This window comes from Macrotis lagotis, chromosome 4 (assembly GCF_037893015.1).
Source record: "Macrotis lagotis isolate mMagLag1 chromosome 4, bilby.v1.9.chrom.fasta, whole genome shotgun sequence".
Lineage (NCBI taxonomy): Eukaryota > Metazoa > Chordata > Mammalia > Peramelemorphia > Peramelidae > Macrotis > Macrotis lagotis.
This window is the reverse complement of record NC_133661.1, coordinates 152,178,521-152,250,609: the sequence shown is the minus strand read 5'-3', so window position 1 is coordinate 152,250,609 and position 72,089 is coordinate 152,178,521. Positions and strand designations below refer to the sequence as shown.

General features: G+C 36.8%; 2 protein-coding genes and 1 pseudogene across 2 annotated transcripts in view; 1 reads left to right on the top strand and 2 right to left on the bottom strand.

Annotated features, from left to right (window-relative positions):
• TRIP4 (thyroid hormone receptor interactor 4) overlaps positions 1-29,600 on the bottom strand; it is a 54,197-nt gene extending 24,597 nt beyond the window's left edge. The window contains exons 1-10 of the mRNA XM_074234390.1: positions 29,461-29,600; positions 26,825-26,994; positions 25,055-25,191; positions 20,248-20,460; positions 17,874-17,952; positions 17,002-17,131; positions 11,366-11,581; positions 9,894-10,020; positions 7,966-8,153; positions 4,377-4,501 (exon numbers count right to left, since the gene is read on the bottom strand). Of these exons, the coding sequence (XP_074090491.1) occupies positions 4,377-4,501; positions 7,966-8,153; positions 9,894-10,020; positions 11,366-11,581; positions 17,002-17,131; positions 17,874-17,952; positions 20,248-20,460; positions 25,055-25,191; positions 26,825-26,994; positions 29,461-29,561 (1,486 nt within the window). The 5' untranslated portion in view covers positions 29,562-29,600. The remainder of the gene's footprint in view (positions 1-4,376; positions 4,502-7,965; positions 8,154-9,893; positions 10,021-11,365; positions 11,582-17,001; positions 17,132-17,873; positions 17,953-20,247; positions 20,461-25,054; positions 25,192-26,824; positions 26,995-29,460) is intronic.
• A 5,939-nt stretch (positions 29,601-35,539) lies between these two features.
• PCLAF (PCNA clamp associated factor) lies at positions 35,540-49,488 on the top strand. The gene is made up of 4 exons (XM_074234381.1): positions 35,540-35,699; positions 35,825-35,905; positions 39,000-39,168; positions 47,168-49,488. Exons 1-4 carry the CDS (start codon positions 35,654-35,656, stop codon positions 47,223-47,225), a joined length of 354 nt encoding a protein of 117 aa, XP_074090482.1. The 5' UTR covers positions 35,540-35,653; the 3' UTR covers positions 47,226-49,488.
• LOC141520060 (large ribosomal subunit protein eL6-like) lies at positions 45,873-46,729 on the bottom strand (annotated as a pseudogene).
• Positions 49,489-72,089: the final 22,601 nt, after the last annotated feature.

The following is a 72,089-nucleotide window of genomic DNA, read 5'->3' as shown; positions in this document are numbered from 1 at the left end:
TCCTTATAATCCTACTTTCTCACATACCATCTCACATTCCAGTAACTGAGACACTGCTGACTCTCCACTGATTCAGTAACTTCAAAAATTGAATAATTTACCCATTATGAAGATCAGAGTCCTCAACCTCAAGCAGGTTACATTTTAATGTGCTACAGTCTCACCTTTAGTATTTCAAACTTGCTGAATTTCTTGTGATCAAAAGCATTCAAAGTTTTTTAGTAATGGGCAACATGATCAAAAATCCTTTTGTTCAAGACCCAAGGACTATTACCTTAAATTTAGAGAAAAAAACCCTTGTATCTTATTGTTTGATCTTGCTATCTCTTATACTTTGTTTCTTCCTTAAGGCTATGATTTCTCTTTCATCACACTCAATTTGGATCAATGGAAACAATGTAAAAACTGACAAATAGCCTTCTGTGGGGGTGAGGGGAGGGAAGTAAGATTAGGGGGAAAATTGTAAAATTCAAAATAATTATAATCTTTAAAAAAATCCTTTTGCTCCACCCATTTTTAATTGATAACAATGGTGAAATATAATTGGGTGAACTATGAAAACATATGAATGTTTCAGCACTTATATAAAAGAAGTTCAAAATTTTTTCATCAACTTTATATTTGTTTTTTTTTTTCCCCAAGGCAATGGGGTTAAGTGGCTTGCCCAAGGCCACACAGATAGGTAATTAATAAGTGTCTGAGGCCAGATTTGAACTCAGGTACTCCTGACTCCAAGGACAGTGCTCTATCCACTGCACCACCTAGCTGACCTCATCAACTTTATTCATATAAAAGTGCATAGTGAATGCTAGTCATTGACCAATTTCAATCAACTCAATGAAAACAATAAAATTTTATAAGTTAGACTACTCTTTTTTTAAAAAAAAGTTTTTTCAAGGCAAATGGGGTTAAGTGGCTTGCCCAAGGCCACACAGCTAGGTAATTATTAAGTGTCTGAGGCTGGATTTGGACCTGGGTGATCCTAGCTCCAGGGCTGGTGCTCTGTCCACTGTGCCACCTGGCCATACCTACAATTATTACAATTATTTTTTTTCATTTTAATTTTTTTCTCTCCCCTTTACTTTATCACTCAAGCAAGTCCATATTTTTTTTGGGAGAGGGGGTATTTTGTTTACTCTAAAACAAGAATATTTTATTAATGTATAAAAAAATTATTTGTACAAAATGAGAATAAATAAATATTAAAAAAAATCATACCAAGTCAAACTACAAACTGATTTTTAAAAAATTACTCTTTACAACAATCCAATAGGACTTTTCCTTTGAAGGAAGTTATGCTTACTACTAATTTTTGGTGAGGCCTTAAGGACAGAAATATTGTAATAGCATAACTTTAATTCCATTTATTTGATTTTTAAACCTATTTTTCAGTCTAGTCCTGGATCTCTTTCTGTTTCTTCAACAACAATGGCAGAGTGGCAACTGAGGAAACAGAGAATACTAACATTCCCATCATATTTTGACCATCAACAAACAATTTCACTACTGAAAATCTAAATAATAGAGCTTTTCCAAGTGATCAATGAATGGATGAATTCATTACTGAAAGGATGGAACCAAATCAAAAATCCTGACAGTTTTACTATAAATGAAACCAGAAGACAAAAGAAAGTTGCAGTGACATGAAAGGATAGTTCCACTGGGAGAGTATGTAGTACAGTTGTCTTTGTTTCACATCCTAGAGAAACAGGAAGCATTATTCTCTGGATTACTTAGTGACCTCACATGGCAATGATCATGAGAAGAATAAGCAAGGCGATCACCATGAAAGTAAGTGCAACGTCTGCATTAATGTCTGTTACAAAGAAGGATGCAAAGTAATTCTAAAAGTATTACTACAAAACTCCAAATTTAAGTCAATATATACTTTAATACTTCATGACTCTAAAACAAAGGTGACTGTAGTAGTAGTAGGTGAAAAACATAGTTCAGAAGTGAAAAACAAATGCAAAGGTTCATAAACTAGGGGCATATATTAAACAAAAGTCTCATATTTTCTTTCAGAACAGTTCGGGCATAAGATGTGAACATAAATAAATAAAAATGAAGTTAATTACATTTTAGCATAGAAAAAAGGATTGATTAGCAACATAGTAGTAATTTTGAAATTTGCTGTCTTATGTACAAAAAGGTCACTGACTTATGAGAGTAAAGACCAAAATCAATACCAGACTAGAATAATACAAATGAGAAACTATGGCATGCAATTGACCTGTATAAGTGAGTTGCTACTGCCAAAAATGAAATCATAAGAAAACAAATATCAAATAGGCTACTACCCTTCCTTAAGGACATTTAATTGATTTAAATCAATCGTAAGCTAAAAAAAAAAACAAAGGGGGAATATCAGTAAAGAACATGAACTCGTGTAAACTCTAATAGAAGTTATCAGGGACATTATTGCCTCATCAAGCAGCATAATTGGGAAAAATAAATTTCCAGAAAGCTTAGTGAAAGACTAATTTTGTCCAACCCAATGGCATTTAAGGATGAAATTTAAAGGATAACAATAGGAAAAATAAATTTAAGAATTTTTATAGCAAACATCAGAGTACCTGATAAATGAGGAAACAGAAATACTACTGAAGAAAACAAAGATGGGTAGAGTGATTGCTGAAATTTTGCTATATGAAACGACATAATTTTTGAGGCATTAAGGGACAAGCTATCAAAAAGATTGCAAGGAATACAAAAGTCTTGGGAAAATGTGAACCTGTAAAACAAAAAGGCATTTGAGAAAACATAAATATGAATTCAAATGCCTAGTTATCCAAATCTACAAAATTTTCATAAGAAAAATATACATGCATCAAGGGTATCACTGAAAAATGTAGGAGACAGGAAAAAGTAGATTTCTATAAATGTTGTTATACAGGCAATCCCATCTTTATGGTCACACAACTAACTAAAAGATAAAAAGGAACAAGATTGGACAGTGCTTATTTTTTAGTGATGATAAAGTACATTTGATTCAGTATAGCAAAAAACTTACTGTCTTAAAGGTTCCCATCTAAAAAAGATGAAAGACAACCATCATATATCAATAATAATAGGTAACCTCTATATAGTTCTTTCAATGTCAAGAGATTTACAATTATGTCATTTGATCTTCACAATTCAGGGAAGCTATTATTATTCCCATTTTACAGTCAGATATTGAGGCAAACAGCAATTAAATCCAGAGTCATATAGCTATTAAGTACCTGAGGACAAATTTTAACTAAGGTCTTTTTCCCTAATTCTAAGCCCAGTATGCTATTAACATCACTCAGCTGCCCCTAGGTAATTTTTTAGTGTGTTTTTTTGTTGGGGGAGAGAAAGAGGCAATTGGGGTTAAGTGACTTGTCCAAGGTCACAAAGCTAGTAAGTGACTAAAGACGCATTTGAACTCAGGTCCTCCTAACTTCAGGACCACTGTACCATCCAGTTGCTCTCACGTGAAATAAAACAAAATTTAAAGGATGTCATCAGGGAGATGTATGGCTGGAAAAAGTCAGCCAGTCATGAATAAGAGTGAGGGATATATAATGGACAGTTCTGATATTTCATTGTCAGAAGAACTAAAAAGTCCCAGCATACTCTGTGGACCTCTTGTGAAGGGTCTACAAGATGATATAATATAGATTCACAAGGAATGAGAGGGCTTGAATGAATTGTTCTTTAAATCACTTCAGAAAGTATTCACTTTGAATGTTTTGCATGCCTACACGTTTATAACCTATATCAAATTGCTAGCTTTCTCAATGAGAGGGTTGGGGCAAGAAGAAGGGAGAGAGAAAACAGAAAGGACTCACATTGATGAGATCGCAGACACAGGGAAATATTGTAGCTCTCACCTCATCATTTTTTTTCATGACAATCATATAAAATGGGAAGTATGAAGAATAAAGGAGTCCAAAAGATTTCAAAGATATTTTCTAGAATTCAAAACTTTCCAAAGTTGAGGAATTTTCATTTGTTATCTACTACATATGCCAATTAACTTTGCCTATATTAGGGAGATCTTCCCAGTCCAAAGGAGTTCCTAACAGACAATTTACTTTTACATTCAAAAGTCAGGATTATCATGTTTCTCAACACCAAAAGGTATTATCTTTTCGTTATCTAAACAAGATTAACATTTATTTCTGGTGCCCAAAGGGCACTACTATGTTATTTGATAATCTAACTTTAAAAAGTTGTTGATCCTTATCTGCTTCAAAGAATGTCTGTAGCTAAAATTTTCTTCTATCCAGAAAAGAAACAATAAAAACTATTAAGAGAACTATATTAAGTGAAAATAAAGTGAAACAGCTAACTCAACTTTAGCTAATAATATCCATCACTGCAATATTCACACAAAAGGAGGAAGTTACCTTTTCCAAGAAGAAGGCGGTATGTATCCTGCAGTTCTGAGATTTCTTGAGAGGAAGGTCTTTTGGCAGTTGCAGCTATCCATAGCCTTCCTCTGTGAGAAGTATACCAGGTTCTGCCCTCTACCCTAAATGGGATAAAAATTGAGCAGAAAGGATCTAATTTCCATTTTTATTGGGATTCCACAAGTCTTGAATAAAGAGTATCTAATTTGATTAAGATTTATTTAATTGGAGGCTTCTACAAAGTCTTGAACTGAGAAAAGAATCTTGGCATGTCAAGCTTATAACAGGCATAGTTTGTGAATACATTTTTATTCCACAATTCACTTTTGTTCTCTGAGTTTCTCAGTTCACCCTTGAATAAAAAAAAGACTTCTTTCCCAGATAATCCCATTTCTACATCCAATCCCAAATTACAGACATCTATAATCCTAACCTAAATCCTCCACTGTGCACAAAATAAAGAGTCCTTCTTCTTGTATATTGCATCCTTCCTCTTTTTTACTTACTTTTAAAGTCTTCTAGGTTATTTTCATATAACCATATTTCCTCAAGTATCTTTCCTCCTACTCCCTCCAAGTCATCCCATATAACAAATCATATTTTTAAAGACAGAAAAAAGAGGGGAAAAACATCAATATAACTAAACAAAATATCAAAAGTATAAAAATATGTGTAATGCATCACACTAGTGACCATTGAACCTCATCAATAGGGAATAGGTTCATCTCTTCTTTCAAGTCAGGCTTGCTATTTTTTTTTTTTAGGTTTTTGCAAAGCAAATGGGGTTAAGTGCTTGCCCAAGGCCACACAGCTAGGTCATTATTAAGTGTCTGAGACCGGATTTGAACCTAGGTACTCCTGACTCCAAGGCCGGTGCTTTATCCACTACGCCACCTATCCGCCCCCAGCTTGCTATTTTTTGCAAGATTCACATTTGATTATTTTTTGGGGGGGTTCTTTCTATACAACAATTTACACTTCTATAGACATGGTATATAATGTTTTCTTGGCTCAACATACTTCACTCTGCATCAGTTCATATAGCTCTTTCCATGCTCTTTTGTGTTCATCACACAGAAAAATTTCATTACATTCACATACCACAGTTTATTTAGGCATTTCCCAATTGATAGACATCTACCTTGTTTTTAATTCTTTGGTATTACAAAAGGTGTTGCCATAACTATTTTAGTATATGTGGCAGACTTACTTCTTTTCAGTGGCCCATTCGGGGAATAAGTCTAGAAATACAATATCTGAGCCAAAAGGGATGGACATTTTAGTCATTTTATTTGCGCTATTCCAAACTACTTCTCAAAAATGGCTGTACTGATTTTACAGCTTTACCAATAATGCATTAGAATATGTATCTTCCTAACAACACTGACAACAAGTAATCATTTCCAAATTCTATCATCTTTGCCAATTTGCAGGTTGTGAGGTATAATTTTAGGGTTGTTTTTAATTTGCATGTCTCTTATTATTAGTATCTTAAAGCATTCTTTCATGTGGTTGTTAACAGTTTCCAATTCTTTTGAAAGTTATTTCTTCAAATCCTTTGATGACTTACCCTTTGAGGAATGGCTTTTGTTCTAATATCTCTCTCTCTCTCTCTCTCTCTCTCTCTCTCTCTCTCTCTCTCTCTCTATGTGTATATATATATATATATATATATATATATATATACATACACACACACGCACACACACACACACACACACACACACACACAGAGATATGTATAGGTTTTAGATTACAAAAATCTTTTCTTCTTTAAAGAATAAAAGGTTTGCCTCCAATTGGAAGTTTTTCTAACTACTTCTCAAATTTCCCTGCACAATTCCTAATCCAAATCAAACTGCCACCACATTCACGTATTTTTGTCAGTATGTTAAGATATTTTTTGTCATTTGCTCTTTTAAAATGAAACCATAAATATGATAGTGCTACAATTCCTGTAGACAATCAAAAATATTTTGACTAATATGAATATATTCTCCTTTAAGTAAATAAAAAAGAATGTACTCATTTCCTTTCCCATTTATGTTCAAGTATTTAACGAGAACAAAGGAATCACAGGGTTATGTTTCTCCTTCACTTTAACCAAATGGAAAACAAATTTCTGACTGTATCATCTAAATCGAAATATTTGCTTCTGTCTAATGGGATTAATGTTTTTAGTTTTCTTCTATTAATAAAGTTTCTATGTTTCTACTGTGAATACCAAGAAGGGTCAAAGGTTGTACCCTCCCAGACTGAAAATTCATAAATACTACACTCCTATCCACAAACATGGTCAAAGCCATCAATTATATTTTTGTGGTATTAGTAGTTATGGTATTGGGTGCTGCTTGTTCTGTTCTTTTCAGTTGTAAAAAATGGCTGAATTAGATCCAAAATAGAATGAAACGTAAACATTCTGCCTTCCTTAGCAAAGAACAAGCTGTTCCGTTATTTACACTGGGAAAGGAAGACACCCACGTTCCAGAGAATGAAATGTGTAAAACAGATTTCTGAAGGCCTAGTCAGTCTGGAAAGCAGATGCAGACCCACCAGTCCCTATTATCATGCAAAAGAGAGATGAAACTTTTAGTCAAATGTATCTCCAAACATGATATATCTAAAGGACTGAGGGGTAAGAGTGATAGGGATATTATACACTAGCTTGGCAAGGAAATCATAACCATTATGGTTCACTCTTGTCTTATGACCAATAGGGGATCATTCTCACTTTCTGGGGATTGCTGAGGCATCATAATGAAAAAAGGAATTCACTGGAATTAAGAATCAAGAGAACTAAACCCTACTCCCATTCTGCCACTTACTAGCTGTGTCATCCTGAATACGTAATTTCATTTCTGCATCTTTGTTTTTTCCAACTATTATGAAAGAGGATCAGCTAACTCTAACATAAAGATGGTGATAAGAAACATCAGTTTCCACCCTCTGCCAGAAGTCAGGTGAAAAAAAGGTAAAACAGGAATATCAAGGGGAGTGTGTAGGCAAGTCACTTACTCTAAGACCAATAAATGAAGGCATTGGTCTAGATGACTACTTTGATCCAGTCCAATTCTAAATTCTTTGATCATTTTGCCTCATCCTTTTAATAACTCCTTCAAATCACAGCGTTTTTTCTTTAAAGATTTAACAAATTAATTTTTTTTCCTTTTGATTAAAGCAAAAAAATAGAAAAATACACAAAACTGGGTCAATTTCTTAAGGAAAAAAACCAAACAAGTCTGAAAGCTAAAGTGACAGGAACAAGTGCTTAGAGTGCTACAATATGTACTATAAAAGCAAAGCCAAGAAAAATATGATTTTTATGCCAGGATGGAAAGGAGTTGTACTCCACATCCTTCCACTGGCAGAATCTGCATCTGTGGGTTTCAAACTTTCTGCCCAAAAAATGCAGAGTGACACCTAGAATTCATTCCATTGTGTTTAATACATTTAGTACAGGAATTGGGATCCCTCCAAAGGAATTATGTAATGGACAATACTGGGGAACATCAATGGACTGACAGCAGAAAGGCAGCTGTCAACAAAATTTAGTACCATAATTACTTTCTCCTAGATGTAATATTACCTTTTAATACCCCTGACAAGCAGTGAGGCCCAGGGCTGGTGCATGCTGAGGCACCAACCATCATCAGAGATTTCCTGAAATTCTCGGTCCTGAATTCGAAGACGACTCCTCTCTGAGCTGTGCTCCAGATTAGAACCTGCTGAGAGAAGAGTCTTCCTCTGTGAAGCTGAGCTTGTCTGGTCTACCCACTATTTAAAAAAAAAAAAGCAAAAGTATAAGGTTTAATTAGTAGCCTTTGACGATCTTTACAGGGGTCAAAAAGTTCATAAAAAACTGATGCTTGCCATGGAAATTCCCAACCAAGTCTCAACTCTAATAGTATAAGGGATCATACTGGGAAAAATTCCCAGGAATTTCTATCTTATTTTTGCCTAATAAGATGGATATACCTAATGGAAGTGCAAAAGTTAGTTATAAAAGTCCATCATTCTATTTTCATTTTTTTTTGCAAGGCAATGGGGTTAAGTGACTTGCCCAAGGCCACACAACTAGGTAATTATTAAGTGTCTGAGACCAGATTTGAACTCAGGTACTCCTGACTCCAGGGCTGGTGCTCCACCTAGCTGCCCCCCCCCTTTTCATTTTTAAGAGTAGTATATTTTATACAAGTGTCTGTGTCAGCTGCTGGAGCAGCTATTATAGAAGTTGATGCAAATCCTTCAGAAAGTAATATGACAATATACAAGAAAATTTATAAATCCGAATGACCCAATGATGGCACAATTAGAAGAATGGATGAATAAACTGTGGTATAATTAAGAAGATATCAAATACTTTGTATAGTCTTATCTCTGATAAGAATTATTGCACAATGAGAATTGTCAAATATATAACTGTCAAAATTCTAGAAAAATATATAGAAGAGTTCAGAAAGAGGCACAAACTTTAATAAAATTTTTAAAAATTGTTTATAGTTTGGAGTTTATAGCTTTAGGTATAATTTAAAATTTTTGATTGTCTGAATGTTTGCATTTTTAACGGTTATTAAATTTAGAATTTTAAAATTAGCTCCCCAAAAATCCCTGTCCTAGGTCTTCTGCCTCTAAAGAATAGTACATCTCTATGAAAATCTGGTTTGCTGGAACCATTTCTATTTCCAAAATGATGAGACTACTCAGTTCCAAATTTCCCCCAAAAGCTAAACCACCTGAAAAAAAGATTCAAAATTCTGGCCCATATGTCTCTTCCTTTATAAAAAAGGTAGAGCCACATACTTACATTATAAGTGCTAAAACCAGAGAAAAATGCAACAGTTAACCATCTGGACTCAAAGGTCTCCCCCTTATTGCCAGATATGTGCTGAGGATAACTGTAAGTATAGGTAGAAAACAGACCCACACTTCACTGTTAAAGGACTTTCCTTACTTCTCAACAATGTAGAGATTTGCCTGTGGCACTGAGAAGTTAAATGAGTTGTCACAGTCAGTATCTATCAATGGTAACCCAGGACTTCCTAGTTTACAGATTAAGCAAGCAGTAAGCCCTTCCTATGAGCTAAGTACAGGAGATAAAAATACAAAAAATAAAACAATCCCCACACTTCACGAGTTAACTACAAATTAAAATATATAAAATATAAAGTAAATAAATACAAATATGTATATAATATTTAAACAGAAGTTAGTTTAGGAGGGAGAGCAATTGAAAAGATTCAGGAAGAGCTTCATACAGAGATATCAAAGACATACCAAAATAAAAATTGAAGCATAGTTACTCATATCTCTACTGAGATTAATAAACCTAACTTTTCCTCAGGGAATATTGAGATGGCTATGTAAATGAGGCATGGAGAACCATAAGCCAAGCCCAGAGGAAGATGGGCAAGAAAGCTAGATGCAAAACAGTTAAGAGTAAAGCTCCTAACATCCAAAGTAAAAGAAGACATTTGTGTTAAACCTTTTCTCATAAGCAACAAAACATATATTCACCAATGGTGCAGGCTGGAGTAGGTGTGGATTCACTAGAACTCCCAAAGGCTCATCAGGTGATCCTTCTAGCTTTGTTAGGGACTTATTCAAGGCTCCTGAGTTAATAGCCTGTATGGTCTCATCCAGTCTGTAACAACAAATCAAAAGAGATGGGTAATTATTAACCAGTAGCTACTAATCATGATTCTTCAGATCTTTTCTCAAGTTCTCTCTACTAATTTTGTCACTAACTATGAATATACAACCATGCAAGAGTGAAAACTTAGACTTCTAGGAACCATCTATCTTTTTTCCTTCCCCTTTTCAACCCGTATCTCCACAGTACCTAGCAACTTCACATATGCAAAATTCTAGAGAAAGTTAAAAGGAAAAGGGAGGGTAGGAGTGGCACTCCACAAATATCCATTTGAATGTGTGGAAGGATAATTATTCACAATGGAAAAATGAGAAGAGTATCTGGATTCTTAAGAATATGCTACTTTAGTCAAACTCATTCATTCAGCCCAACAATTCAACAGACCTCTGATTCAATTCTCCTTTCCGGGAATGACATCCCATTACTTCAGAGATTTTAATTCAAAACCCATTGACTTCAAATCACACATTCTCCATGAAGCCTTTCCAGATATTCTCAGCCCATAACAATTCCTCCTTTTCTAACAAGATGTTTATACTTCGTACTGTTATACAGCAATATTTACATTTACATATGTACAAATAAATATTTTATATGTAAAAATGTGATCATAAAGTAACAAATACATTTATACCATATGTATATATGTATATGTGTATATTTACACCTATATATATGTGATTATGAAGTAATGAAACATGCAAAAGAATGTGCTGGTGCAATTACTCTTATTGCTTTTATCATCAAATAAATGCAAAATAAATGCAAGATATCTTATTATTTAAATTCTCATTTTAGGCAAAGATAATAAATGCAGGGAGCACTTTGATGATGAGTTCTTGCATATTCAAGGGCAAAAATTACTCTAAGTGATTCTCTTCAGGATTTTCTTGTGCTATAAGAATTTAATGACCCACCACTACTTATCCACTTCTGAAGTGCCAGACTTCAATGACCCACTACTACTACTACAAAAAAACTACCATGGACTAGGGACCAGTTCAGAAGTAACTTAGAGGCCTAACAATTATGACTAAATGCACTTTAGTATAAAGGACACAAATAGTATTATTTTCTAATGAAAACAAATTTGTTTAGTATTCATCCAAGGGATCAAACTTTAAGTCTCTTCAAAAATAAACTCATTTTCTTCTTTAAATAAGATTTTTTTTTTTAAAAAGTACTGTTTCCTACTAACTGTTTCTAAAAAACCCAACACATTCTTCTTTGTATTCCATGCTTAACAACATGCCCAATTATCAAAAAGCTTTCAGCTACAATAAGACTAGTCAGGTTGCTCATCTCTCTCAAACTTTTCCTTGATCTGCCCACTCACTTATTGTGGTACTCTGTTAGAGGGTTTTGCTCTTCTAGAATCTGCCTTCCTGCGAAGTCAATGGTAATCTTCTTAGAGAGGCGGGAGGCATGGCGCAATTCTCTTAGTTCCTGCTCCTTCTTCTGCAGAGCTTCACGCTCCACCTTGGATAGCCATTGGTTGGAATCTGTGGCAAAATAGTCTGATTCATCATCAATGACTTGGGTCCTTCGAACACTAAGGCAAGAGAAAGCACATAGTACCCATGAGCTGTTATCAAAAAGGATATGATTTTCTGTCCAAAATAATTCATTTATTACTATCACTCATGATACAATATGGCTCCCAGTGGGACAACTTTTAGTATGGTTACCTAAAATTCTAAAACAAAAACAAAATTCAGGTCCTTCTTTACATTGATGGTGTCAGAAATTTTTGGAGCCAGAAAGAACAGTTATTCTAATCCTACACTTTACAGATGAAAAAATTGAAACCTGAAGAGGTAAAGATAAAAACTATGCAAAACTAGTTAGAGTAGAATTATGATTTAGTGATATAGGCAAACTTAGCGGAAATATTATCACTACAAAAATGGAAGCCTGAAAAATTGAAAGCTTTAAGGTAGCACTTTCCAAACTAAGTATATAAATGATATGTTATATTTTCTACTCTCCTTCCTAGACCTAAAAATCAGGAAGTAAATTTTCAGAAGTTATTAATAGAAAATCTAGATTCTAGAAATTCTAGAAATTGCCACTTTGTTCCTTTGATTTTGACTGATTCACAATTTCTTCATCACCCCTTAAAAATAAAATTGAAGCCAGCCAGGAAACATTTCCAGTAAAGTTTTGGGGCAACTAGGTGGCCCAATAGATAGAGCACTGGCATTGGAGTCAGGTGGACAGGAGTTTGAATTTAACCTCAGACACATGCCACTTACTATGTGACTTTGGGCAAATCATTTAACCCTGATTGCCTCACATCCAGTGCCATCTGCAATTGTCCTGAATTATATCTGGCCACTGGATACAGATGACTCTGGAGGAAAAAGTGAGGTCACTGACTGAGCACAGCATTCCCTCACACAAAATTCAATTCACGTACTTGTCATGACATCACCTTCCTGATGTTGTGGTCTTCTTCAAAAATGAAGGACTAACATTACTATTACTTTATATTCCATAACATCTAAGTCACTTTGCACAGGATAGTGGGGCAGCAATTATCAATGGAAATAAACTTTCTCAGTCCCAACTTTTTTTTTAAGTTGTTTTTTTTTTTTGCAAGGCTAATGGGGTTACGTGGCTTGCCCAAGGCCACACAGCTAGGTAATTATTAAGTGTCTGAGGCCACATTTGAACTCAGGTACTTCTGACTCCAGGGGTGGTACTCTATCCACTGTGCCACCTAGCCGCCCCTCTCAGTCCCTACATCTCAGGAAATATATACCTCATACAGCACTAATAAACAGAACTAAATCAGATACCTATAGTTGCAATCCTAATAAAAGATATGAGTATGGAATATAAGCATGATAATAAAATATTAAACAAAAAAATTAAATATTACTCCCATAGGGCAGAGCAGGGATAGAAGCATGAAGACAGCATTTCCAGGGAACTCCTTCCCCCCCAAAACTCCAAAAGCCATCAAATTATAACTCTAGCCAAAATTTACAGGGCAGAAGTCACAGAAAGACTGAGTGATACATTTTCCCAGTCCAAGATAACTTAGAAGTTCTGTGGGAAAGGTATGTTTCACCAGGACCGGGAGTTGGAAAAAACCCCAGTCTCAGCACAGCTCTGGAACAGCTTGAAGGGGCAGGGAGAGAATTCTGCTACACCAAAATGAACATGGAATGAAGGAGCACCAGCTGCAGAACCTGCAGCGAGAACCTGGAGAAAGCAGCCTGAACCTCCAGAGCACAGCCCAGAGATGCTAAGGGGGTCAGGGGAGACTTTGCTTTTTGCCCAAACTCAGATCCAGGTTGCAGTTTGGGCTTCCACACTAAGATAGCAGAGCTGGACCCCTCCTTACAGCTCCAGGGTAGAAGGAAGTGAGGTGCCATCTATATATCAAAGCACAGACAAGAGAGCATAAGAGCTTGGAGGAGGGGTGTCCCCCCCCCCAAAAAAAAACCTAAAACCTTGGAAGTGCTTTAAATTAGTCTAGGGCTGAAGAAATGAGTAAACAACAGAAAAAAGAAGAATCTGACCACAGAGAATTAATTTAGTCCAATGGAAAATCAAAACATACTCAGATGACAATAAAATTGAAGCTTCTGTATCCAAAACCTCCAAGAGAAATAGAAAATCGGCTCAGAATATGGATGAGCTCAAAAAAAGACTTTGAAAAGCAATTAAGGGAGATGGAGGAAAAATTGGGAGGAAAAATGAGAGCAATGCAGGTAAATCATGAAAATCAAATCAAATCAACAGCTTGGTGAAAGAAATACAAAAAAAATACTGAAGAAAATAAGATGTTAAAAACCTAATAGAAAAAGCAAAACAAAAGGCAAATAAGAATGTCTTAAAAAGCAGAATTGGCCAGCTGGAAAAGGAGATAAAAAAGCTCTCTGAAGAAAATAACCCCCCCCCCTTCAAATGCAGAATGGAATTAAAGGAAGATGATGAGTTTGCAAGAAATCAGGAAGAAATAAAACTCTTCCAAAAATCCCAAAAATTAGAAGAAAATGTGAAATATCTCAGTGGAAAAAAACAACTAACTTTGAAAACAGATCCAGAAGAAATAATTTAAAAATTATTGGGCTATCTGAAAGCCATGATTGGGAGAAGAGCCTAGACTTCATTTTTCAAGAATAATACAGAAAAATTGCCCTGAGACCCTAGAAGCAGAGAGTAAAATAGAAATCAAGAGAATTCACCAATCACCTCCTGAAAGAGATCCCAAAAGAAAAACTTCCAGGAATATTATAGTCAAATTCCAAAACTCCCAAATCAAAGAGAAAATTCTAAAAGTGGTCAGAAACAAACAATTCAACTACCAAGGCTCCATAGTCAGTATTACACAGGATCTGGCAGCATCTGCATTAAGGACTCTTAAGGATTGGAATATAATATTCTGAAAGGCAAAAGATCTTATTTAGTGTGCTGAATCTTCATGGCCTTCTTTGACATCTCAATTTCAGATCCCTGAAGGAGCACTATTTTAGTTTGAACACTTTGAGATGTTGGTCCCTAACAGTTATTTCTGACCACCCTAGTACTTTTTCAGAACCCTCCATTTTTATAGTCTCCAGATATAGAGCCTATCTCTCCCTCTGGTTGTACTGGCTTCCATAGATGGCAATTTGTTAGAGGAACCCCCACTTTCCTATTCCCCATGGACTCTGGTTTTTATGCAGTTTTAAAGTGGAAGAAGTCACTATATTTTCTCATTGGATTTTATTGATCATTCCTGGTGTGAACTTCAGGGTTAGCAAAACTGATTATCCTCTTTCAGGGGAAAAGATGGACTTTCAATGAAACAGGGGACTTTTAAACTTTCCTATTGAAACAACCAGAGCTAAACAGAAAGTTTGATCTCCAAGTACAGGACTCAGGTGAAACATATGAGGAACTTAATGATATTGAACTGTTTGAATTCCTGCATGGGTAGAAGATACTGATAACTCATATGAACTTTCTCATTTATAAGAGCTGTTAGAAGGAGCACATATAGACAGGGCACAGGAAAGAGCTGAATATAATGATATAATATAGTAAAAACATAGAGTCAATGGGTGATAAAGGAAAATACTTGGAGGAAAGGAAAGGAGATGAAGAAGAAGCTAAGAAATTTCACATAGGAGGCAAGAAAAAGCTTTTTCAATGGAGTGGAATGGGGGAAGATGAAGGAGATTGAGTGAGCCCTCATTCTCATCAGAAATAGCTGAGAGAGGAAATAACATAACACTTAATAGGGCATAGAAATCTATCTTACCCTATAGGAAAAAATGAAAAGTAAGGGATGGGATAAAGGGGAATGGGGAAGGAAAGGGGGGAATAGGTGATAAAAGAGAGGGAAGATCAAGGGAGAGGGTATTCAGATACAAGAAACTTTTGGACAGGGCCAGGAGGTACAGCTAGTGATAGCAATTGTGGGAAAAATACCAAAGCAACTTCTCTGGCTGATTTAAGATAAAGAAAGCAACTCACCGCAGAGACAGAGCCATTGGTATCTGAACATAGACTGAAGTACATTTTCTCTCTCTCTTGCTCTCTCTCTCTTGCTCTCTCTCTCTCTCTCTCTCTCTCTCTCTCTCTCGCTCTCACTATTGAGGTTTCTCATCTTCTGGGGGGGGGGTTATGTTTAGTCTTATAACAAAATTATTGTAATAAAAGTAATAATAAATTTAAAATTCAGGGGCGGCTAGGTGGCGCAGTGGATAAAGCACCGGCCCTGGAGTCAGGAGTACCTGGGTTCAAATCCAGTCTCAGACACTTAATAATTACCTAGCTGTGTGGCCTTGGGCAAACCACTTAACCCCATTTGCCTCACAAAAAAAAAAAAAACACCCTAAATTTAAAGTTCACTTACAAAAAAAAAACAATTACTCCCATAATGAATTTTAAGGTCAGAGGGAATGGTATTCATTCTATTTATAGTAAAGATATTTTGGGGTGTCTAGGTGGCACAGTGGATAGAGCTCTGGCCTTGGAGTCAGGAGTACCTGAGTTCAAATCCACCCTCAGACACTTAATAATTACTTAGCTATGTGGCCTTGGGCAAGCCACCCCATTGCCTTGCAAAAAACCTAAATTATATATATATATATATATATATAAATATAGTAAAGATATTTTCCTGATTATTTCTCTCAAGTATTTCTGAAGATGGCTTTGAATCTGAACTGAAGTTTTCATACAGCCAGTGCTATGCAAAGGCAACACAATACTGTCTGGTCAAGTAGGACCAGAAAGAGACCCAGAAAGGATTTGCTCAGGGAATGAGACAAATGACTCAAACAGATAGGTTCTAAATAGGTTGGTTGCCTAATGGTGGGAAAGGTACACTCTGAAGTATTGATCTCTACTATCAACTAAGTTTTAAATAAGTATTTTGTCAAAAAAAGAGAGTGAAAAAGGCTGGAATCAACAACAAAACTAGAAAATTCAAAAATCTGTCTCCAAGGAGAAATAATAAGAACTGTCAGTGGGCCAAATAACAGTGTAAGAGTCAAGAAGCCAATCTTTATACAATTTGAGCTTTTTAATACTGAATCGGAGATCAAGGTTACACCAAGGATTCATGCCTTCTCAGGGCACTACTTTTTTTTCCATTATCTCAGTCTCACAGAGTTAAGTTATTGAGAGCTTCTGTAGAAATTTAAGAAGTGAAATAAATTGAGAAGTTCTATATGTTTCACTAGGATAAAATATAATCATCTCCAAATTATCAGGATAATTTGCATCCTGTAAGGAACTCTTGACATTTGTGAATAATGAAAAAAGCCAAAGGGAAGAAAAGTCTCCTTCACCTGGTTGAGAGCCTATAATACAATAAAATGAATAAGAAACAAAACCTCAACCATCCATGCCATGTGCCAAACTCCACTCTAATGAAAACCATTTCATAATTTACAGACAGTTATTTGATTAAGTAATCTTTTTGCTTCAGTTTATTCAGCAATATCAGCCATTCCACCAAAATCATACCTGGTTCTGTCAAACTCCAGCAACTTGTCTTTATGTTTTACAGCCTTCTCTAGACCAGTCTTAATCCGAGATTCCTGATGAGGAAGCAGATCCTTGTTGAACACATCGACCTTACCAGAATTCTCTGTTCCTATACAGTAAGAAGGAAAACAATGGTGTCAACCATCAAAACAAACTTTTCAAACAGAATTTATTTCATTGAAAAAAAAAGCCAGAAAAAAAAAGAAAAAGAAAAAAGCCAGAAAGTAAATCAAGCTTTATTTATCTTTTTCTTAAAGGGATGAAGAAGATACTAAACAATTTAATTTACAACATGAAAATGGCTTTACTGAGCAAACTGAATATCATATAATTGATAAGTTGAATATTATATAATTATGCTAAAATTTTGTTAAGTGTTTCATTTTGTTTTTTGAAAATAATAATAAATAATGAGATCAGTGTCAGAAGAAAATAGCACAAATGTGTTCTTCCCGAAAAAAGATCACATGCTCCAATAATCGTATTTGGAGGGGAAGGAAAGAAAGGCACTTGCTACAATGAAAACCAACGTAAAACTTTCCCTTACTTTTATACTCCATGTTTGTGCAAAGTCTGACCAGCTCTCTCCTCTAAGAGGATTTTTCATCTTTGAGAATGTCATTATGCTTTGGGTAAAAGGAAAAAGGCTAGAACAGCAGTAAAGACAAGTGTGTTCATAGTACTGGCCTGTACAGAGTAGCTGTTCAATAAAGTATGTTGAATTAATGAATGAATGAACAACTTGTGAGTCACAAAAACAGCGCAGTCCCATCCTGCACACCTGGATGCACCAAATGGACAAAGATATAAGATTCATCCTTCACCAGAGCAATCATAAGACCACTGCAAACCTGCCATGAGCTTCTTCAGAAGCTTCTGGCTCTTGTTTGAATCACGCTGAAGAATGTCCTGTTCTTCTCGAGTACATACCTATAGCACAAGAAGATGGTAACACAGATAGACAATTTAATTAACTTTTCATGATTTTCTTTATACATCAAACAACTAACCTTAAACTACTGACAGGACGATAGTTAAAAAATTGTACTTGCCACAATTTATATATTCAAATGACCTGTCCCTTTCATATAATAACATTGGGAGTCTATAAGCTTATATCAAGGATGTTTTCATTGCTCAAAACAGTTCCTAAATACCTTTTCTTAAAACTGTCATCAGGGTGGCTAGATGGCGTAGTGGATAGAGCACCAGCCCTGGAGTCAGGAGTATCTGAGTTCAAATCTGGCCTCAGACACTTAATAATTACCTAGCTGTGTGGCTTTGGGCAAGCTACTTAAACCCATTTGCCTTGCAAAAACCTAAAAAACAAAAAAACAAAAAAAAGCTGTCTTCCCAGCCAGTGTATAAATCAAGCAAAAAAAAAAAAAAATCACATGGCCATAAAGTCATACATTATTTGAGATCACAACAACATTACCCAACTTGATCATCAAACTTACTCAACAAATTGGAGGTTAAGCAATTTTTACTTAAAAATTTTTTTTTACTTAACAAATTCACCATGGGAATATTAAGCTTTCTGACCACTGAAATAATGTGCCACAGGCTCTGAATGTAATACCAAAGGACTAATTCCAGGAAATGCTCTGAGCAAAGGCAGTCAAGGTAACTAATTTTTTGTTTTAGATTTTTTTCAAGGCAATGGAATTAAGTGGCTTGCCCAAAGTCACACAGCTAGGTAATTATTAAGTGTCTGTGGTCACATTTGAACTCAGGTACTCCTGACACCAGGGCTGGTGCTCACTGCGCCACCTACCTGCCCAAGGTAACTAATTTTTAAGGAAATCTAACACTGGTTTGGTTTTACAATGTTTGTTTAAAAATGACATTAACTTATGTAGTTAGTGACAACTCATACATCTAACTTTGAAGCTTCTAATTTGAAAAGTGACTTTTAAATCAGTCTTCCAAATTAACTGGGAGAAGGCACTAGTCTTGTCAGGAGAGATCAAGAATTGAATCAACTAACAGTAATAAAAATTGTATTAGAAAAATTTTTATATAACACTAAATTTTTCAAGTTATTTTATATGTGATCTCATTTGATCCTTTCAATAGTACTGTACTACAGGGAGCATCCTCATTTTATTAAAAAAGGAAATTGCAATTCAGAGAGTTTAATGACTTGACCATAGTCAAATAGGAAGTAAGAAGCAGAGGCAAGATTCAGACAGAGATGTTTCCGTACTCTAACACCAGTTCTTTCTACTTCACTATACTGACCTCACTAATGAAAAAAAAAATCATACTAGATTCTTTGCATTCAGACATCCCAATTTAAAAAACATTTAGAATGATCAAGCCAAATGAAAAAGTTGTGTTTATTACAAATGCACTATGACTGTAATAAGAAAGGCTGAGAAAGGCTTCCTTAAAAAACAAAATTTTAAAAAGCTGCAAGGAATCAGGCAAATCTGCTTTACATTATCCAGCTTCCGGAACTAAGAGATCTGTGGGACCTATCAATAAACAACACACTTCCCGGCAGCTGCCTCCCCTTCACACAAAGCTCCTGCCAGGAGCCACAGGGAAGAGACTTAGTAACATGTCATAAAGAATTTTATTGGGAGATACTACATTTTTCCAGTGAATGATTGAATATATTTGTTCTCCAGGAAATAGGGGGAAAATAGGAGGAAAGGAAAACAAAGCTATCTTAATACATGTCCTCCTCAATAATTCCATATGCCACAGCTGCCACCCACCAGCAGGGATAGCAGATCAATAGACATTGCCCTTGAGTTCCTTGCTAGAGTCTTTGTGAGAAAGCCATTAGTTCCACGTTCCTAAGGTTATTCTCCCAGAAACAGTTGACATTCAAAGCTGTTCTAGTAAACTTCCCAGAGAGGAAATGGCTGTAGTGCTCTTAAGATTTCATTATGATGACTGCTCCCTTAGGAAGAATAGTGACTATCTGAGAACTTCAACAATAAATGGTCCAACTTCTACTGCTGTAAAGTCCTCCAACTATAAAAGAATCTGATGCTATTTCTGGTCTTTGAATAATATGCTTCTTGAAAAGTTTACAACTGACTAGCATCAGCATTAGAATAAAAAACTTGGGAAACTGGGCAAATCAAGAATTTATGGGACTGTATAGCAAAGAACTGCACATAAGAAAGATGGAGAGGGAGAGAGACAGACAGACAGACAGACAGACATATATCTAGTTCAATGAAACAAAAGTTGAAAGTAAATATTTACCAGAGACCCACAGAACAAACAGGGTCCAGAACCCTCTTGTTCACAGACAATCCGCCCGCAGATCAGACAGTTGTTGATAAGTTTATGCTTCTGTGCCAGACAATCACAAGGGTGTCGTCCAGGAAGGAGGACAGCAAGCCTGTCCTGTCCCTCTGTTGTATACAAGCTAACATACTTTGTCTTCTTCTTTGAGGAGTTGGTGGTCTCCTGTGCCTAATTTTCAAACAGTAAAAAACAGTTTTAACACATAACCAAAGGCCATAAACAAAAAAATCAGGCCAAAACAAGAAACTTCTGCTCAAAGAACCATTCTGAATCCCACCTCCCATACAATTCTCAGAAACTGAAAGTCACTTTTGACCAATTCAAGAAGGAAATAATTCTCAAATCAATAAGAAAGTTTTCTAAAATCAAGGGTTTCAGGAGGGGTTAATTCAACAGAAATTATATTGGTCTTTTTTTTAGGGTTTTTTTTTTTTGCAAGGCAAAAGGGGGTTAAGTGGCTTGCCCGAGGCCACACAGCTAGGTAATTATTAAGTGTCTGAGACCAGATTTGAACCCAGGTACTCCTGACTCCAGGGCCAGTGCTTTATCCACTACGCCACCTAGCCGCCCCAACAGAAATTATATTGATGGATGGTAACCCGAGAGTCAAAGTTCTAGGTAGCACCATTTTCATGCACAGGAGAACAGAATTTTCTTTAAGTAGCTAAATAGGTGATCATTGAAAATGAGTTCCTTTAAAAACATATGATATTCATAGATGTACGAGACAAGATCACAATCAAGTTAAAAATGAACTCTGAAACATCTCTTCAAATCTGTTGCATAAAGCTCTGTGAAAATCTCCACTACCATTATACAGTTATCCTCTTCATTTCTTTCTCTTTAAGTCAAGAATTTTGAAATCAAAATCTCTACCTTTAAGAACCTTTAGTGATCTAAATTACTTCAGGCATTTGGAAATGTTATTATATCAAAGAAAACTCTTTAGTGACTTTAATGAGATATGACACTCCCCATTTTCCAAAGCAGAAACACAGGTTTTGAGGGGTTTTCTTCCTATTTAAAAAAAAATCAAATATAAAGATGTCCTCCAGGAGGCAACTGTATTCTCTAGAAGGTAAGACTGAAAACACTGTTTTAAATAAATTGGTGTTTACCTGTATTCACAATACAAGGAGTGAACTTTTTCAAAGGACAGCAATACAGTATGGATTAATTTTTTTAAAATCTTTACTTCTGGGGATTTGCAAATTCCCTCCAAATACTGAGAAAAAAAAAGTTGTATTTTCATATCTACACATAAAAACACAAATTTCTGCCTCCATAAATATCTAAGCAATTCAAAGGTTATTTATCAATTATTATGTACTGGTCACTGTGCTACTATTAGGGGGGGAAAAGGCCAAAAAGGATAATAATAAAATCAAGTCAGAATAAAGGGAGAAACCCACATTTCATTTTCATAAAAATGAAACAGTACTTTGGAATAGGAAAGAACAGTTTTCTGTGACTTTCTGAATGGAGAAAGCCCTCAATTATTTGTTGAACCACTGAACAAAAATGAAACAAGGTCTGTTTTCATAACTTGTCTATTAAGTTTCAGATTTTCATATTCCATTACATATGTTCTATAAATCTGATATAGAATTGGGCAAATATATAATTATGCTCTTACTAGCATTTCTTTTTGTTTTTAATTTTTTAAAATTTATTTAAGGCAATGGGGTTACATGATTTGCCCAAGGTCACACAGCCAGGTAATTATTAAGTGTCTGAGGTCACATTTGAACTCAGGTACTCCTGACTCCAGGGCCAGAGCTCTATCCACTTTGCCACCTAGCTGCCCCTCTTATTAGCATTTCTAAAGAATATCACATGATCTGTATGCCAACACACCACTGACCAAGAATTCTTACTACAACCTCCCAATGAGTCTCAATTCTTGTTTAATTATTCTTGGGCTAATTTCTCTAGCATATATTGAACCAGGTTTGTCTATTATTTTTACTTGTGTGAAACATTTTAACTGTGAATTCTAAAACTACCAAATATAGCTATTTATCATTAACATACTTTCAAATTGTCAAAAAGGTAACAAAGGTATATTTTTATTAAATAATTTATTATGAACTCTACACAACAAAACCTATTCAATAATATTTACATTTTAAAAATCAATTTGGCAAATGAGGAAACTGAGGCCAAAACAAACTAAAATGACTTGTCCAAGATCTCACAGGTGGTATCAGAGGAACTATTTTACTTCAAGTTTTTCCAGGTCTCTTATCATTCTCTTTGTGCATTTACTCTGTGTATAACATTGCCCTTTTATACAATTATATTTAATATATTATGTGTGATATATTACATATTATATAAATAGGCAATACCGTTTAATATTTCTATTTCCTATATTATTTCATACAAGTTCTTTCCTATAGTATATTTTGCAAGTATAACTTGAATATATAAAAATCTTAAGGAATTTTAAATTCAGTCTAGAAGGAATAACTTCTTAAGAAGTTTCCAAACCATGTGTTATACTTGAGGTAAATCACTGTCTAATTTTTTCTTACATTTACTTTTATACAAATACAAAAATATAGCCAGAGGTAGAAATGTAGTCATTTTTATAAACACTGCAAAAAATTGTATTCTCAAACCATCTGGTTCAACCCATCCCTGACACCAAGAATCTTCACTACTACTTCCCAAGAAGTAGTTATCCAACCTTCACTTGAAGAGCTCTAAGGGAAAGGACCCCATTTGTTACCCATGCAATCCAAAAATTGCTTTTGGATAACTCTGTGAGAAAGTTTTTCCTTATATCAAGTTGAAATTTGTCTGTTTGAAACTTTTATAAATTGCTCCTAGTTCTGTCCTCTAGGACTAAGCAGTACAAATCTAATAGGACAAACCTTTAAATAATGAAGACAGGCATTTTGTAGTCCATTGTCTTCTCTTCTCCAAGAGAATCATGCCCCCTTTCCTTTAATCTTATGGCATAGGAGTAACCTATTACCTCACCATGTGTCAGTAATCATCTCTAGATACTATTCAACTTGTCAGTGTTCTTACTAACTGTGACCACCAGAAATGAATATAGTAAAGACTAACAGACTGCCTTCTGTGGGGAGTGGGGGGAGGGAAGCAAGATTAGGGGGAAAATTATAAAACTCAAAATAAATAAAATCTTTCTTAAAAAAAAAAGAAATGAATATATACTCCAACTATAGTGTGAAAGGGTTAGAGCAGGACTACCATCTCTGTCCTTATATATGAACAATATGCCATTGTTAGAACAAGTCCAAACTACACTAGTTTTTTTGACTGTCATTATCACTCTACTGATTAGTACTGAATTATCAATCCTTGAAAACCTCTGAAACTTTTTTAAATAAACTGTTATTTAACCATTATCTCCCTCACCCTAAGCTTGTGAAGTTGATATTTTGTAAATTTAGTTATAAGACTTTATATTTTTTCCTATTAAATTTTATCTTATGCAGATCATCAATACTACATCTTTTTGGATTTCTATTCTATAATCCACAAATTTATGATATTGTAACTTGATATTTATTAAGTATGCCATCTCAGCCTTCATCCAAATAAATGACAAAAATGTTGAACAGAGCACATGGCAAGGACAGATGCCTGGAATTCTCAATTGGAGATCTCGTGCCAAGATGCCATCAAAGCTATTAATTCTTGTGGTCCAGTCATTTAATAACCATCAAATTCAGTTATCTGATCATCTAATCGACATTTTCCTATTTTATTGAGAGGTTTCACAAATATTTATTGAAATCTAGGTAAACTATATCTAGAACATTCTCCTGACAGTCTAGTAAACCTGTCAAAAAAAGAAATGAAGTTAGTTTGGAATGACCAAGAATCAATAAAGCCACGGTAAAGCATAACTATTACTACTATTTTTTTCTAGATGTTCATAAGGGATGAAGAGACACCTCTAGTAAATGAATATCACTCAACAGGTTAGGGCAAACTAGAAATTCGATCAAAAGCTTAGGGAATTGCAATAAACCAAAAAATATGAAAAGGTTGGCATATATTGACCTTAGTTTCCATGGCTCATCTTTAAGCAAATACCCATCCCTTAATATCATGGTTGAGTCTAGTGTTCAGTTGTTAATAAGAAGAAATAATAATAAATCATCACTTTAGAACAGTCCATAAAGACAATCTAGTCTACTCCCTCTTACTTTATAAATAAAAAACCTGGGGCCAAAAAAAAGTTAAACACTACAGTTAGAAACCTCAGAAGGGCATTTAATAACTAAATATTCATAGAACATGGTCTCATAAATATTAATACAACTTCTTGAAAGCATTCCAAGTTTCTTTCCTTAGATATCTCTCATCCATATAACGTACTGGTCTCAAATCTCTGAATTTGTGTCTCTATATGAACCCATTTCAATCAACAAGAACTAATTAAGTACCTACCATGAGTCAGGCACTGTGCTAGGTGCTGTAGATACAAAGATAAAAATGAAGGAATTTGTCCTAAAGCAACAACAACAAAAACAACAATAATAATAATAGCAATTACATTTAGTTAGCTTAGTCAAGTACATTGCCTATATGAAGAAAAGTAATGACTGGTAGTTTTTCTGCCTTCCTAGCCTTCTCCCACTAATTTATATGGATCTTTTTCATTGGAAAAGGAACATACTACAATCAGGATTCTTTTTTCTATCTCAAATTCTATTAGCCATTGCCTCTACTTCTCTACACTGTAGATCTCAGTATAGAATTTTTTTTCATGAGCACTCACCTTGGCTAAATCAAGTGGTGTTTTGACTTCCTCTATGATTGATTCAGGTTCAGCAAATGCAGGAACTTCCTGCTTGTTTCTCCCTTTGCGCCTACCCTTCTTCAACTGGTCCCCAAGTCTCTGGCCATCTGAAATTTCTAAAGTACCATATAAATAAAAGCAAAAATTATTCACCAACTTTTTACATGAAGAAGAAAATCAATGGGGTAGACTAGAAATAGAGCACTGATTTGGGAAACTATAATTGGAGACTTGGAACCTAAATTCAAATTCCAGCAATTCCCCTTGCTACTCATGTGACCCTTAGCACGTCACCATAATTCCTTCCTCATCTGCACAAAGAGGGGGCTGAAATAGGTAAGTTTCTATGGTCTCTTCCAGGTCTAAATCTGTCATTGTGTGATTTTATAAAAGGATACTCATCTATTTAAAAGTAAGTTAAAGCAAACAAAAACCCTTTATGTTTTTGCTTGTTTGTTTCATGACCCTCAAGTCAGAACTAAATTTAAATAACTCATTTTAAGATATGTGTGTGTGTGTGTGTGTATATATATATACACACACACACACACACACACACACACATGTAATAGTTGGAGCAGATAGGTGGTACAGTGAGTGGATAGAACACCAGCCCTGGGGTCAGGAGAACCTGAGTTCAAATCCAAACTCAGAATTAGCTGTGTATCCCTGGGCAAATCCTCCACCCAAAAAAGATGTATATTTGTTAAGCAATATGAATTTACAAGATACTAAAAGGAAATATTTCTAGTTACAGGTTTATAATTTAGACCTTTAGTTAAAAACATAATATATGTTATATAATAACAATTTACACTATTAGTGCATCAATCACATTTTGTTCTTTGTAACTAAATATTTCCTTCTACATGCTGTTGACATCTCAAAGGATTAATGATCTGGCTGGCACCCAGTTGAGTACACAAATGAACATGTTTGTTTCATTCCATTTAATTGTTTTTCATATATAAGAATTTTTTTTTTTGCTTTACAAATAGTTCTTTATTTTCAGTTAGTTTAGGCCTCTGTCTTTGATCCATAGTTACTGAAAGTCTGCTGACAGTTATGAGTTTCCCTAGTTTTTTTTATTGTTTTTTGAATTTTACAATTTCCCCCCAATCTTGAGTCCCTCCCCCCACCCCCCACATAAGGCAGTCTGATAGTCTTTACATTGTTTCTATGCTATACAATGATCAAAATTGAATGTGTTGCCTCAGACCTTTAATAATTGCCTAGCTGTCTGACCTTGGGCAATTCACTTAACCCCATTCTGCCTTAAATAAAAATAATAACAAAAAAAATTTTTAAAAATTGAATGTATGGAGAAATCATAGAATAAACATTTTTAAAGCATTCTGTTACATGTTATTTTTTTTAAATGCATTTGAATTTTGACAAAATACCTAGCAATAAATGTTCTGGAATGATAAAATTATGGACCACCAACCCCCCCCCAAAAATAAAAAATAAGTAAAAAATAAAAAGGTTTTGAGTTTGTTGTTTACATATTTCAAATGTGCCATTTATCAAAAAAAAAAGATTTGTCTAAACATCAAGGATAAGTGAAACAGAATTAGACTAAAATGTACAATTTTAAAGCTATTCTTTGGACAATAAAAGAAATCTTTTAAGGACTTGATGGATGGAGACACAGATGTGACAAGAACATTTGGTCTATGCTTTGGAGATCTGCTTATTAATTATATACTTTAATCTCAGTTTCCCTGCTCTATCACCCACTTGGCTCACCATCTCTTTTTCTGTATATCTGTAGAGGATCAGAAATTGAATCTTGATAATTCTTTTGCCACTTGGTTATAAGATCTTCTATGAATTGGCCTTTTTTGCCTTCATTTCCCTGGAGAAGGTCAGTGACATATTCTCGTATCTCTTCAGCATCCTCAATTGACATAACATACCTCAAAAATCAAAGAGAATAGTTGATGAAACAAGAGCTGGCTTCTCATAAATACCAGATTAATCTTTATTTTGATCTATATGCATATCAATTGTCTTCCTGGAATCAATGAAAAAATTGGTTGTACTAAAAGAAAAATACACCATAATTGGAGATCTGGGTAAGGTCTTTCCTTGAGGCTAATAAAAATGGTACTATTTGTGAATTCATAATCTCCATACTTCAAGTGAAAGACATAAACATATACAGCACTGGATGAATTGCTCACTTCACATGCTTTTAAACTCTAAATCAAGGGCAACATTTTATTGGCCACAAAGAAGACTATCATCATCATCATCATCATCATCATCATCATTATTTAAATGTAGATGACATTATAGAATTCTGTATAATTTAAAAAGTGCTTTCAAGTACATGATCTCATTTAGTCCTCACAACAATTTTGTAGTTAATATTTCAATGAATATTTGATTGCATTAATTTGTATAGTCCCTCAACAGCAGAGTTTAAAATCCAACTGTACTTTACCCTATATTACTCTTATAAATATATTTTCCAGAAAACCTGCTACAGGTCTACCAACATACAGGAGTTTTTCTTTATGTCCCATGACATTTATGAACACTAAATAGAATACAAAGACTTTCCATTTTTGTCATGTCATTCTCAGTTCATGATTATCCAGTCTCTTTTTCCTTGTTAAGATCTCTTAAACTGCCTTTTGCCCAAATTTAAATAGTGATAATGTTTGGCACATGTTTTTTTATTGTCAAAGCCTGGAAATTAAGCAGTCTTCATTTATTCTTGTTTTTCCTCAATGACTTTTTAGGTCAAATTCTTTTAAATAGTAGAATTTAGGAGATAGGTATCATGTCATCTTCAAATAAAAACATTTAGAAGATGCCACCATTAGGCTCTGTGATAGATTTCCTCTACTATTCCAGCAAATACTTTTGGTGAGCATAAAACTCTGTTTATGCCTTATTTAATGTTAAGAAACATAAAAATGAAGAAAAATATCTCTGTGGTATATCTGCCTATCAAGGCATCTTGTATAAATTTCAAGATATGTGTAAGAGGTACTGCTAATATTATTGTCCTCATTTTACAGATTAAGGAAACTGAGGTTCACGCTTTTTTTTTTTTAGTTTTGCAAGGCAATGGGGTTAAGTGGCTTGTCCAAGGCCACACAATTAGGTAATTATGAAGTGTCTGAGGCCACATTTGAACTCAGGTCCTCCTGACTCCAAGGCTAGTGCTTTATCCACTGCGCCACCCAATTGCCCCCACTGTGCCACACAGCCATCCCCTAGGTTCACAGAGATTAAACAACTTGTTCAAAGTCACAAAGCTAATGAGTGGTAGATCATCTGACTTCTAGTCTAGAGTACACCCTCATTTTATTCATTCAGCTGATGTATGTATGCATGCTTTAAAAATCAAAATTGAGGTTAGTGACTCATCAGGAAGCAGAAGGAAAACTATCTTGAAACAAGATGACATAAAGGGATCTTAAGAATGAGATGAATTATCACAAAAAATAAGACACCATTGGGGGCAGCTAGGTGGTGCAGTGGATTCAGCAGCGGCCTTGGAGTCAGGAGGACCCGAGTTCAAATTCTACCTCAGACACTTCATAATTTCCTAGCTGTGAGGCCTTGGGCAAGCCACTTTAACCGCACTGCCTTGCAAAAACCTAAAAAAATAAAAAAAAGGTACCAATCCTATACCACAATGGGATGGTGGTGAAACAACAGGAAGTATAGCAGACTCTTTAATATCTGAGGTGCCAATCCCCTCATGCCACCAAGGGATGGCAGGGAACCAGTGGGGAGACTGAATTCTTGGCCCTCGGATGTGCCCCTCTCTAGCAGTGTGTGGCCTTGGGCCAATCATTTCCCCTCAGTTAACTCTCAGCTCTAAGACAGTATCTGCAGCACCTCCCTTGCAGGATTGGCGCGAAGATCCCACAATGGAAGTAAAGCGCTTTGTGACTGTAAAAATAGCAACAGATGCGAGCTCTTATTTATAAATGGCTCAAGACGGCTGTCTGACTGCTTCCGAGTATGTCCTCCGGAGCTTAGCCTCAACGTGTTGCCTATTTATTAGTCCCTCTGGCTACTCTCGCCGACGTTCTGGCACCTCCGGTCTGTTGGCTCCCTTCCGGTCGCAGCCTTCCCTCCACTTCCGGCTCCCAGACGCTCAAATCGTTTCCGCTCCCTCCCCAAGCCCTTCATCCGCTGCTCCTTCTCCGGCGCCCCGCCCCGCCCCCCGGAGGCCCGGCGGGAGGACCCGGATGAAGGGGGATGGGCCGCCGGAGGCCGCGGCGGGCGGGCGGGCGGGTGGGGGAAGGGAGAAGAGTCCGAGCGGGCCTCACTCCCGCCGCCCCAAGCTGCCCGGTCGCCCCCTCGCTCCGCCTCCCTCCCCGCCCACCGCCCCGCGCCCGCTTCCCTCCGGCGCTCACTGCACGACATCTTCGTTGACATCCAACCGGAAGGTGTCCCGCAGCTGGCGAATACACCAGTCCACCAGCGGGACCCCGGACGCCGAGGCGGCCGCCGCCATTTTCCCCGCCCCGCCCCGCGCCGCCGCCGCCGCGTCCGGTCCCGACTCCTCAAGAGTCCTCCGGCAACCCGGACGCCGCCCGCCCAAGTTCCGCGGGCCACAAAGGTTCCGCCGGGCGCGTCGGCGGGGTCGAGGCGCCTCCGTCTCAGCTTAGGGCCCCGAAAAAGAGTGGCAGGCGGGGAAGGGCCAAGAAGCCGGGGGGCGCTATGGATTCCACGATTTCCCCCTTGCCGGGATCTCTTCTCGTAAGCAACCGCCCCAGGTGCCGAGATCTGCCTGGCGCCAACCTCCAGGCCCGGCCATGGCTGCTCAGCTCCGAAACCTGTGCCGCTTGCAGTCAAAGAGCCCTGAACAAGACAAACTATTTGCTTTTATGACATGACATCCTAAAATCCTTCCAATCATTTCTTTTTTTTTTCCCTCTCCGCAAAACAGCGTGTGTTATTTCTTGAAGTTCCCAGAGAGCGGGGGCTTTTAATATTGTATTTGTACGCCCGGCTCATATGCAGCCTGACCCACTAAGAATGCCCAACTGACCTGTGACGTCATCCCCTAGGGAGGAAATTTATCAGTGAAGATCCTCGGGCGGGGCCTGACTAGGATTTGTGACTGAAAAGGCAAAAATGAAGTAATTTCTACCTTCAAGGAGTTTACTTTGTTGGGCCAGACAGATAAGGCGCATTTATTTATAGGAATATGTAAAAGGTTCAAATGAGATAAGGGATGTAAAGCACTTACTAAACCTGAAAGCTCTGTATAAGTGTCAATTACTACCATTGGTCTACAGTCACCAGATGTTGAGTCTGGTAACCAGTGACATTCCCTCAGATTTTTACATCACTCTTAAATTCAAGCAGTTCTATTAGAAACTAGGAGGGATGGGAATTCAGGGAAGCCTGGAGGCATTTGCATGAACTGGTGCTGAATGAGATGAGCAGAACCAGAAAAACACTGCACACCCTAGCAGCAACATGGGAGTGATGATCAACCTTGATGGACTAGCTCATTCCATCAGTGCAACAACCGTGGACAATTTGGGGCTGTCTGCAATGGAGAATACCCTCTGTATGCAGAGAAAGAATTGAGGAGTTTGAACAAAGACCAAAAACTATTACCTTTAATTGAGGAAAAAAAAACTGATATCTTGTTGTCTGATCTTGCTCTCTCTTATACTTTATGTTTCATCCTTAAGAATATGATTTCTCTCTCATCACATTCAATTTGCTTCAATGTATACCATGGAAACAATGTGAAGACTGGCAAATTGTCTTCTGCGGGGGGGGGGGGCAGAAGGAGGGAAGTAAGATTACAGGAAAAAATGTAAAAGTCAAAATAAATAAAACCTTAAAAAAAGAGTAATACAAGGTTGTTCTGGCAATGTTTAAAACTGAATTGTACATAACACCTTCAAATTTAATCCTCATTATTAATACTTCTTAAGTCTAGACATCCAACAAAACAGTAAATCAAGTTCTGATTTGTATCAGTTGTCAATTTATGAGATATGAAGCTCGTGTTGCAGATTTAATAAACTGCTCTCCAAAGCCAGGTAGAACTGGTGGTACCAGCACACTCCTGAATATAAGTTAATTGTCTGGAGGGAAGCACTTAACAGCTGGAAAATTAGGAAAGGCTCCCTGTAGAAAGTACCTCTTGAACGGAACTTTTTTTGGGGGGGTTTTGCAAGGCAATGGGGTTGAGTAGCTTACCTAAGGCCACACAGCTAGTTAATTATTAAGTGTCTGAGACCACATTTGAACTCAGATCCTCCTGTCACCAGGACCAGTGCTCTATCCACTGCACCACCTAGCTGCCTCTCGAGCTGAATTTTAAGAAAACTAAAGATTTTAAGGACGAATACGTGTAGCAACTAATCAAGATTGTTGTGAGTTCAATTTGGATCAATGTATACCATGGAAACAATGTAAAGATTGACAATTTGCCTTCTGTGGGGGTTGGGGAAAATAAGATCGGGGAAAAATTGTAAAGCTCAAAATAAAATCTTTTATAAAAAAAAGATTATTGTGAGGCTCAAATACAGTGTATGTGAACTTTTTTTTTGAATTTTACAATCCCCCCCAGTCTCAACTCCTTCCCCCACACAGAAGGCATTCTGATATTGTTTCCACAGTATACTTGGTTCAAAATTGAATGTGTTGAGAGAGAAATCACATCCTTAAGGGGGAAAAAAATAAAGTATAGAGATAGCAAAACTACATTAAGATACCTTTTTAAAAAAAATTAAAGGTAATAGTCTTTGATCTTTGTTTAAACTCCTCAATTCTTTCTTTGGATACAGATGGTATTCTCCATCTCAGATACCCTAAAATTGTCCCTGATTGTTGAACTGATGAAACCAGCAAGTCAATTAAAGTTGATCATCACCCCCATGTTGCAGTTTGTGTGTACAGTGTTCCTCTGGTTCTGCTCATCTCACTCAATATCAGTTCATGCAAATCCTTCCAGGCTTCTCTGAATTCCCATTTCTCCATGTTTCTAATAGAACAATAGTGTTCCATAACATACAGGGTATACGTGAAACTTTTAAAAAATGCTATATAATGTTAATTGACTGATTTCTATGACAAACCATTCTTTTAATTATTTTTTTAATTTTGTCCAAAAAACGAGAGTCTAGGAGACTCTACTATAGGATTAAATCTCTAAAACTAATTTTCTTTACTGGAGAATTTAGATCACACCTCAACTAATTGTCTTCAATGCAAGAAAAACTAATTTAGATTCCCTTTCAAAGGAGGCTTCCATGTATACAAAAGAGGGAATGGAGATCTAACTTGGGGAAGGGACTTCACAGAGGCACAGAGAATGTCCAACACTTTTCTTTTAAGAATCTGAAGACTTGCCTAAGGGTTAGAATACACAACAAAGCTTTGGTTAAGTTTCTACTAAATTGTGTGTGAATTAAAGAGAATAGGGATAATAAAATAAGATATGGTCATTGTCTTTTGTCTGATATAGAATCTGGCACATTCACAAATAATTAAAAGTAGTTGCTCATTCACACATAAATACAATTTTCCTTTGATAGCATAGTTTTATGCATTTTCTTCCAAAATTATTCCTTCATTATCCCAGATTTCAATGCATTCTAAGACCTTGTTTCATTCTGATTTTAATAAAATATGAAACACTACCTGAAAGGTACCATGGATATATAAATCCACTATAATTCAATATAACAAACATTTATTGATTGTAAATCATGGCTCAAAATGGAACCCTCTCCTTACTAAAAATCAAGATAAATCGTGTTTACAGTATCCTTTTGATCTAGTAACCATGTTAAACAGGTAAATCTGGTATAATCTGTTCTTTTAATGATACCATATAGAAAAAGTTTCTTTCCTATATATTCACTAATGATGCCTTTAACAGTAATTCTGGAATTTTTCCAGTAATTCAAATCAAGCTCTCACTTATAGCTTAACCTATTTTACACACTGATCAGAGGGAACTGAGTTTATTATAATACAAGTTTTTTTTAATTTAGCACTCTTTACCCAGTTACATGTAAAAACAATTTTTAACATTCATTTTTAACACTTGGAAGGGAATTGAGTTTATTAGTTTTCTCAAGAAGCATTCCTGGACTGCCAATCACAATGCATTTAAGTTATGAATTTCTATGTCCCTTCCTCTTTTCTCCCATTTTTCTTCAGACAAAAGCATGATATCTTCCATCGTTATTGTTAAAAAAAAAAAAAAAGTAGTCATTTAGGTCTTCCCCTCACTTGCTCCCCCTCCCCCTAGATTTTATTTCAAAGGTTTTTGGATATTTCTTCCTAGATAAACCTGCCTTTTAATATTTGTTAGACTTATGAATAGATATAACAGGGATCATCCCTAACAGAACTATCACCCCAAACTTAGTACTCACTTGTAAGCCCTCTATGAGTATGATTTTCAGGTAACTAAGAAGCCTCAGGGGGTTAGAATGATTGAAGGCATGAATGATGAATAATAAAATGAAATTTATGAATAATGAAATGAAATTTATTAATTTGCAGTTATGCATTTACTAGAGATTTGGAATTGGAGAAACAAAGAAATAACTTAAACTCTAGGGTTTTTAGCCAGAACCTCTTTGATATAAAACCAAGACTCTCTGGAGTTAGTAAATTTCCTTCAGATCCGGGGATAGCCTTCTTAATTTTGTATCACAAAGAATTGTTAATGTCTTGATTGTTTTCCCTAAACTAACTCTTACTAAGTGAAGCACAATCCATTAAAGATCTTCTGAATACACATATACCTTTGTCCTAGATTAGCCTCTTAACTATGATTAGCTATTTAAGTAGGCCAGTCCTCCAGAAAAGGAAGAGAGAATTCATTCCTCTTTGAAACCTTTCAACATAACAGTTTATAAAAAAATAAAAAAAAAAAAATAACCTAGTGAGTTTCACACAGAGTAAGGTATCATGTAGGATTTAAACTGAGAAACCCATAAAATTGATTCAAAGATGAATGGCAATTATCAATAAGGATGAAGTAATGGGAACAGGATCCCTGCCTCAAGGGATCCTGAGGCAAAAGTGTTCAAAAAGAGCAAGATTTTGGGATAAGGGTGAAGTGAAGATAACAGGTGAACAGGAAGTAATTTTTGATTCTTAAAAGGAATCATTTTTTCTTTTTTTTAATTTTAATTTATTTTTATTAAAGATATTATTTGAGTTTTACATTTTCCCCCCATCTTGCTTCCCTCCCCCCTCCTTCCCCCCCACAGAAAGCACTCTGTCAGTCTTTACTTTGTTTCCATGTTGTACCTTGATCCAAATTGGGTGTGATGAAGGAGAAATCATATCCTCAAAGAGAAGTCTCAGAGGTAACAAGATCAGACAATGAGCTGGTTTTTTTTTTTTTCTAAATTAAAGGGAATAGTCCTTCAACATTGTTCAAACTCCACAGCTCCTTATCTGGATACAGATGGTACTCTCCTTTGCAGACAGCCCAAAATTGTTCCCGATTGTTGCACTGATGGAATGAGCAAGTAAAAGGAATCATTTTAATGAAGCGGGATCAAAGGTCTGGAGATTTCCATGAAGTTAAAGTCAGTTCAAATTCTGAATCTAGAAATTATTACCCTTGGGAATTTGAAAAAAGCCCCCCCCACCTCCATTTATTCACATTTAAAATGAGGACCATGATCTATAAAATAATTTTCACCTCTAAACTCATTCAACTGCATTTATTTCCTTTCCCCTATTTTGCTCCACAAATTTGTGGAGAGTCAAATTTCAGTAAAAGTAATCTCAAACTTTTGCTTGTCTATTTGTCTCGATTCAATCATGAGAAATTAAAAAGAAACATTTTGGGGATTTTAGAAAAATAAGTATTTTTTTGAAAATTCAATTAGATTGAATTGGATGTGTGTAATCTGTAAATTGGACAAAATAAATATGTCATACACAATTCAGGGTGTTTTTAAAATTAGAGCAATTTTCTTTCAAAAAGACGATTAAACTAAATCTGTGTACTGCGTAAATAAAAATGTCTTGTGTGTACTTTAAAGAAAAAAAGTTATATTTGTTTAAAAACAACTGAACTGGATATGTGTAGTTTGTAAATCTTGAATTTAAATAAATTTAATTGTAACTTATTTAATGTGTTATTTTAAATGAATCCATATTTCAGCTTTTGAACTACCTTTCGCTCAAGTCCTTTTATGGTGGTATGAGTGTGTGTGTGCATGTATGCGCGTATGTACATAGGCATGTTCACAGACACGCTATAACCCGCTGGGCCGGCGGGAAGCGGACCCAAGATGTCAGGCCGCGCCCGCCAGAAGCGAGGCCCAATCGCGGGTCTCTGTACGTTGACGGACAACGCCACTCTTCACCCTGGCCCGGCTCCTACCTCGCTGGAAGCTGCTGATTGGCCGTCAGACCCGAGAGTGGGCCAATGGGAAAGTGGGCGGCGTGGAGCCCCGCCAGGGCGCGAGCAGCGGCGCCTTTAAACAGGGGAGGGCCGCGCGGGAGTCGAGCCGTCCAGTCGTGCCCTTGTCCGGAGCGCCCCAGCTCGGCCGCGGCCGTGTCCCCGACCTTGCCGTTTCTCCGTCCCCGCCCGCTTCGGTCATGGTGCGGACGAAGGCCGACCGCGTCCCGGGCTCCTGCCGAAAAGGTGATCCAGGCGGGCCGGGCCGGCCGCGGGCCTGCGCGCCAAAAGCCCGGCGGCGCCCCGCGCGGAGCGGGCCCTCCCGCCGTGCCCATCCCTTCATGGCCTCCTCTCTCTCTCTCTCCCCGCAGTGTTGGTGGCTCGCGCGCCCCGGAAGGCGCTGGGCAATCCCGGCTTCGCCAACGCCTCTCCCTCGCCTCCGTCCCGGAAAGGTAAGGCCTTCCCCACCGGGCCCGGAGGCAGTCCGCGGGGGTCGGGACGGGCAGGACAGGTTGGTGGCCCAGTTCCCCTTTTTGTGTCATTTCAATAATCACAAAAGTATTAGTCATTTAGAATTACGTTAATGCCCTGGAGACTGTTGGAGACTAGATTTATACTCAGTCCATCTTTGAATAAGATGATCTGAGTAAAGCCCATTGCAAAACCCTAATACTAATACCTTTTTAGGTTTTTGTAAGGCAAACAGGGCCACACGGCTAGGTAATCATTAAGTGTCTGAGGCCGGACTTGAACCCAGGTCCTCCTGACTCCAGGGCCGGTGCTTTATCCACTGCGCCACCTAGCCACCCCTATTAATATCTTTAACATGTGGCACTGTGCACTCCCGCCTGCAATGAGCTCCTTCCTCCTCCTCCAGCTCCGGTCAAGTCCTAGCTACAACCCTTCCTCCTTCAAGAAGCCCTTCCTGGTTCCCTTCATTACAGCGCCTTCCTTCTGAGATCATCTCCAGGTTGTCCTGCTTATTATCATTATTGTTATCATTATATTTAATTTTTTCAAGGCAATGGGGTTAAGTGGCTTGCCCAAGGCCACACAACTAGGTCATTATGGAGTGTCTGAGGCTGGATTTGAACTCAGGTACTCCTGACTCCAGGGTGGGTGCTCTATTCATTGCTGCTTAGCCACCCCAAAAAGGAATAAATATCGAGGATGAGAATGTTACAATTTTGGTATGATATTTATTCCTTTTTCCCCCCCCTTTTTTAAAAGGTTTTTTTTTTTGATAAGGGAATGGGGTTAAGTCACTTGGCCAAAGCCACACAGCTAGGTAATTATTAAGAAATAATAATGGGGGCGGCAAGGTGGCGCAGTGGATAGAGCACCGGCCCCTGGAGTCAGGAGTACCTGAGTTCAAACCGCGCCTCAGACACTTAATAATTACCTAGCTGTGTGGCCTTGCACAAGTCGCTTAACCCCGTTTGCCCTGCAAAAATCTATAATAACAATAATGATAATCTATTACACTCCTCAAGAGCAGGAGCTTAAATGCTGGCTGACAACTTTCACTTAGAGAGATTTATGTCCTTTGGCGATTTTCTGTGCTTTTTTCCTTGTTATAAAGTATGTTTGGAGAAGTGTTGGGGCTTCTTATGTTTCCTTAAAGTGCAGGAGCTAGGGAGGTAAAACACATTCATGTTTCTCTTTACTCCTGCATAAAGAGAAGAGGAAATGTTCTGCCATCTGGGTCTTGGCTCTCTTCAGCTAGAAGTTGTACAGGGGGAATAGAGTATTTCAAGGTTTGATTCAGAAGGCAAAAAGTAAAACAATTGAGGGCCCTCCCTGGAAGGGAAAGGATAAACTGACCCAAGAGCAATTACAGACTGTATCTTTGGAAATGATTCTTAAGTGAAAGGAAGAATGAATGAATGAAAAAACAGTTTAAAACAAGTAATATGTGACAACCATTGTATAAACATTGGTGATACAAATAGTATAAATATAGTTAGACTGTCCTTAATCTCAAAGAGCTCAGGATATAGTTTGAAGAGACAACAAACATATAAATGAAAATTCAGCTTCAGGTATGAGAAGGCCAGAATTCTAAAGGGTTCATTAAAAGGACAAATGGAGAGACCTCAGGGTTCCTTAGGAACAGAGGATAATTGACTTGAAACATCCGTCATCTAAATCCAGCCTTTTTTTCACTGATGATACTGAAGCCTTGGAAATTAAAATGAGTTGACCATGGTTAGGTGAATAATAACAACAGATAGGATTTGAATTAGTTTCTCTGACTCCAGGTCCTGATTTCTTCTGTACCAAGTAATTTCTTTTTTTTCTTTTTGGCTAGGTAATGGGGCTAAGTGATTTGCCCAAGGCCACTCAGGCCCTCCTGACTCCAGGGCCAGTGATCTATCCATTGTGCCACCTACCTGCCCCCCAAGTAACTTCTAAAAGATCAAAATGGTTGAAACTTTGAATGTGGAGGCATTCCTGATGGACAGTGAATAGAACATACACCTGGTGTCCGGTGAAGCCAAGTTTAAATTCAGCCTCAGACACTAGAGACTCATTAGCTGTATGAATTTGGGCAAGTCATTTAACCCCAATGCCCCACCCCCCCCCCCCAAAAAAATCTTAAACTAATAAAATAACTGCTTGTTTCTGACTATATGGGTTTTTTTTTATTTTTTTGCAAGGCAGTTGGTTAAGTGACTTGCCCAAGGTCACACAGCTAGGTAATTATTAAGAGTCTGTGGTCCAATTTGAACTCAGGTCCTCCTGACTCCAGGGCCAGTCTTCTATTCACCTAGCTACTCTCTAATTATATGTTGCTACATATCCAAATAACTTGGGCTAGCATATACCATTACATAGGTGCAAGGGAACATAATGGAAACATTCTTTTTTTGAACAATGGCAATTTCTGTGATTTGCAGAATCACGGAAATCAGTGTCCCAAATTTAGGTTAGTAAATAAAAAGATAGAATTTTGGAGTTGGAAGGGATTAGAGGATCTTATTTTACAAGTAAGAAGCCTAAAGCTTATAGACTTAAAAATCATACAGCTAGTCTGTGGCTGAGCTTCAATTAGAATTAACTTTCTTCCTATTTACTTTATTTAAGAAAATTAATTTCCTTAAAGGCTGCTTAACCTCATTACTTCCTTTTATTATCACCATTTTTACTTTCTCATCACAAATTACATTTGTTTTCTAAGAGTAGGTAAAAGCTAAATACTTTGAAAAAACTGGAAGGGACCTCATAAGAGATCTAGTTCAATTTGTTACTCTATTTCAAGTCTCTCTTCACTCCAAAACCAGTATTTCTTCTACCACCACCCTTTGCTGCCTAACTGTATAATTTTGCGGAAATTTACTTTTTTTTTTTTTTCTCATCAAGTATGCATATATATATGTCATTTATTCCAGGCCATTTTAAATTGGGATTGGTATTATTTCCCACTGACCTTGAAAGCTAGATGTTACTGAAAGTACTTTGGGATGTTTTAGGTAAGTAAGAAATTAAGGGCATGTTGATATAAAGGTGATATTCATAAATCTAATGTATCACTTCCTTTTCCAGTTGAAAGTAAATATGCAGGTGGAAACCCAGTATGTGTACGGCCAACACCCACATGGCAAAAAGGAATTGGAGAGTTCTTTGGGATGTCATCTAAATCCTCAGAAAAAGAGAATCAAATTCCTGATGAAATAAAAGCAGGAAGTAGTGGTCTAGGAAAATCTCAAAGAATGTAAGTTTTAATTTGGTGGGTAGATAACCAACATTTTAAGCATTTTTAAAGTTTACATTAAAGCCAATGAAATAAATTATATGATCCAAATTATTTTCTATCATTTAAATGAACTAGTTCTATAATTTAAATTTTAATTGTATTAGAAATATCTCAAAATATAATATTACAATGTGATTTGTTGACTTAGCATTTTCCCGAAATTTTTGTCTTTTAAGGAAAATTTTTGTTAAATCCTTTTTTGGTCATGTTTGACTCATCATGATCCCATATGGGGTGTTCTTGACAAAGATACTGGAGTGGGTGCCATTTCCTTCTCCAGCTCATTTTGTAAATGAGGAAAATAAGGCAAACGGGTAAGTGTTTTGGTCTAGGTCACATACTAGTAAAGCCAGATTTGAACTCAGGAAGATGAGTCTTCTTGATTTCAGGCCTGTTAGTCAATACATTGCACCACCTTGCTGATCCAAATTATTGTTATTCAGTCCTTTTTCAGTCATATCTAACTCTTCGTGAGCTCCTTTTGGGGTTTTCTTGGCAAAGATCCTGAAGTGGTTTGCCATTTCCTTCTCTGGCTCATTTTAGTGATGGAGGAACTGAAGCAACTAGATAATAAGTGACTGAAGTCAGATTTGAATTCAGGAAGATAAGACTTCCTGATTCCAGACCCAGAATTCTTATCTATTGAAACAGATTCTATAGGTTTCCTACTGTGATTCTATAAGTCTCTGTCTATGTGAATTTCTTCCTTTAATCTTTAGTTTTTCCTTCCTACTTTTTTTTTAGTATTTTATTTGTCCCATTACATGTAAAAACCTATTTTTAACATGCATTTTTAAAACTTTGAGTTCTAAATTCTCTTTTTTTCCTACTCCCCCCCCACCTCCCACCCCATTGAGAAAGCAAGCAATTTGATATAGGTGGTGGATATGTGGTCATGTAAAACATTTTTATAATACTCATGTTATAAAAGAAAACCTGGATGATCCCCCCTCCCCCCACAAGAAAAAGTAAAAAAAAAGTATGCTTCAATCTGTATTCAGACACTAGCAATTAGTTCTCTGGGGATGGATAGCATTCTTCATCATAAGTCCTTTCGAGTTTTCTTGGGTCTCTGTATTGCTGAGAAAAGCTAAATCATTCACAGGTGATTGTGCTGTTACTTTATACATAGTACATCTATCCATGTGAGTTTCTCCAGGTTTTTCTGAGAGCATTCTGCTCATCATTTCTTATAGCAGAATCAATATATAATATATAATATATAACATATAATATAATAATAATAATAACATATAATCAAATATCACTCTTTGTTCAGTCATTCCCCAAATGATGGGCACCCTCTCAATTTTGAATTTCTTACCACCAGAAAACAACTGCTATAAATATCCTTGTACATATAGGTCCTTTTCCTTTTTGTTTTGCATCTTTTTTGTAATACAGACCTAGTAGTGGCATTGCTAGGTCAAAGGATATGCAGAGTTTTATAGTTCTTTAGCAAATTGCTCTACAAAATGGTTGGGTAAATTCATAACTCCACCAACAGTGTATGAAAATCTTATTTTCCATACATCCCCTCCAACATTTCTCATTTTTCTTTTCTGTCCTATTAGCCAGACTAATAGGTATAAAATAGTATCTCAGAATTGTTTTATTTTTCATTTCTCCAATCTATAGTGATTTAAGACATTTTTAAAATATAGCTATAAATAGTATTGATAATCTTATCTAAAAACATTTATTAATTGGGGAATGACTCCAAATTTATTTTTTATAAATGACTTATTCTTCAAATAGAGGCTTTTATCATAGAAACTTGCTTCAAAAATTTTATTTGCAGTTATAATTCCTAAATGTATTTCTCTCCTTCCTATTCCTCCTGCCCCTAATTATTATATTTTCTCTCTCCTTTCACCCCAATATTCCCTCCCTTCTATCATACTTCCCCTTTCTCTGAACTCCTTATCCTCCTACTTTCCTATAGGTTAAGGTAGATTTCTTTTTTTTTGTTTGTTTTGATTTAGCAAGGCAGTGGGGTTAAGTGACTTGCCCAAGGTCACAGAGCTAGGTAATTATTAACTGTCAGAGGTCAGATTTGTACTCAGGTCCTCCTGACTCCAGGGTTGGTGCTCTACCCACTGCACCATCACTGTACCACCTAGTTGTCCCCAAGATAGATTTTTATACTTAACTAAGTGTGTATGTGTGTGTTACATCCTCTTTGAGTCAATTCTGATGAAAGTAAGATTCACTCACTCACTCATCTCCCCTTCTTCTTCTACTCTACTGTAAAAGCTTTTTCTTGCCTCTTTTTATGTGAGATAATTTACCCCATTCTAGCTCCTCCTTTCCCTTTCTTCTAATACATTCCTCTCTTACCCCTTAATTTTATTTTATTTTATATTATATTATATCACCCATTCACATTCAACTTATACTTAGGCCCTCTGCCTATATGTTCCTTCTAACTGTCCTGAAAATGAGAAAGTTCATATAACTTAGCAGTATCATCTTCTCTCGTAGGAATATAAACAGTTCAACATCATAAAGTCCTTTATGATTTCCCTTACCTGTTCATATTTTTATACTTCACATGAGTCTGCTATTTCAAAGTCAAATTTTCTGTTTAGCTCTGGTCTTTTCATCGGGAAAGTTTAAAAGTCCCCTATTTCATTCATCTTTTCCTCTGAAAGAATATGCTCAGTAAACTGGGTAGTTGATTCTTGATTGCAGTTCAAGACCTTTTGCCTTCTAGAATATCATTCCAAACCCTACAATCCTTTAAGTGGAAGCTGCTAAATCTTTTGTTTTCCTGACTGTGACTCCACAATACTTGAATTGTTTCTTTCTGACTGCTTGCACTATTTTCACCTTGATCTGGGAGTTTTGGGATCTGGCTATAATATTCCTGAGAGTTTTCATTTTTGGATCTCTTTCAGGTGATTGGTAGATTCTTTCAATTTTTGCTTTAACCCTGGTTCTAGAATATCAGAACAATTTTCTTTGATAATTTCTTGAAAGATGATGCCTAGTTCTTTTATTGATCATAGATTTTAGGTAGTCCAATAATTTTTAAATTATGTCTTCTGGATCTATTTTCCAGGCCAGTTGTTTTTCCAATGAAATTTTTTACATCACTATCTATTTTTTTTTTCAGTTTTTTGGCTTTGTTTTATTGTTTCTTGATTTCTCAAGAAATCATTAGCTTCCATTTAATCAATTTTTATTTTTTAGGAATTATTTTCTTCAGAGAGCTTTTGTATCTCCTCTTCCATTTGCTCAGTTCTGCTTTTTAAAGCATTCTTCTCCTCATTGGTTTTTTTGTACCTCTTTACCATTTGGCTTAATTTTTTTTTTTGCTTAGTCTTCTTTTTTGTATTTGTTTTTTGTAATTGTATGTGTTGCTGACTCATTTTTCATGATTTTTCTTGTATTACTCTCTTTTCTCTCTTCCTCTTTCCACTACCTCTCTTACTTGATTCTTCAAAATCCTTTTTGAACTCTTCCATAGCCTGAGACCACTTCCTATTTTTCTTGAAGGCTTTGGATTTAGGAACTTTGACTTTGTTATCTTCTAAATTTGATTTTTGATCTTCTTCTCACCATAGTAACTTTCTATGGTCAGTGTTTGGGTTTTTTGGTTTGTTTGCTCATTTTCTCAGCCTTTGATTTAATTTTAACTCTTAGTTAAAGTAGGGCTCTCCTTTGAGGATGGAGAGTGCACTGTCCCAGCTTCTGGGGTTTTGTGTAGCAGTACTTCTAGGGGTCTGAAAGTATTCAGTTCTTCTAGGATGGTATGATGTAAGGAGAAGTGTTTACTACTCTCCTGAGCTGTATGACCACAAATACTCTTTTCTGCTCTTGAACTGGAAGGAGGCTCCCTGCTTCCCTGGAGCAGCAAGCACTGGCTCCTGTCCCTAGAACTGTGACTCAGGCCTGTAACCCAAATATGAGTATGGGCAAAGTTACAGAATCCTGCTCAGTACTAGCGGAGGCCCTGTAATCTCTTTTGGGTCCCATCTGTGGACTGAGAGCTTCAGAATCAGCTGCAGCCTCTGCAGATTAGTGGCTCCCAAGACCTGCTTCTGATTTGCTGGGTGGGGCCAGGGCTGTGCTGGCTTGGCTCTGCTGGTCTGTGCTCCTCTCTCCTGCTGCCACAGACCTTTCTTATTGATCTTCTAAGTTGCCTTGGGCTGGAAAATTGTTTTACTCTGTCTTTTTCTGGGTAGAGTCATTATTTAAGGAAGGGCTTGGGGAGAGCTCAGAGGAGTAGTCCCTACCTTTACTGGTCCATCTTACTTGGCTTCTACTTCCTACTTTTTTTTTTTGGTAGTTTTTGCAAGGCTAATGGGGTTAAGTGGCTTGCCCAAGGCCACACAACTAGGTAATTATTAAGTGTCTGAGGTCAGATTTGAATTCAGGTACTCCTGATTCCAGAGCTGGTGCTCTATTCACTGCACCACCTAGCTGCCCCTACTTCCTACTTTTTAAGCCACTTTGAAAGAGATTTTTGATTTGATTTTTTTTGTTGTTCTGAACTTAACATGAAAAAAGATGAGCATTTCATTAACAAAGTATAGACAAAGAGCAGAAAAGAAAATTTGTGTGAAACTGCAAATCTGAATTAGGAAAAATTTGCTTTTCTCTTAAAATATACAACAAATTTGACATGTTATTTTCAAGATTGTCCCACTTACATGTTTTCTTCTGACCTGTTCTCTTTTATGCATTTTTTTTTAAAAAATGCTTCACGGACCCTTTTTCTTACTTTTTAAACATTTTGGTAACTCTTTTTCTACTTCCAACTCCTTTCAGCCAAAATTGAAAGAAGTCTAAAATCTTTGTATCAGATCAACCAAAACTAATCTCCACATTGGTCATTTCCAAAAATTAATGTTTCATTCAGCATCTTAAGATTATCACTTCTCAGGGCGGCTAGGTGGCGCAGTGGATAGAGCACCAGCCTTGAAGTCAGGAGCCTGGGTTCAAATCTAGCCTCAGATACTAAATAATAATTACCAAGCTGTGTGGCCTTGGGCAAGCCACTTAACCCCATTTGCCTTGCAAAAACCTAAAAAAAAAAGATTATCACTTCTCTGTCAAGAGGTAAATGAATAACATTCATCATTGGTATTTTGAAATTGTTGTGGTTCATTGCATTGATTTAAATTTTTATATCTTCCATAGTTATTTTCTGTTTACATTATTCTCTTCTGCTTAATTGACTCAGTATCAGCTCATAAAAGTCTTCCCAGATTTATCTGCTAGCTTAAATTTAGATAACTCATGAAAAACTAATTTTAAAATACCATATCTTTCATGAAACTGTAACCATTTTTTGAATAAATGCTCCATTCAGAATAAAAGATTTGGACAAGAAAATGATGCTTGTACATATGCCCCTTGCTCATTTATGATCTTACCTATATCTACATAGGAATGGGGGGGGGAGCCTTATGATTTAGAGAAGTAATGGCATATCTTGAGTAGTTATTTGCTAAAATAAGCTTTTGTGGTCTCACAGTGCCTAGAAAAGGTAAAGGATAAAGATAAATTGTAACCTAATAGATTGACCTTAAGCTCAAACTGCTTATTTGTCATCTTATTGATCTTGTTTTCCTTTATTGTCTTACAAATCTCATTTATTGGACTGAATAAGACACTCTAGTCAACCTTTGTTCCTACTTCTCATAGGACTAGCCCAAAAAGTCATCAGGTTTTTTTATCTTCTAAAGTCTAACTCCTCTTATTATTTGTGACTTCCATCCTATTACAGAGATATATGTATCTTAAAAGACAATATTCTTGATTATTATAAAGCTGATATGTTTTACAGACTTTCCATGCCCCGGAAAGAGACCACTGATACACATATTAAAAATCTTGTTAGTTGTATTTATAGAAGCTGGCTCAACCTTCAGGATCAACTCCCTACATGGATCCCCTGTAATATTAAAAATAATATATGTGACTCACTCCATTTTGTTTTTTAACCATAACTTAGTGAAACTTAAGTTTCAGCTGCTTATAAGTCATCTGAGTTTGGAGAAGTCACAAGATTACTCCACCTTCCAAGAACACCCAATTTAAAGAATGTCACAAAACAACCCCCTTTTTCTTTCTTTCCTCAGTGTCTCCTGAATGTCTCCCCAATTCCTTTTAGCCAACCCTCATCCTCATTTCATTGTCTCACAATCCTCTCTTCCAATAAGAATTCAGGTATCTTAAACCTTTCACCCAGTTTTTTATTCCTTCCAAACTGTTTATCAACTGAATAAAGTCTAAAGAACTCTCAGGAGAGCTTTGAACATGGCTTTACAATTGCATGTGCTCCTAAAGAAATAATTTGTCTGGATGAAAATCAGTGTAACAATCCCCATCCCCAGGATATTAAGTTTTATAACTTCTTTTCTTTGGAAAAAATTATAGGGTGAACATGAAGTTGATTTCTGTGAAGTCTGATAAAGAGTTTCCAGAAACCATCCAAGCCATATCATCAATTTCGTTGCTTTGCCCTATGAAACTGGATTATTTTTGTTGTCTAACACAAAATAGATAGACAATAACTTACTGGAGTAGAAAGATACACATCATTCATGTGCCAATATGCTTGGCTACATGTTCAGTAAGAATATAGATGAAAATGAATTATTTTTTTTTCGCTATTCCAAATATTTTGATAAGAGTTCTCTGCAAGGCATTTAGAACACCAGTTTGTGAGGATAAACTCCATTGGAGAGAGAGAGAATACAGAACGCAGGTAACCACGGAGCTGAGGAATTTTCTTGATTTTGGGCAGGAGCTGAGAGTCCACTGCTTTCTGATCAGCCTTGCGCTGCTCTGTAATCTCATATTTCTCTTTCTCTGTGTCAAAAATCTCTCCTTGGTGTCTGGGTTTACGGAGCCTCTTCTTCTTAAAGTAAGCATCAGTAAGATGATTTGGAATTTTTACACCAGAAAGGTTAACCTTAGTAGAGGTGGCAATGACAAATTTCTGATGGGTCCTTCGTAGAGGAACCCGATTGATGGTCAGAGGTCCAGTCACCAGTAGCAAACCACTAGCCAGCTGCTTCAGGAAAACCACGCGCTTGCCCCTGTGGTGGCCAGTGAGCATGATCAGAACTGTGCCTGGGATAATGCTAGAGCGAAGTTTCCTCACATGCTGGCTGAAGGATTTTTTGCCATGACTTAGGAGTTTTCTGGGCACATCTTCAGTAGGGTAATACCTGGGCATTTTGCGAATCTTTACCACTCGGTTTCCTCCATTTTTATCACCACCAACTGGCTTTGAGATAGTAGCAAGCACCCTGTCTTTCTTTTTCCTTTCAATCCAGGTTTTTGGTGCAGCATATTTCCACTTGTACATGGCTCTGTGGGAATACATTGCAGACCTGGAGTATCTGCCGATCCCTCGAGCCAAGACTGGGTTTTGACTGCAATGCTTTCGAGGTTTTTTCACCACCTTTTCAGACCCATCTTCCTTTTTAGCCTTCCTTTCCTTTTGTTCCTTTCTGACCTTCTTTTCCTTTGGAGGCTTGGGGGGGGGGTTGTCCGCCATCTTGAGAGAAGGAAAATGAATTATATTATCTATTGAAGAGGAAATATAGATCTCACTGAATCATAGAAAGAAAAATTAAAACTGACATTTTCGTAGGTATTTAGCCACCTGTAGTTTTTGTATGCTGCATGTGATGATGCAGTATTTATTATTCATTTCTGTATTGCCACTGAAACCCAACATTGCTGTATCTATTTCCTTTATTTGGTTAGCATTACAGTTCTTTTTTTTTTTTTTTGCAAGCCAGTAGGGTTAATGATTTGCCCAAGGTCCCACAGCTAGGTACTCATTAAGTGTTTGAGACTGGATTTGAACTCGGGTTCTCCAGACTCCAGGGCCGGTGCTCTATCCACTGCACCATATAACTTCCCCTACAGTTCTTCTTTATAAGTATCTGGTGCTTGAGTAACTTTTGAAATTCTTTGTGTCTCCCCACAGATCTTGTTCTTTGCAACTTGGTCCTACAGAAGATGATGAATGTTCAGATGAAGAATAAAACATTCTCATCTATCTTTGCTGTCTTCAGAATTCGAGGATGTACATTTGTGTAAATATTTTTGCTTACAATGATTAGGGTTTAATTTTGTTGTACAGAAATTTAATTAAAAATATTAAATAAGGGGCGGCTAGATGGCGCAGTGAATAGAGCACCGGCCTTGGAGTCAGGAGTACCTGGGTTCAAATCCGACCTCAGACACTTAATAATTGCCTAGCCATGTGGCCTTGGGCAAGCCACTTAACCCCATTGCCTTGAAAAATCTAAAAAAAAAATATACATATATATATATTAAATAAAATCTTTGCTTAAATTCAGTCAGTAATAGGTAGTTCTGAATGGGAGATTATATGATTATTATATGCATATATAAATAATTAGCATAGCCATCAATATTAAGCATTGTTTTATCCCTGTTCTTAATACTATAAGCTTCTTGTATATCAAAAAAAATTATTATATGGTATTGTAACTAATTTGCAACATTGGAGATTGGCTTGAATCTTTGTGCCACTGCAATTTTATTGGCATCTTTTTTTGAAATAGTGCCATATTTTTGTTCTTCATTTGCTTGAAAAGCAGTTAGACTTTGCACATTTAAAAAATTTTCCCAGTATTAACAAAACTGAAGGAATATACTTTTAAAGACTTAACTTTGTTCAGAAAGAGAGGTCAAATGCAATTTTGAAAGCATTTAGAGAGGTATCCTCTAGTTAGGAAAAGATTTTTCTTCTATTTGTCTCAAATTTTTAATGGGTAGAATAAAGCATATTTATGTATTAAGATTCATCTTAAGATGAAAGCATTCAATTTATAGCATCTCTTTTTGAGGTGGCAAAGAATTGAAAATTAAAGGGATGCATATTAATTCGGGAATGATTGACCAAGTTGTGGCATATGATAGTGATGGAACACTATTATGCTATAAGAAATGATGAGCAGGAAGCTTTCAGAAAAACCCAGAAAGACTTACATGAACTGATGCAAAGTGAAGTGAGCAGAACCAGAACAACATTGTACACAGTAACAGCAATATTATAAGATGATCAACTGTGAACAAATTATCCATTTTCAGCAATACAATAATCCAAAACAATTCCAAAAGACATATGATGAAAAATGCTGTCCACCTCCAGTGAAAGAACTGATGGAGTCTGGCTCTACATAGAAGCATACATTTAAAACTTTTTTTTAATATTGTATTTTCTTCGGCAACATGTCTAATATGAAAATGTTTTGCATAATTGTGCATGAATAAACTATATCAAATTGCTTGGGGAGGAAAGGAACAGAATTTCTAAAATAAAACTTAAAGATAGAAACATTCAAATTAACCAAGAAAGCTGTTATTTTTAATTATAGCTCACATAAATAGTGCTTTACAGCATATAAAATGCTTCCTGATCGCAGCCCATGTGGTATACAACATAAGCAGTAGTAATAACAGTTCTCATTTCTGTAGGGAATTTATTCTAAAGCATTTTCACCACAGTTATGTGAGATAGATAACATTAGTATCCCCATTTTCAAGATGAGGAAGCTGAGGCTCAGAATAACAAAGTCTTATGATTCCAAGTCCTTGTGTTCTTTTCCTCTTCTGCCATGAGGAAATATTTGTCTTAAGTGCTAGATGTCTGAACCTTAAAGGTGAGAGAAAATATTCCATTATCACTGCTGACAGGCAATTTTCATTACTTGCAGAGGCTTTTTTTGAGTATTCTAAATAAAAATCTCTTGAAATCCCCTCCCCCCCAATTTGTACATAAGACTTTAAGCACTGACTAGAATTTTTTTAATATTACTGTGATTACACCAAGCAAAAAGTATGTCCCTACAAGTAAACTGGAAAATCTAATCTTAAAAAAAATTGTATGATGCCTGGCACATAGTAGGCATTTAAAAGAATGTTCGCTCAAGCAATTTTTTCATAATACACATAGTAATATGTTGCTCTGTTGTCAGATGTCTCCTATACATAAAATTTATTAGACTACTTTTAAAATGAAGTGATGACCAATCTGCAGCAGAAAAGATATATTCTATATGTGTGTCCAAAGGGTATAAAATCTCCATTATATCCTTCATGAGGCAATTTAAGGACATAATTGAGAAGTTAGGTTGATAATAGTCTTTTTTTGTAATCAAGCTTTGTGTTCATTGAAATGTCTAAGGAAAAAATTGACTTGAATTTTAATATTTGTTTTCTGTGTTATAAACATACTTTGAAATAAAAACTATTTTATCATACATAAACTTTGAGTTTTGTCTAGTACTATCTTTTGCCATCTATTCAAATTTTTGCTTCCAAATAAAATTTTAGGTTTGTACTTTATAAACTTCCAAATTGGTTTTTTGTGTCCTTGTCACCATACAGGATACAATTACTTTTTCTTTGCTTTCACCAAAGAACATTCCTAAAACTGGAAACATGAAGATTTCTCTTCTTTCAATTTTATAATCTCTGTGACCATAAGTTTTCTAGAGATTAGAGCCTAATCCTATGATTTTTTTAGGCAGGTTTTGATATGACTCATTTGTTTTGCTATTCAAGTAGTAAGATTTAAAAGTCACTAGTGAGCTATCTCATTCCATCATAAACTTTAAGTTCATTTGGTCCAGAATTACTGACTTGTTTTCTTGGTTTCTTTTTCTTTTCTTTTCTTTTTCTTTTTGGTTTTTGCAAAGCAGTGGGGTTAAATTACACAGCTAGGTAATTATTAAGTGTCTGTGGTCATATTTGAACTCAGATCCTTCTGACTCCAGGGCTGGTGCTCTATCCACTGTGCCACTTAGCTGCCCCATCTCAAGACATTTTAGTGAAAAATAAGAGATGAACAGGAACTAATTGGAACATGAATTTAACACAACCAATGAACCCAAAATTATATACACCGCAAAACTTAGCATATGCTCTGTAGAAACATTGAAAATTTCTGTTCTAGTAAGATTAACTATATTAAGAAATAATATGGCTCTAAACTTCATTCTAAAATCCTTGGAAAAGTCAGGAAGTTAGATGATAGGTACAGTCAATGATCAATAGTCAATAAACCTCATCTCTATTCTGATGGGCATTGGCCAAATCCTGGGGATCTAGACATGAGAAAAGATAGTTCTTACCCTCAAGGAACTGATAATCTAAAGGGAGAAGACAACATAGACAAGAAAGCTGAAGGAGTAATTTGGGGATGAGGATGGTGAAGAAATTCAAAATGAGCATAACTCTCACAAAAGCAGGAAGTTTAGAAAGGAGGAAGAAGGTAAAACTTGCTATTTCTCATAACTGGCCTACATTGAATGCGTATGCACATACAAATTTGATGTAATAATATATAACTAAACTTAGGAAGAAGTGGGAAAGGGCAGGATGAAGCAGAAAATACAAGAGGAAAGAATAGCTATAAGCTACAAAATTATTGATCCTGCAGGAGGGAAGAAATAAAAAAAATAGAATAAAAAGGAGTATCTTAGATTGCCTCTTCAGCAATTGAGGAATGGATAAATTGTGCAAAATGAATGTAATGGAAGGTTCTTGTGTCATAAGAAACAACAAAAAAGATGATTTCAGAAAATTCTGTCTGTTTTTGCTTTATTCTTACTGCACTTTCTACCTTTGTCCCACTCTTGTTGATGAAATCCCATGTATTATTTAAGGTCCAATTGAAATGCCATCTTTGTCAATTTTTCCCTCTCTCCTATGCTTATTAATGTTGCCTCCCTCCTCTTTACATCATAGCATAGTTGTTAGACATTTAGGATAGAATTGCAGTAATTTCAGGCTGCATTCAGTACCTGCTCAGATATCCTCCCCTAAATATGTCTCCTGTACAGCTACCAGCCTAAACTATCTCTACAGAATTTTTTGGACTAAATCTTGGTACGTATTTTTTTTTTTTTTTATAATTTGTATATTTTTTTTAGGGGTTTTTTTTTTGCAAGGCAATGGGGTTAAAGAGGTTGCCCAAGGCCACACAGCTAAGTGTCTGAGGCTGGATTTGAACTCAGGTATTCCTGACTCCAGGGCCAGTGCTCTATCCACTGTGCCACCTACCCACCCCTTGGTACATATTCTTAACTTAATCTATTCTACATTGCAACTAACTGTTTAATCTTTGGAAAGTAACAGATTAAAGGCTTACAAGATTCTAGCCATATTAAGAAGTTGTGTGGCTCTATGTATGTAAAATCTTGAAGTATTTCTCTGGAGCAAATCAATATGCCTAGTAATAATTTCTCTATTATCGGCAAATATTTAAGTGCTTACCTCTAGCCAGCCTACCACTGCTAGATATTTTCAGAGATTTGATGATTAAATGAAATGTGGTTGTGGTCCCTCTCTACTAGGAGAGGGACCACAATATTTCAGCATGGTTTGGGTTCTTGAAGGTCTAAAGGGAATACAAGTTCTCAAAACAAATACTATCAAGTTGAGCAAGTTTCAAATATGATAGATTTCAGACTATATGTCTTTTTCTAAGGATAAACCTAGATGAACTCAGAGATGTTCGGTTAGCCATGGGGAACTGACAATGACCATCCAAGTCAAAGGAATCAATGAAGGAAGAATCTACAACTACTATCATAGTTTCTTGAAGTGACTTTTTTAACTCTATTCTCTTCCTCTGAATAGGAATCCATATCTAAGGTGATTGAAGAAATATTTGTAAGCAAATGGGAGAAATATTGGAACTATCTTATCACTGTTAATACAAGAGTATAAAGGATTATAAAGAGGAGAGGATTCTAGGGAGAAGGCAGAGTAGGTCAGAAAAACTTTTGGCATTCCGAATTTCTTGCACACAAAAAAAAGACAAAATATTGCCTCATAGAGAAAAGAAGAAATAAAAGTCAATGTTAAGCAGTTGTTCTGTCTCTCTCTCTCTCTCTCTTTTTTGTTTTAGTTTTTGCAAGGCAACAGTAAGTGGCTTGCCCAAGGCCACACGGCTAGGTAATTATTAAGTGTCTGAGGCTGGATTTGAACTCAGGTACTCCTGACTCCAAGGCCAGTGCTCTATTACTGTGCCATCTAGCTGCCCCTAAGCAGTTGTTCTCTTAATACAACTGGGGGGCAGCTAGGTGGTGCATCCTGAAGTCAGGAAGACCTGAGTTCAAATTTGACCTCAGACACTTAATAATTGGGCGAGGTACTTAACCCTATTGCCTTGAAAACCTAGACCCCCCCCAAAAAAGAATTATGTATATGTAAGACATATTAGTTAGGTCCTACAATTCTATATTTTGTAGATCAAAAAAGCTGGGGTTAGACTAAGGATAAATTACACAGCAAAAGTATATTCCTGAATAAAAAAAGATGAACTTCAAGTATTTTTGATAAAAACAGAAGAACTTGATAGAGAAATATAAGGTAAACAGTAAAGACCAAGTATAAAAAAACTCAAAAAGGTCATATTATTCACTTATGTATGAAAATGTTATCAGTACTCATGACTGTCATCATTATTTGGGTAGTTTGAAAGAAAGGCTTGGGATGAACTGTGCATGATAAGATGATTTCTAAAAAGCATAAAACTGCATAGAGATAAACAGGGGGCGGAGCCAAAATGGCAACAAGAAAGAATTGCTTCTTAGGTGCTCTCTGATAAAACTTCTAAACTAAGGACTCTAAGTAAACTTTTGAGAGACAGAACCCACAAAGGGACCCAGAGAGGCAGTTGTCCTACTCAAGGTAACCTGGAAAAGAGCAGAAAGGCTCAGCTCCCCGGGGTCAAGGGGCGGCCTGCCCGACCAAAAGAACTTCAGCCTCCTGGAGGCAGCCCCAGGGCGCTGGGAGCCACCTCTCACAGCAGCGGGGGAGTCTCCTGAGCTATACCCCGGGGGAGCACCAGGCACAAAGTGGGGGAACAGCAGGGGAACTCTGCCAGAGCGAGCACGTGGAGCCCAGCCCTCAGGGCACACAGCAAGCAGCATGTTCTTTAGGCAGCCCAGATCTAGGAAACAGAAGCAGGTGGAGCTGGTAAGCAGGAGCCTCCAGGGCATGAGCCCATTGAGCTGAGGGAGGGGAGTGAAGAGAGACTGCAGAGCTCTGTCCTCTGCCTCTGGAACAGGACTCTGGGGCTCTGACCACATTCAGATCCTGATCACAGTCTAGGTCCCCCCATAGAACAGTAGGGCCCCCCCCCATCTCAGCTCCATGGCAGAGGGGGGGTGCTTATGGTCATTCACAGACCAGGAGGGAGGACAGAGCCTCACACACTGAGACCCTTGTGGGAGTGTCTCAAAAGCTCAGGAAGCACCCCCAAAACAGGCTTAGGCTGGGAAAATGAGCAAGCAGAGAAAAAAGAGGAACACCATTGAGAAATATTTTGCAAATGAGCCCAAGAAGGATCAAAATACTCAGTCTGAAGATGAGGAAGCACAAGCTCCTGCATCTAAAGACTCCAAGAAAAACAAATTGGGCTCAGGCTATGACAGAGCTCAAAAAAGACTTTGAAAATAAAATGAGGGAGTTGGAAGAAAAACTGGGAAAAGAAATGAGAGAGATGCAGGAAAAACATGAAAATGAAGTCAGCAGTTTAGTCAAGGAAATCCAAAAAAATGCTGAAGAAAATAGCATGCTAAAAACCAGCTTAGGTCAAATGGATAAAACAGTTTAAAAAGTTATTGAGGAGAAGAATGCTTTAAAAAGCAAAATTGGCCAGATGGAAAAAGAGATAAGAAAACTCTCTGAGGAGAACAAATCCTTCAGACAAAGAATAGAATTCAGGGAGATTGATGAATTTACCAGAAATCAGGAATCAATACTTCAAAACCAAAAAAAATAGAAACTTAGAAGAAAATGTGAAATATCTCATTGAAAAAACAACTGCTATGGAAAACAGACTTAGGAAAGATAATTTAAAAATTATTGGAATACCTGAAAGTCATGATCAGGAAAAGAGCCTTGACATCATTTTCAAAGAATTACTACAGGAAAATTGCCCTGATATTCTAGAAGCAGAGGGCAAAATAGAAATGGAGAGAATCCACCAATTCCCCCCAAGAAAGAGATTCCAAAAAACCAACCCCTAGGAATATTATAGCCAAGTTCCAGAACTCCCAAGTCAAAGAGAAAATATTACAAGCAGTTAGAAGGACACAGTTCAAATATCGTGCAGCTGTAGTCAGGATCACACAGGACTTAGCAGCAACTACATTGGAAGCTTGTAGGGCTTAGAATATAAAATACCGGAAGGCAAAAGAGCTTAGAATGCAGCCAAGAATGAACTACCCAGCAAGGCTGAATGTCCTCTTCCAGAGAAAAAGATGGACTTTCAATGAACCAGGGGAATTTCAAAGGTTCCTTTTGGACTGGCCAGAGCTGAACAGAAGGTTTGATCTTCAGATACAGGACTCAGGTGAAGCATGGAGATTGGAGGAGAGGGGGGAAATATGAGGGACTTAATGAGGATGAACTGCATGTATTCCTGCATAGAAAAATGGCACTGATAATACTCATATGAACCTTCTCAGTTAATAGAGCAGGTAGAGGGAGCTTTTATAGTTGAAGCACAGGAGAAAGCTGAATTCGAAGATAAAATATGTTGTAAAAATGGAGTCAATAGAAAAAAAGGGAAATGGAGTAAGAAGGAGGGGGAAGCAGGGGGAAGGGGTGGGATGTGAATAAAGGAGGAGAGGTTGGACCATGGGGAGAGATTGGTCAGATATAACACATTTTCTTTTTTACTTCTTGCAAGGGGCTGGGATTGGAAGGCCTGTCCAGGACCATAGGGCCAGGTGGATGCTAGGCCTAAGAGGTGGTATGGGGGCTCAGGGCCTCTTGGCCCCAGGACCAGGGATCTGTCAGCTGCGCCACTCAGCTACCTTACAGCAGAGTCAGAGTGAAAGGAGAGAGAAAATATAGTACATGGTAATGGAGAAATAAGAAAGAAGGGAGTTGCGATTAGCAATAACAATGTTGGAAAAATATGGAAGTAACTTTTGCGATGGACTTACCATAAAGAATGTGATTCACTCATGACAGAGTTGTTGGTGTTGGAACAAAGACTGAAGCACATTTTTTATTATTATTTGGGGGAGGGTGCAAGGCACCCTGCCTGGGGCCACATAGCAGGGTGATCTTTGGGTGTCTGAGGCTGGATTTGGACCCGGGTTCTCCTGGCTCAAGGGCCAATGCTCTGTCTGCCACCCAGCCACCCCTACTATCATTACTATTTTTATTTTATTTTGGGTCTTTTTTTTTCTTCTTTTTGGTTTTTGCAGGGCAGTAGGAATCAGGTGGTTTGCATGTCACATGGCTGAGTCATTGTTGGGTCTATGGGGCTGGATGTGGGCTCGGATGCTCGTGGCTCCAGGGCCCATGCTTCATCCATTGCACCACCTGGCCATACCTACAATTATTACTATTATTTTTTTTTAAATTTTTTTCCTCTCCCATTTACTTTATTGCTCAAGAAGTCATTTACTCTTAAGCAAGAATATTTTATTAATGTAAAAAAATATTTGTACAAAATGAGAATAAAAAATAAAAGAAAATAAAGAAAGAAAAAAGGAAAAAAAAGAAAATGGGGGGAGGTTAGGGAGGGAGGAAGGAAGGGGGAAATGATTGTTAAAAACCCCCATTACATTGTAGTCGGAAAAATAAAAAAAGAAAGGAATGAGGAAAAAATAAATCTATGATCCAATAATAAAAAAAAGAGAGAGATAAACAGGAGTAAAACTGAAAGAAAGAATTGATAAAGAAGAAATAATTGGAGCAGAGAGCAGGTACAGTTGGAACCTTACTCTCATAAGGAATGGATTAAAGAACAACATATATAGAAAAGTATAAAAATCTTCTAAATTCAGAAAGAAATAGGAGGACAAAAGGATAGGGTAGAAAGAGAGAATAAGGGAGGGATTCTTAGAGGAGTGGATAGATTAAAGACTAGAAGGACAAGATAATGAGTGGAAATAAAGCAGAAGCATAAGGAGGGATAAGGTAAATAGGGAGAGAAGGCTAGTGAGGAAAAATGAGAAGAGGAAAATACACAACAAATTATCACTTAGAATGTGAATGAGACAAATTTACTCATACAATGGGAATGAGTGGCAGTTTTAAAATTTGAATTCAACAACCTGCTTTTCTAAGGGAACATTATAAAATGAAAGGTATACCTAAAGATAAAATAAAGGACAGAAATAGAATTTAGTATGTAAAAAAAAAAAAGCAGGGATAGTAATCATGATCTCTGATAAAACTAAAATAGATTTAATCAAAAGTGGAAAATAGGAAAACTATACTAAGGATCAGCAATATTATTCAATATAATTTTAGGCCATATAAAATACCTGAGTGTATACCAGGCAAAACAGACACAGGAACTATATGAACATAATCATAAAATAATTTTTATACAAATAAACTCAGATCTAAATAATTGTAGTAATATTTATTGTTCATGGGTAGGTAAAGCTAATATAATTTTTAAAATAATAATTTAAATAACTAACTAATCTATTCAATGTCATCCCAATTAAATTACTAAAAAAAAACTTTTTTTGCTGAGTTAGAAAAATAAGAACAAAGTTCATTCAGAAGAACAAAAGGTCAGGAGCTTTAAAGAAACCAGAGAAAATAGATGTAAAGAAAACAAATTTCAGCAGCATCAGACCTTAGCTTTATTATAAGAGAGAGTATTGTTGAAGTATAAAAAAGGATAATTTCAATGATTTTTAAAATTTTATTGAATAATAGTTTTATTGAATTTTTTGAATTTTATTGAATAATAAAACCTATGCAGTCAAGAAGAGAAAGAATGCAAGAAACTGGAAAAATCTTTTCATAGATAAGCTCACAGATAGGATGTCATTGCATCGATGAGTTGGTTGATTTAGAAAAACATGGAAAAACTTGAATGTTATCTACCTCTACAGAAAGAGATGGCAAATCAACATGTGCATAATACAGTTTTGCATATATGTATATGGATATATATGTATAAATAGGTGTATATTTTAATCTCTACATATATATATATGTTTATATATATATATGTATATATATATCCATACTTAATTGTACCTTTCTTTATAGGTGGAGTAGTGGAGAGAAGGGAAAAAAAATAGTAAAACATGCACAGCAGAGAACAAAAAATTAACAGGAAACCAGAGAAAAACTGGGTAGTTTTGAAAACAATGTGTAATATTTATTATATGGGTTTTCTTGAAATCAAAATTTATTGCTTGAGATTGAATCCTCTCATTTTCTGCTGTGTTTTTTATTTTTATCATTTTGTACTTAAGGTTAGTTGAAGAATTTGCCATCAATACAGTGGTTGATCTTGAGACAATGTTCTTCCTCAGTGAAGGCATTTGATAACATTGCTGAAAACATCATGCTAAAAAGTATGGGAGCAGGGGCACATCCTTGTTCCACTCCATTGGTGACTGGAAATTCTCAAGAGTATGATCCACTATCCAGAATCCAGGCAAGCATAAGGTCATGAAATTGATGTACAATACTGATGAACTTTTCCGGTCAACAAAATTGTGACATAATTTTCCATGAACCCTCACAATTGATGGCATCAAACCCCTTGGTCAGATCTACAAATGCTGTATACAGACCTCTGTTCTGTTCCTGGCATTTTTCCTGGAGTTTTCAGGCAGCAAACACTATATTGACTATTCCTCTATACTTTTTTTTTTGTTTGTTTTTGCAAGGCAAATGGGGTTAAGTGGCTTTCCCAAGGCCACACAGCTAGGTAAGTATTAAGTGTCTGAGGCTGAATTTGAACTCTGGTAATCCTGACTCCAGGGCCAGTGCTTTATTCACTGCACCACCTAGCTGCCCTATTCCTCTATCCCTTCTGAAGGCACACTGGCTCTCATGGAGGTGACCATCTTTCAGATTAGCCAATTGAGAAGGACTCTGGCAGGGAACTTATCATCAGTGATTAAGAGAGAAATTCCCCTGTGATTGTCATAGGACAATCTCTTCCCTTTACCTTTATAGATATGGGCAATGGAGGCATCCTTGAATTATTGGGGGAAAACTTATGATGAACATGGCCTCAGGGTCAGCTACCTCACTGATGGCAAGTTCTTCAACCTGAAAAAGCTATAAGTCAAGACCAAAGTGGAGGAAGGAGTGTTATTGCATGATCTTTTTTACTTGCAGATAATTGTGTCCTCAGTGTAGCCTCTGAAGATGAGATGCAACAAAGTATAGATCTATCTTCTGCTGCTTGTGCTACTTTTGGTCTTTACAATTAATATCAAGAAAACATAGGTGCATCATCAGCCAGACCACCCCATCCATATAGGGATCCATTGAATATAACAAATGGAGAAGCTTTGAGTACTATAGACAAGTTCACATAACTTGGTTTGTCCTTTCCAAGGACATTGACAATGAGGGTGACACTTGTCAGACTTAGCTCAATATTTGGGAGACTCCTAAAGAAAGTGTGGAAGAGAAGAGGTATTAGACTGACTACCAAACTGAAGGTCTACAGAACTGTTGAATTGACCTCATTGCTGTATGTCTATGAAACCTGGACAGGCTGTCAGCACCATGTCAGGAAACTGAATCACTTCCATTTAAATTGTCTTGGGAAGATTCTGAAGGTTACCTGGCAGGAGAAGATACCAGACATTTTTCTCGAGTTAAACTGCCTGGCATTCCTACAGACAGTGAAACTACAATGGGTTGGACACATTGTTAGAATGCCAGCAGCATGTTTGCCCCAAAAACCCATTTTATGGAAAACTCATAAGGAAGTCAGAAGAAGTGATACCAAGACACCCTGAAGGCCTCATTGAAAAACTTTAGAATTGATTGTAGAGCATGAGACAACTTGGCACAGAATTGCCTAGCATGGCATGCCTTCAACATCATCCTCTATGAGGAAGACAGAATTGAAGCAGCTCAAAGGAAAGGTGACATCTGTAAGTGGTAACACCACTCCAGGTGTTCACGTGGACTATTTGTGACCAACCTGTGGCAGAGCATTACGAGTTCATATTGGCCTGATCAGTCATAGTCAGACATACTGTAATTTGTCTCAAACATAATGATGTCATTTTAGTCTTCTTCCATAATGAAGGACAAGAACATACCAACCATTTAAGTTTAAAATTTTAAAAGTTTCAAAAATAAAATAAGATCTTTCCAGTCAGACATCAAGACTGAAATCCAACAACGAAAAATTGTTTTCATTATTTTTTATTTATAAATTGTTGTCTTTTATTTCTCTGACAAACTCCCCTCCCCTCCCCAACCCTCTACACCTTCAACTTTCTCTTATATATTGTCTTCCCCAATTAGGCTGCAAGATGACAGAGAGAACCAGGAAGCTGCATGAGATTTTCCCAATTTCCCCTTGAAACAGTTTTTTTTTTATTTTTTATTTTTAGGTTTTTGCAAGGCAATGGGGTTAAGTGGCTTGCCCAAGGCCACACAGCTAGGTAATTATTAAGTGTCTGAGCCGGATTTGAACTCAGGTATTCCTGACTCCAGGGCCGGTGCTCTTATCCACTGCACCTAGACGCCCCTTGAAACAGTTTCAAATGAAGACTCTAAAAAGATTTTGGAGTTACAAAACCTACAAAAGATGGAGTGCAACAATTTCCCAGCTCAAGATATCTTGGAGGGACTTCAGAACAGTTCTGCCTCACTTGGATATAAGGGGAACACAACTCAACACAGGCCAGGTTAGGGGAAGGGAGCATGAGACTCTTAGCCTTAGTGCAGATTAGTAATCAAGGCCCCTGGGTCTTGGATCATCAAGTCAGCAGTGAGGGCTCCCAGTCAGCAGTGAGGGCTCCCAGAAGGAATATTGTGAGTCTCAGAATACCAGCTCCACAGGTGAACCTGGGTTGGCCTACCTCAGTGCGGGGGAGCAAATTGCTAGCACCTGAGGCCCCAATGTAGAAAGACAGTGATCAGACCCCTGACCCTTACCACAAGAAGCTTGGGACTGTGTACTCTGTGCCCCATGAGCAGAACTTGACTTTAAAAAATTGAATAAAGAAACAAAAAATAGCCCTAGCAATAGAAAGCTAATATGGCAGCAGGGAAGATCAAAACACCTCAGAAAAAGAAAGCTGTGGCAAAATGTGTATATGTGAAGCTTCAAAGGGGATTATGAACTGGTCTCAAGTCCAAAAGAGTCCCCTAGAAAGAGTTCAAAAAGGATTTTAAAAATCAAGTAAGAGAGGTAGAAGAAAAATTGGAGAAAAAAATGAGTTATGCAATAGAATTATGAAAAGTTGGGAAAGGAAGCACAAAAATTGACTGAAGAAAGCAATTTTTTTTAGTTTTTTTTAGTTTTTGCAAGACAATGGGGTTAAGTGGCTTGCCCAAGGCCACACAGCTAAATAATTATTAAGTGTCTGAGCCTGGATTTGAACCCGGGTACTCCTGACTCCAGGGCCGGTGCTCTATCCACTGCGCCACCTAGCTGACCCTAGAAAGCAATTTCTTAAAAAAAAATAGATTTAGTCAATTGGAAAAAAAATCCTCTGAAGAAAACTATACCTTTAAAAGTCAAGATGATCAATGAATAGGGCATGAAAATAAAAAAAGCTAGGAAAAAGAACAAATTACAAATCCCAAATTAAATACCAAATTAGAATACTTGAATATCAAAGTAGAGATTAATAAAACTGAAAGTAAGAAAACTAATTAGTAAATAAAACTAAGAATTGGTTTTATGAAACAAACCAGCTAATTAATTTTTTGTTAATTTGATTAAAAAAAGAAAGAAGAAAACCAAATCAATAGTATGAAATGGGTAAATTCACCAATGAAGAGGAAATTAAAACAATAATTCAGAACCATATTCCAATAAATCTGACAATCTAAAGTGAAATGATATTTACAAACTTACAAATTGCCTAGATTGATGGAAGTGAAATACTTCAAAAAAACCCATTTCAGCAAAAGAAATTGAGCAAATCATCAATAAATTTCCTATGAAAATGGGGCTATGGGGTGGCTAGGTGACACAGTAGATAAAGCACCGGCCCTGGAGTCAGGAGTACTTGGGTTCAAAACCGGTCTAAGACACTTAATAATTACCTAGCTGTGTGGCCTTGGGCAAGTCACTTAACCCCATTTGCCTTGCAACCCCCCCCCCCAAATGGGGCCATATAGATTTACAAGTATTTACAAGAATCCTAGCAAAAGAACAATTAATTCCAACACTATATAAATTATTTGGAAAAATAGAAGGCACCCTACAAATATCTCTTATTACGCAAATATGGTACTGATACCTAAAGTAGGAAGAACCAAAACTGAGAAGGAAAATTATAGATCAATTCCCCAATGAATATCTGATATAAAAATTTTGAATAAAGTTCAAAGAATGTAGGTCTGCTTCAGTATTAGGAAAGCACTCAATGAAATTGATCATACCAAAAATAAAACTAACAGAAATCATATAACTATCTCATGAGATGCTGAAAACATTTTTGACAAAATACAGCAACCACTCCTATTTAAAAAAACTTAGAGAACATAGGAATAAATGGATTTTTCCTTAAAATGATAAATAAAATATTGGCAAGCATTATGTGTAATGGGGATAAGCTAGATGAGTCTCCAATAGATGCGGGTCAGTACAAGTATGCCTGTTATCACCACTATTATTCAATATTGTACTGGAAATGTTAGCTTTAGCAATCAGAGAAGAAAAAAAGAAATTAAAGGAATTAGAATAGACAAGGAAAAAAATTAACACTCTTTGTAGATGATATGATACAATATTCAGAAAATCCTAGAGAATCAACTATTTGAAACAGTAACCTTAGCAAAGTTGTAGGATATAAAATAAACTGATATAAATCATAAATATTTCTATATATTATCCACAAAGGTCAACAGTAAGAGACAGAGAAATTCCATTCAAAATAACTGCAGACAAAATGGAGTCTACTTGCCATTGCAAACCCAGGAACTACATGAACACATTTTTACACTTTTACAAGATACTTTTGAGTACCCAAGTTCAAATCCAGCCTCGGACACTTAATAATTACCTAGCTGTGTGGCCTTGGGCAAATCACTTAATCGCACTGCCTTGCAAAAACAAACAAAACAACCCAACCTAGTCTACAAGATACTTTTCATACAAATAAAGTCAGATCTAAACAATTGGGGAATATAACACATGCACAAATAATTAATACAGATTAATCACATATAGGTGGGCATTCCAGAGCAAGGAATACTATTTAACCAAAATAGTGATAGGGATGATCATAACAGCTAGCATTTGTACAGTATTTTAATGTTTGCAAAGCACTTTACAAGCATCTGATTTTATCTTCAAAACAGTCATGGGAGTTTGTATTAATCTGAGAAACATAACTTACAGGATTTGCCCAGAGTTACACAGCTAGGAAATACCTGAAATAAGATCTGAACTGAGATCTTCGTAATTTCAGGTCCAGTAATTTATCCTCTGTGCTACTTAGCTAACTCTAACAGTATAGTTTGATAAATTTATTGAGGAGGTGAATGCCTAATTGGAACATGTTATATATGGATAAGAATGTATTGAAATAAGTCTAGAAAAATATAGCCCCACAAATTAAATATTTGCAAGACCAAAGTTGTCAAATATTGCAAATAAATATTTACTTTAGAATGAAGAGGTCAAACTTAAGGCAACAGGCACTGAAAGCTTTTGAGCAATATTATATTATGAACTTCTTTCTAGACTAGAGCTGTCAAACATTTGGCCACAGGTTATATCTCCCTAAGTTACCTCAAAGCATATTAATGATCAAATCATTTGAATAGGTAGTTTTCAGAGAAGAAATCAAAGCTATCATCAGTCACATAAAAATGCTCTCAATCACTAACAATGAGAGAAATGGAAATCAAAACAACTTTGAGATACCATCTTATACCTATCAGATTAACTAACTTTCCAGAAAAGGAAAATGCCAAATGTCAAATGTGGAAAAATAAGAACAACAGTGCATTGGTCAAATTATGAACTATTTCAATCATTCTGGAGAACAATTTAGAACTATGCCCAATGGGCTGTAAAACTGTGCATACCTTTTGTCCCAGCAATACTATCAGTAGAGACCAAGGGAAAAAGGAAAAGGACCAATATGTGCAAAAGTATTTATAGCAGTTCTAGCAAAGAACTATAAATTGAGGGGATGTCCATCATTTGAGGTATGACTGAAAGAGTTGTAACAAATAATACTATTATGTTATAAGAAATTACAAGGGGGATGGTTTCAGAAAAATCTGGAAAGATATTTGAACTGATACAAAGGAAAGTAAGCAGAACCATGAGAACATTGTTTATAGTAACAGTAATATTGTAACAATGATCAACTGTAAGACTTCATTTTACTCTGATCAATTTAATGATACAAGATAATTCCACAGGACTCATAATGAAAACTACTATTCACCTTCAGAGAGAAATAATAAACTCTGAGTGCAGAATGAAGTGTATTATTTTCATTTCTTTATCTTTCCTGTTTGTTTTTGGAACTTGACTAATATGGAAATATATTTTGCATGGCTTCACATATATAATGGGTTTCATATTACATGCCTTGTCAATGGATGGAGGAGGAACTGGAGGAAGAGAATTTGGAACTCAAAATTTTTTTAAAAAATGATTGTTAAAAATAAAATATTTTAAAATGCAATTGGGAAATAATGAGCTAAATAAATAAAAATACAATAAAACAATTAATCTTAAATAAAAACTAAGTTAATCAGTGGCCCATAGGGATCATTATATTTGATTTACTGGCCCCATTTCTATGATTTTGATACTACTGGACCATATCACATTTCATCTACTATCTTTAGGAAGTGAATAAATTGTTAAAATTAAGGAAATTGTAGAGGTCATGTAATCAAGTTTTTTCTAAATCCCTGTAGATTGATGAATATTTCGTTTTAAATGTAACTTGTATGACAGTTTAAACCTGAGGATGGAGCTTTAATTTTTAGAATGGAATTGGGATTTCAATATCTGACACTTCCACAAGAAAAGTTTTCAATTCCCCCTTAAAATATTCAGGCTCAAATGACTTCATAATATAATGATTTTATTGACACAGAAGACTTATCATAGACTTTTTTTTTTGGCAAGGCAATGAGTTAAGTGACTTCCCCAAGGTCACACTTCAGGGTAATTATTAAGTGTCTAAGGCTGGATTTGAACTTAGGTTGTCCTGACTCTATGGCTGTTGCTCTATCCAGTGTACCACCTAGCTGCCCCCATATCCTCTTAAGAATAATACATACAATTTAAAGAATGAAGTCAAGAGGGCCTTAGTTATTATTGCTAAAAAAAAAAGTTTAATCAGGGTTATGGAATTCTAGCTGAGCTATTTAAAATCCTGAAAGATGATGCTATTAAAGTGCTGTGCTAAATATGCCAGGAATTTTGGAAAACTCAGCAGTGGCAGATTGGAAAAGATCAATCCTAAAGAATGGAAATGCCAAGGAATGTTCAAATTACCAAACAATTGCATTCATTTAACAATTAGCAAGGTTATGCTTAAGATTCTGTAAGCTTTGCTTCAGCAGTATGTGGCTTGAGAACTACCGGAAGTTTGGTTTGATTTTCAGAAAGGCAGAAGAACTAGAGACCAAATTGCCAGTGTTTGCTGGAATATGGCAAAAGCAAGGAAGTGACAGAAAAACATCTGCTTCTGCTTCTTTGACTACATTAGATTTCTACTCACAACAAAATGTGGCAAATCCTCAAAGAGACAGGAGTTACAGATCATTTTACTTGTCTCCTGAGGAATTTGTATTCAGGCCAAAAAACAACTGAACCAAACTAGAAACAACTGTGATTGTTTTAAGATTGAGAAAGGAGGGGGGTGGCGTAGTGGCGTAGTGGCGAAGTGGATAAAGCACCGGCCCTGGAGTCAGAAGTACCTGGGTTCAAATCCGGTCTCAGACACTTAATAATTACCTAGATGTGTGGCCTTGGGCAAGCCACTTAACCCCATTGCCTTGCAAAAATCTAAAAAGAAAAAAAAAGATTGAGAAAGGAGTATGACAACACTGTTTATTGTCATATTATTTATTTGACTCATTTGTAGAATACATTATGTGAAATTCCAAGCTGGACAAATCAAAAGATGGAATTAAGATTGCTGGGAGAAAGAGCAACAATATTATATACAGATGATACCACTCTGCTTACAGAAAGTGAAGAAAGATTAAGAAGTTTCTTGATGAGGATGAAAAACAAAGTGTAAAAAATGACTGGAATTTAGTATTAAAAAAAAAAACAAAGATTCTGGAAAGTGGTTCCATCATTTCCACACAAAGAAGGTATTTGTTCTGTAGAAGGGAAGTCATGGCAAATCTGGACAGCATACTTGCTGACATAACCTTGCTGATAAAGGTCAATACAGTCAAAGTTATGGTTTTTCTAGTCACAATGTATGCCTATGAGAGTTTGATTGTATAAGAATAGTGGAATACTCTAGAATCCACACTTTCAAATTGTGGTACTGGAGAAGACTTTTGAGAATCTTGGTCAATGAAGGAATCAACCCAGTCAATACTTAAGTCAGACTAGTTATTGGAAGGACAAATATTAAAGTTGAAACTGTGGCCACATAATGAGAAGGTGGGTCCCATTGGAAAGATCCTGATGTTGGGAAAGACTGAAGGCAAGAAGAGAAGGGGATAGCAGAGGATGAAGTAGTGTCATGGAAGTCTTAGATAGTAGAGGATAGAAGGGCTTGGCCAACTTAGGAAGAGTTGGACATGATGGAACAAATGGAAAATAAGCCTCTTGGGAAAACAAGCATTTTTTTTTAATGTTTCATCATTGATCCTCTGGAATAGTGGTCATTTTATTGATCAGTTTTTTTTTATTTTAGTTTTTTGCTAGGCAATGGGGTTAAGTGGCTTGCCCAAGGCCACACATCTAGGTAATTATTAAGTGTCTGAGACCGGATTTGAACCCAGGTACTCCTGACTCCAGGGCCGGTGCTTTATCCACTGCGCCACATAGCCACCCCTGAGAACAAGCATTCTTTAAACTACTTCCTCCCTATAACTGTCCATGTTCTACAGGAATCTATAGAGTCTCCATCATTCCTAATACTAAGTTCCCCCAATGCTTTTGAACTTTGTTGCTATTTTGCCATTAAAGCTCTGTCCTTCCATGATCCTCCACTCCATTGTTTGTTTCCTAGGAGTTGTAGGTACTTTCTGTCTAACACTGTTAGCAGTCCCCCTTGCCATCTGTTGCACATAACAGCCAGGCTTTCAGTTGTGCGATTGTGGAAGGGTTACATTGGTTTCTCAGTTTTTTTGTTTCAGGGAAATCAAGAGCCTCTGGCTTATTTAAACTTTGTGTTGTTTTATACCTGAGTTATATAGTCCTTATATTCCACAATTTATCACTCAAAAATATTGAGCTCCATTCTGGATCAGTTTATAGCATATTTTAGCCATTTTCTTTCTTCCTCCATGGGTGACTGGTGGTGTTCCTCTCACTCATGTCAATTCCTCACTCTGAATATTTGGGGATTCATAAAGCCACTTCATCTTTCCTTCCATTTATTATCCTTTCTGGGACAGCTGGTTTAAAATTACACAGATTATCCTCAAGCTGTTTCTTAGAACTTTTCAAGACTTCCAGATTTTATTTTCAGTTGAGATTTAGTGAGAAAGGCAAACTCCTCCTACATTTAAAAAAAAGTTGTAAGGGAGAAAAGAACTAGAAGACTTTATGAAAGTCTGTTTTCATTTATTTGAATATTTAAACATTTATTTAATAAAATATAATTTTTTAAAATTTAATTGAAAAAAATGATGCTTTGATATTGGTTTTAGGGGAGGGGATGGGTAGGGGCAGGATACTGCTTTTTCCCATTACCCAGACTAATTATCATGCAAACTTCAACCCAACCCACTCTGTTCCAGACTTGGACTAGTTCAAGTTTCCTCAGGCAATCTAGTATATATCTCTTTAACTTGCAAACCTGGGGGCTTACCTTATTGATAACAGAACTAATTAGTGCAGCTACTCATTAAACTTTAGCCCAGTTGCAATTCAGAACTCTTTTTTTTTAGTTTTAATATTTAATATTTATTTACTCTCATTTTGTACAAATGTTTTTTAAACATTAATAAAATATTCTTGTTTAAGAGTAAACAGAATACCCCTCCCCCCAAAAAATATAGACTCACTTGAGCAATAAAGGGGAGAAAAAAAAATTAAAATTAAAAAAATAATAATAGTAATAATTGCAGGTATGGCCAGGTGGTGCAATGAACAGAGCACCAGCCCTGGAGCCAGGAGCACCTGAGCCCATATCTAGCCCCATACACCCAACAATCACCCAGCCATGTGACATGCAAGCCACCCCATCCCCACTGCCCTGCAAAAACCAAAAAAAGAAAAAAAAGACCCAAAATAAAATAAAATAGTAATAATAGTAGGGGTGGCTGGGTGGCAGACAGAGCATTGGCCCTTGAGCCAGGAGCACCTGGGTCTGAATCCAGCCTCAGACACCCAACGATCACCCTGTTATGCGGCCCCAGGCAGGCCACCCAGTCCCATTTGCCCTGCACCACCCCAAAATAAAATAAAATAAAATAAAATAATAATAATAATAATAATAATAATAAATGTGCTTCAGTCTTTGTTCCAACACCAACAACTCTGTCGTGGGTGGATCACATTCTTTATAAGTCCATCGCCAAAGTTACTTCCATATTTTTTTGCCATTGCCATTGCTGATCGCAACTCCCTCCTTTCGTATTTCTCCACTACCATGTACTATATATTTTTTTTAGTTTTTTTGCAAGGCAAACGGGGTTAAGTGACTTTCCCAAGGTCACACAGCTAAGTAATTATTAAGTGTCTGAGACCAGATTTGAACCCAGGTACTCCTGACTCCAGGGCCAGTGCTTTATACACTGAGCCACCTAGCCACCCCTACCATGTACTATATTTTCTCTCTCCTTTCACTCTGACTCTGCTTTAGGGTATCTGAGTGGTGCAGCAGACAGATCCCTGGTCCTGGGGCCAAGAGGCCCCTAGCCCCCATACCTACCCCTTAGGCCCAGCATCCACCTGGCCCTCTGGTCCCAGACAGGCCATCCAATCCCAGCCCCTTGCAAGAAGTAAAAAAGAAAATGTGTTATATCTGACCACTCTCCCCCCATGGTCCATCCTCTCCTCTATCACTCACATCTCCCCCTTTCCACAGTCCCCCCCTTTTCTTCTTACTTCAGATGCCTATACCCCATTGAGTATATATGCTGTTTTCTCTCCTGGCCACCTCTGATGGGAGCAAAGATTCCCTCATTCCCCCTTGCCTTCCCCCCCCCCTTCCTTATTGCAATAGCTCATTGTAATAAAGAAAAATCTTATTATATGAGATATCTTGGCCTATTCCCTCTCTCCTTTTTCTTTCTCCCATTACCTTTCCCTTTTTTCTATTGACTCCATTTTTACACCACATTTTATCTTCAAATTCAGCTTTCTCCTGTGCTTCAAGTATAAAACCTCCTTCTACCTGTTCTATTAACTGAGAAGGTTCATATGAGTATTATCAGCGTCATTTTTCTGTGCAGGAATACATGCAGTTCATCATCATTAAGTCCCTCATATTTTCCCCTTCTCCAATCTCTATGCTTCACCTGAGTCCTGTATCTGAAGATCAAACCTTCTGTTCTGTTCTGGCCATTCCAATAGGAACATTTGAAATTCCCCTGGTTCATTGAAAGTCCATTTTTTTCCCTTGAAGAGGACATTCAGTTTTTCTGGGTAGTTGATTCTTTGTTGCATTCCCTCTTTTGCCTTCCGGTATATTGTATTCCAAGCCCTACGAGCTTTTAGGGTAGTTGCTGCTAAGTGCTGTGTGATCCTGACTACAGTTCCACGATATTTGAATTGTGTCCTTCTGGCTGCTTGTAATATTTTCTCTTTGACTTGGGAGTTCTGGAATTTGGCTAAAATATTCCTAGGGGTTGTTTTTTTGGGATCTCTTTCTCAGGGGGATTGGTAGATTCTCTCCATTTCTATTTTGCCCTCTGCTTCTAGGATATCAGGGCAATTTTCCTGTAGTAATTCTTTGAAAATGATGTCAAGGCTCTTTTCCTGATCATGACTTTCAGGTATTCCAATAATTTTTAAATTATCTTTCCTAAATCTGTTTTCCATATCAGTTGTTTTTTCAATGAGATATTTCACATTTTCTTCTAATTTTTCATTTTTTTGGTTTTGAAGTAATAAGTCCTGATTTCTGGTAAATTCATCAATCTCCCTGAATTCTATTCTTTGTCTGAAGGATTTGTTCTCCTCAGAGAGTTTTCTTATCTCTTTTTCCATCTGGCCAATTTTGTTTTTTAAAGCATTCTTCTCCTCAATAACTTTTTGAATTGTTTTATCCATTTGACTTTAGCTGGTTTTTAGCATGCTATCTTCTTCAGCAATTTTTTTGGATCTCTTTGACTAAGCTGCTGACTTCATTTTCATGTTTTTTCCTGCATTTCTCTCCCATTTTTTCTTCTAACTCCTTCATTTGATTTTCAAAGTCTTTTTTGAGCTCTGAGCCCAATTTCTGGTTTTTCTTGGAGTCTTCAGATGCAGGAGCTTGTGCTTCTTCATCTTCAGACTGAGTATATTGATCCTTCTTGGGATCATAGATAATGTATTTCTCAATGGTGTTCCTCTTCTCTGCTTGCTCATTTTCCCAGCCTAAGCCTGTTTTGGGGGTGCTTCTTGAGCTTTTGGGACACTCCCACAAGGATCTCAGTGTGTGAGGATCTGTCCTTCCTCCTGGTCTGTGAATGACCATAAGCACACCCCTCTACCACGGGGCTGAGGTGGGGGGGACCTGTTCTATGGGGGTGCCTAGACTGCAATCAGGATCTGAATGTGGTCAGAGCCCCAGAGTCCTGTTCCAGGGGCAGAGCTCTGCAGTCTCTCTCTTCACTCCCCTCCCTAGGTACAATGGGCTCATGCCTTGGGGGCTCCTGCTTACCAGCTATGCCTGCTTCTGTTCCTGGATGATGGCCTTGTTGCTTGCTGTGTGCCCTGAGGGCTGGGCTTCACATGCTCTCTCTGGCAGAGGTCCCCCGCTGTTCCCATTTTTTGACGGTGCTCCCTGGGGCATAGCTCAGGAAACTCCCCAGCTGCAGTGAGCTGTAGCTCCCAGCACCCTGGGGCTGCCTCTGGGAAGCTGAAGTTCTTTCACTTTGGGGGGCCACCCATCTGGTGGCCACCCCTCCAACCTCGGGGAGCAGAGCCTTTCTGCTCTTTTCCACATTACCTTGAGAATTGTGTCACTGGGTCCCTCTGTTGGGTCTGTCTCTGGAAAATTTAGTTAAAGTGCTTAGTTTCAAAGATTTATGAGAGCGACTAAGACATGATCCGCTCTTGTTGCCATCTTGGCTCTGCCCCCCACAATTTCAATCAATTTAGAATTCTTGATTTCAAATTTCTTGATTGACCTGCCTACTTTAGTCTCCCATAGTAGCAGGGATGACCTGCTTGGGCTACCATGCCAAGGTTAGTTAGAAATTTGAGTATAGGATCATAGATTCAGAACTAAAAGGGGCCTCAGAAGCCATTTGGCTTCACTCCTAATTTTCCAAAGGAAGAAAGTGAGATCTAGGACACATAAGTGGTAAGCATTCCAAATGAATTTTGAACTCAGATCTTTTGACTCCAGAGATAATGCTAAAATTATGTTCAAGAATTTATTGGCATAAATAAAATCTCCAGTTTGACAAAACCTACTAAATATCTGCAGAGCACTATGCTAAGAGATGAGGAAAGAAAGATGGATGAAACACAATCATACATATCCTAAGGCATTTAAAAAACTAGTGAGTAGTTTGGTTTTGGGGAAGGAATATCAGACTGAGTCAGGTGAACTGGGTTTTGCTGAAGGTGCTGATAAATCCAGAACTTTCATCAAGTCAGATTTAGAGCAGGAAGGGACCTTAGAGGCCTTCTTGAATAATCTTTTCATTTTACAAAGGAAGAAAATAAAACTCATTAAGTGATTTTTTAAAGTCATGCGTATAAAACATGACAGAGATAGGATTTGAACCCATGTCCTCCAACTCAAAAACCTTTACTTTGTTAAGTAAACCATTTTGCCTTCTGCCTGTATGGCTTTCCTGTTCCCTGTTTCCTATTTTTATAATATCCTTCTACCTTTTCTTCTTCCATTGAGTTCCTACTCATTTTTATAGGTTAATTTATTTAATACTTTCCTGATTTCTCCCTGATCCCCCTGTCAATAATTAATCTTCCTCTGCCCTTCTTTAAAATTTTTACAAAAAACATTATTTCTTATTTAATGTTGAAATGCATTAAATCAACAAGAACATTATCAATAGTTCTGTGTACCCAATTTTTTTCCCTCCCTCCCTTCTATTCTTTATAACACTTTTTGTAGTACCTTTGAAATGTACTATTATTTTGTATGTTATCTTTATACATGTATCTCAATTGGACTGTAAGTTCCATAATAGCAAGTAGTCCTGTCTTGTCTAAATTTTCAATCTCCCTCCAGCATCTAGATGAGAACTTGAATTAGGATAGTAGTAGTAGGAGAGTGTGATTGGGGAGAAACTATGAAGATAAAAGAGACAGGGCTTGGTAGTAGATTGAAAATGAAGGACAGGGCAGTTAGGTGGCAGAATAGATACAGCATCAGCCCTTGAGTCAGGAGGATCTGGATTCAAATTCAACCTCAGACACTAAGTAATTACCTAGCTGTGTGACCTTGGGCAAGTCATTTAACCTCATTGCCTTTTTAATTTTGTTTTTGTTTTTGCAAGGCAAATGGGGTTAAGTGGCTTGCCCAAGACCACACAGCTAGGTAATTATTAAGTGTCTGAGGCTGGACTTGAACTCAGGTACTCCTGACTCCAGGGTC

Excerpts from the sequence above, each read along its gene's own strand:
- PCLAF (XM_074234381.1), top strand. The coding sequence starts at position 35,654 with ATGGTGCGGACGAAGGCCGACCGCGTCCCGGGCTCCTGCCGAAAAG. Across the intron at positions 35,700-35,824 it reads CCCGGGCTCCTGCCGAAAAG|TGTTGGTGGCTCGCGCGCCC; the intron begins GTGATCCAGGCG and ends CTCTCCCCGCAG. Across the intron at positions 35,906-38,999 it reads CTCGCCTCCGTCCCGGAAAG|TTGAAAGTAAATATGCAGGT; the intron begins GTAAGGCCTTCC and ends TTCCTTTTCCAG.